The sequence below is a fragment of the Saccostrea cucullata genome, unplaced genomic scaffold (genome assembly GCF_032062105.1).
Source record: "Saccostrea cucullata isolate Sc308-1 unplaced genomic scaffold, CSIRO_AGI_Scuc_v1 ctg765, whole genome shotgun sequence".
Taxonomy (NCBI): Eukaryota; Metazoa; Mollusca; class Bivalvia; order Ostreida; family Ostreidae; genus Saccostrea; species Saccostrea cuccullata.
In genome coordinates this window covers 58,394-119,341 of record NW_026932784.1, presented here as the reverse complement: position 1 = coordinate 119,341, position 60,948 = coordinate 58,394, and the positions used below count along the sequence as shown (strand labels likewise).

The window sequence follows — 60,948 nt, the reverse complement described above, 5'->3', positions numbered from 1 at the left end:
GTTCGTTATCCCAAGTTTTTCTGAGATATAATTGTAAATTTCTTTTCCATATTTTCTATTTTAAAATGTTCTGTAAGAAATGTAAAACTAGTGTTATGATTTTACTAACTCTTCTTTTACAAGTTATCTTACTGGACAAATCTTCCCTAGCTATAAATATTTAGGAAAATCTAATCTACAAATCGTCTTTTATGTTGTTTATGGAACAAAATGTTATCTTTGTAGGATGTTTATGTTTGAGAAACCAAAAGTTGACTCAGTAAAAGAATAAAAGGGACTTATTGGAGATCATTTTTCGAAGAAACACTATGATTAACCTGATCATTCTATCTGATCAGTAAAAGTTACCATTCCAAAAAAAGTTTTACATTATTCTACTAAAAGCTTCGCCTTTGAATGGAGAGCTAGCGTGTCGCTACGTAGGGAGAATTAACAAAAATGTGAAGTGTTAAGTACCAAATCCAAGATGGCCTCCTCAGCTACAGCTTCACAGCACACAAGATTTTAATGAAATAGTAAAGTTATTTTTTACATCCTTATGAAATAAATGTATGAATGTAAACATACCGGTATTATATCATATAGATATATTTTCGCTAGAAATAAACTTTTTTGTTTTCAATGTTCTACTGATATATTTATATCTAATACTTAGTAACTACATTTTTTTACTAGCACTTCGTTCAATAGAGACATATATCTATCACCTGGCTACTGGGTTAGCCGCAACGATCTAAATCGCAGCCAAGATGTAATTTTGCGGGGATAGTGTGATGTCACATATATAAGTGAAAACTTCCCACAAAAAACACTTAATCATTAATAAACAAGCTGTAACGAATGACCAAGATGTAATAAAAATTAGACTTTTTATTTAATTATCCATCTATATTAATGGTTAAATACAGAGTATTATACATGACATATACTAACTGAAATTACAAAAAATCTTAGTGCAATCGAAGAGTACTGAAATAATTTTACAAACATATATATTTAACTGAATATTATTCGTCTTCATCAGCCTATCATTTTCCAATTGCATACAATCCATCCAGTTAAGGCATTTTAGTTGAAGTATTCAGAAACAAAATATTAAATACTAGTCGATTTTTAATAACCAGGAAGGAAAGGTTTTAAGCTTTTTGACGATTCCTTCTATTAAAAAAAAGTTACATAGTTTGATGGGGATGCATTTTTTAATTAAACAAAATAGTTTTCTTCCATATTTTTGTCCAAACTTTACCGTTTTTTTCGTCCTACGAATTTCCTAGTTGGTTGCAATTGCTTTAATTGTATGACCTGAATCTTCCTTCGCCGTCATGCGTTCATAGATTGAGGGATCAATCTTATCCTCTCTAAATTTCATGTGCAGATAGTTACAGTTTTCCGCATTCTCCTTGTTTTTCTTAGTCTGCTCTTCACTACAGATGTTTTGCCAATCTCTTGATAAATTTGACTGAAACGTTCTGCCTTCCGCGTAAAGGAGTTCAGATATTCCCCCAACCTATTACAAAAAGAAGTTACTTTTTTTTCAACTGAATAATATACTGTATATTAAGGATCTCCCATGATTTGTGGGTGGGTATGATTTTTATCCAATGAGTTTTGTAGGATTTTTATATAAAAACACACAACGAGTTTGACAAAAATCATATCTATCACAAATCATAGGTAATTCTTTTTATCCCATGTTAATACATCACAATCAATGTGTTACACTGTTTCAGTAAAGGAATCCACTTTATTTTACTTCATCACTCTCACACAAAAACTCATTATGACGTAAGTGCTATGGAATGTAAAAAAAATTTTCAACGAGTGATATCCATTAGATAAATGGTTATATAGTTCTGTTTATGTGAATCACTGTTAATAGTAAATACCCTCCTCTCACTTATCTTTGGATTCTGAGTTAATTTTATCACAGAAAAGTTTAATTTTTCAAAGGAAAAAGATTGTAATCTTACTCTGTTGTCCACAGCTGTAAACTCTACCGATGTTTCTTCTTTCGATTTTCCGTTTCTCCTACATTTTGGAGTAAAAATTAGGCAAAGAACAATAACTACTGCCAGAATCAGAGCCCCAAGAACACCAACGACAACAATGGGCATTTGCACTGTAGCTACATGTAAAAAAAATGCAATTTCACTTTATCAAACTTAATATAACGTGAGTTGTAAACAAAAGAAAAATTAATGCCTAATGTAAAATAACAACATGTATGTATTTTTCTTTTGAAACTTGAATGATACTTCACATCCCGATGTTTCGTCGTTTTCAATAAAATTAATTTTACAGATATCGATGGCTTTTAAAATTTTATAATGTTAATTTTCATTTCTACGTTAATTCTTTATATTCCATAAATATCAAGATAAAAGATACCACAGTGTCTGACATTTCTGTTTTCATATTTGGATCATTTTACTAGAAAAAAAAACCGTTAATGGTAACCTTACAACAAAATATATGGTAAATGGGATAATTTTAACTTTTCTCTCGTCAAGTACCCTAATTTATTTAGCAAGATATCACTTTCACCTCACCTGCATATGGATTTCATATCTTCCAATTAAATCGATGAGCAAGACTGTGCTCAGCGTAAGAAAAGTTCTAAAACTAGTCAATTGACCGCGTGGCACGGTAGATCAAGCGTTTGTTTTAAGAGTCAAAGAGTAAGGAGTTGATCCTTCCGCCGCGGGTTCGAATGTGAAAACCGGTCCATCGAGAGAAACCGTATTAACCGAGGTCGTTTGTCGCAGTTGCTATAGGAGCTGACACTAAAAGACCCGTAACTGCTTAAAAAAACTTGACAAGTTGTTGACAAGCAAACTGATAAAACAATGATATTAACTGTGTTGTTTAAGTCAAATTTTCGCAAAATTCTATGGTCGATACAATATGACCAATCTATCACTCAGATTTAAGCTGATTGACTTAGTTTACTCTGAATTCTCTACGATGTTTATCCAATTTGCTCGATAATCAAAAGAGCGCTATGATGGAATGAACAGTCGACATTGGATGGGTGCTCCCCAATCGCACTTGATCCCACTTATGATGATACCATATAAGCAGATATATTATAGGGTTCTGAGATCGCCAAAATTGAATATCGCTAGCTTTTTTCGTATTCATTACATTATCTATCTCTCTTTACATTATAAAATCGCTAAAATTACTTCTCGCTAAAAACAGATATTTACTAACTTTTGGCATAAGTTGATAAATTAGAGTCTCGCTAAAATTTTCACTTAATATACGGTATCTGCGGTCCGTGTAAACATTTGCTTTCCTTCTAATTTCATTGTTTCATTGTTTCAATGTACCACCTAGTTAGTTTTATGCTAGCTATCTGAATATTTTTTCGAAGTGAGACTAGATGTTCTTTTTTAATTGCAACCTTATAAATTCGCAGTGTATATTTATCAATAACCATCTCAAAAAAATTATATTTATTTTTACAGATTGTGGTTGATCTTTGCTGTATTCACTTTGAATAGTCTACTGAATAATGTTTTTGTGGTATATATTACATTATTGCTGGTATTCTAACGTCGCTTGTTGAATCAGATGCAGAAATATTTATATGTCAAAACGTTCATGCTATATTGTACCTCCGGAAAGCATCTAAAACATCAATAAAACATCCCTAACTGTATGGCAATACATGCACCTTCAGATCCTAATGAAGGTATTGTAGTTGTATTTCTGGTCGAACTTAGACAATTGTTTTTTCATAAATCCATAAACTGTATAAAAAATAAACAAAAAAGAATGCATTTGATCAGTTCAATATCCCCCAAAAATTATATATCAAAACAGTTCCTTATAAGTCGGAAATTTGAAATTTAACCCTATTGAGATAATCATCTCTAGGTCAATAGTCGGAAATTTGAAATTAAATCTAATTGAGGAAAATTGTCTATCGGTCACAGTAAATTAAAAATATTTTGTAAACTTTCGACGAAAATTTTTACACAGAATGCCCCAGACTGTTCTATTTAGTCCAAGAAAGAAATGTAGCATAGAGCAAGTCAGAGCTTAATTTAAGTGTCAAACATAACTGCAGTCATTTGAGGACACAGTCAGGAACTGTATGAAATAACAAAACTTACAATTACATGCATTTTCCATCAATTCCGATCCGATGGTTGAAATTTTTGACATATCATTTATAGATCTGTACTGCCGATGACAAGAGTCATCAATTCTCGTGTTCTTTTGCTTTCGAACACTAACATCATTAATTGTATGACAATACCTTGTTGGGAGGGTGTTGATATCGTACTTTCGATCGCAGTTGTACTTGCACAATTATTTTCCATATAAGCCCTAGCTGTGAAATACAAATAAAACTGTAAAATAATTTTGATTATAATTCATTAATCATATTCATGACAAGATACATATACTGTAATAACATGAACTTATACATACGATTACATGCATTTTCCATCAATTCCGATCCGATGGTTGAAATTTCAGACATATCATTGATAAATCTGTACTGCCGATGACAAGAGTCCTCAATGCTCGTGTTCTTTTGCTTTCCAACACTAACAAAATATATGAACGGCTCTTCTTTCTCATCTGGGAAATTATTAAATAAATCAGACGGGTTGGAACTATCTGATACAATCAACGCCATTCCTTCTTCCCCAACTTTGGGGTTGTATATTGAATTCAAGAAGTTTAATCTCTCTTGAAGAAGAGTTTTATTGACACGTTCCTTGTCTATAGAGGAACAGTTTGTGGCTTCATTGCTACCAGTCAGAACTTCTGCTGTTACATTGGTTGCGTTGAGATTGGAATACACTAGTTCACAAAAGCATTTCAATCCGTTATTCTTCATGATCATACCATCCTTATTACCGTCCAGTACTATCAACAGTTTACCAGCAAGTGTTATGTTGCATACTGTGCATTAAAAAAGAAAAGTTTTAGTTTAATATGATGATTTGAAAAAAAAATGTGATAAAGGGCTGATAAACATTAACTTATAATCAAAATTTTCAACATTTTAAATAATCATGCATCAGAGTTGCATACTCAACGAATGCAAAAATTTATATAAAACTAATTAAAAACAACATTAATTTCTATCTCTGTGCGTAATGCAATATAAAAAGAGAATGCCTCCCTAAATCAAGAGATAAACAATAAACTCCTTTGCATTGAATCAAAAAATATTTTATAAGAAGCTATACTGAACAAGTTCTATATATTCGTTTTGAATTACCAGCTGCGTTGAAATTGTTGCCGCAGTCCACTTCTGAAGAAGCAGTTGTTGTAGTTTTGTCATTAGTATCTTTAAAAGAAAAATACTTTATTTTTGATTTAATCATTAGTAAATACATAATTAGAATAACTGATGAAATTTTTGGTCGTAACAATCATCATTTAAAATAAAATGATATTTTATGATTTTTTTTTTCAAAAACAGCTTGCTTTCGTACCATTTTCGTCGTTCCCTTCATTGCGCATACCTCCATCGTTTATATTATTTCTTCCGCACATATCCTTTCACCACTATTTCATTCCCTTATGGTTTCTTTTGGAAAGTGTTTAATATTGCTTTCGAATGCAGTACTATCAGACGAGACTTGTACTTTTTTTTTATTCATGAAAGCAATCCGTGGATGAAGCCATACGGCGTCGGTTTATGCATCCTTGTGTTTACATTTTGCAGTCTCTGGTGTGTAATATATACAAATTTGTCACTTACATTTTCTTTACTTCCTGGGAGCGCCCCGTCGAGAGGAAAAAATTTTTTTCGCAGTTTATTCATTGGAGATGCATCTCTAGAAATTTATCATGGTTTTGAACAATTCAAGTTTCAAAACAATGCTTTAAACACACAGAGAGAATTTTTATAAAAGTTTATCTTCAACAGCTGTTCAAGTTTTTTGGCTCAATGTTCATTTTGCAAATAATATTGAAAACACTTTGGTTTTATTTCACAGATAATTTATTGTTGTCACATACATTCAAATGCAAATACAAAACAACATACGTCGGGATTTTTCTAAAAGTATACTCTCATAGCCCTTTGTGGAGAATATAAAGAAGTCTTAATTGCCTTTTTAAAAGGAATGCATTGCAACAGGTATAATTAAGTACTCCTGCTTGTTGTAAAAGAAAATTGTGGAACAAATGCGTAATCATACAATTAATAATTAGGTATCTCTGTTTTGTCTCGGGTTTCCATCATGTTGATTTCCAAAGGGTGCATTGTGTTTGTCAAGTTCTGTGTATTTTGAAATAAAGTTATCATCAATAACCTATGCATTATTCGATGACATTCTTAACAATGCCAATTTGTTCCTAGAAATCAGTTTTGAATTTTTATAAGTTAAAGTTTAACATGCACAGGATACAAAAGCAGTTTTAGACTTAAGTCAGATTGTCAATTTTCTTCATTTTTTTTTATAGCGAAGATACATGAACCAAAAATGTTTAACTGCTTCTTGTCATCGATTTTACTTTTTAAGCATAAGATTTCCTTATCTAATTTACATTAAGTGTAAAATATAATTTTATTAAAAAATTTTTTTTATAAAAAATCGTTCACCTGACAAAAAGTTATTTCCTGTAGATCATCTGCCTCGAAGGTCAGTGAGTCTCATTTTCTCACTTTTTCATTAATAAAGCCCCAAATGAGAATAAATTTTAGACTCGTATGCCTTGTTAGAAAATAAGTCAAAGAAGGCTCCATATTCATGTTATATGCACTTTCCTGAAATGATTGAGAGTAAATATATAAAATTATTTTCCCTATATTTCAAGTTAAATATTTTGATATACAATGCATGTGTAACCGGAAAGGAGAAAATGCAGCGGACCAGACTAGGATTCGAACCCCTGTCTGCTCGCTGCAATTTTCTCCTTTTGCTTTGCCTTGGAACTGACAGGTGAAAGTCCTGCCAGGTATGAGCCTGTGTTGGGGTCTTTGGAGGGCTAAAAACCTTTAAAGAGGTATGAATGCGGGGTCAGCCGTGTTCGATCGCTGATGGCCCGATAGCCAGGGGGTACAGCGCCTGCCCGGAGGTTGAGGAGGGCTAAAGTTCGCATTCTGGTCTAGTCCGCTGCATTTTTCCTCTCTCGTTACACATGTATACATTTTACGACTTCAAAGAGGATACATCAACTTCCTGTTATGATCACAAGAATACCCAGAGACTTTAGAAGGAAAAATTCTGATGTTCATGTGTCTGATTTTATCTTCCATTATAATGATTACCAAAAGTTGATGTATCCTCTCTCGAGTCGTGATATATCTTGAAGTACATATAACTTTCGAATATCACACGAATGGTTTTTTTCAAAAAGAGGACAAATCTCGGGCGATTTTTTTAAAAAAGAAAATGGCCAAAGAAGCAAACATTACATCATGTCAAAGCAGGGTTAATGAATGTTTGATGTATTTTGTTTTACGTCCAGTTTGAGAATTTTTCACAGTAGAGAGACCCCACCCTTTACCAATGAAGGGTATCAGATTTAGACTTTTGCTCAGCATTTAGGGCCATTGTGCAGTAAATTAGGTTCTTTATCTCACAAAGACAACTTTGATTTATAGGTCTCATTTAAAGGACCTGCAACTTTTACTTCAAAGTGCCGAGCGCTTGGCAAATGATCAGTTGATACCTAGCTACATGTAATTTTTATCTACTTAGACTAGACGCGGTCGTGAATACACAACATTCCAATCACAGAGCGAGGGCTTTAACGACTAAGCTTCTGTGGCAGATTAGGGTTATGAATGATTGATTGATTGCATGTTGTTTAACGTCCCTCTCGAGAATTTTTCACTTATATGGAGACGCCACCACTTGTCGGTGGAAAGCTACAAATTTTGACCTATAATCGGCACTTAAGGCCATTGAGGATTGAGGGATCTTTTTTGTGCCAGCACCTACTGCGACACGGGACCTCGGTTTATACAGTCTCCTCCGAAGGACCGATCTCCACGTCCCACAGGATCAACTCCTTACTTCGCGACTCTAGAGCACACGCTCTAACCACTGCGCCACGCAAAATTGAAAAATAATTAATAGGTTGACATGACGGTGGAAAAAATAGAGTCAGGTAACTTGTGTGTGTGTGGGGGGGGGGGGGGGGAGCAGGGTGACCTTAGTGACTCAGGAAACATGAAAACAGTGGTAAAAAGTGATCAGCTTTATCAAGTTACCAATACAAATCCGTAATCTATGGGATCAATTGCCTTGGAAAAGTAAGCATTCTTTGTTGACGGTCACACCTACTGTGAACCTTATACATGTATAAGTTAGACGGAACATCCGTAATTACAAAACAAAGTTCTCATAATAAGTTAGAAAAACGTAAGCCAAAATACGATCCAATGAAAGGTTATACTTGCTAACAAGGTTATTATAACGACGATTAAATTAACCGCGAAATTAACAAAATGCCGACTTTAAATGAGGTTGTTGAAGTTCCTGTAACATCAACTTATTTGTCCTGTCTCGGATCAAAATTTAATCGTACTCAGAGCATGTTCTTTAGTATCGAATAAATTTGGAAATGTAAACACCATATTGGATATTATACATTCATTGCATGATAGTGAGGGAAATATGAATACTTATTAAGACAGCCAAGAAAAATCATATTCCCCGAGGGCTTCGCCCTGAATAAGTATTATGTTTTCCGAACATTAATGCAATGAATTGTTTATTATACCGAAACAAGCAAAAACTTTGAAATAAAAATAAATTTTCAAATTTGGCACCGCTCTCAAATTCACTTTCATTTTTAACGTAAAAGTTCCTGAAACCTTTTGACACATTTCTCATCAACAATTTTTGACGTAAACCAGGCTATTATGACGTCGACTACTCTTCGGAGTTTTCTTTCAACGAATGTTGGCCTCGTGGGGATCCGGGTTAGAATAGGTCCTCAGTACCCCCTTGCTTGTCGTACAAGGCGACAAAATGGGGCGGTCCTTCGGATGAGACCGTGTATTTACATTTGCAAATGTCTTCCTTTATATAACACTACTGAAGGCAAGCGTTTTTTTAAGTATTGAATTCATATTTTTGGATGTCTTCGGTCGTATAACACACCTGGCCGTGCCGACAAATTGAATACCGCGCGTTAGCGCGGTATGATAATTCGTCGGCATGGCCAGGTGTGTTATACGACCGAAGACATCCAAAAATATGAATTCAATGCTGATATTTACATTCTCTAATTTTCCTTCTTCATGATTGCTTATTTCGTAAATCTTTAATGGGAATTTAGCGCCCTTCAAAACTGCCGTGGTTAATAGATGTAAGAGCCGTTTGTGACGTCAAATGACGTCCAATGACGTTGCAAAGTTAAATTACGCAAACAAACATTGCGACGAAAAAAATGACAAATTAATTCTGAACGAACATGATTACGTTAATTTTTACCAAATTTTTCAGGGTTACATTTTTTCATTAAATTTAAATAAAACATTTTACATTTTGGTGTTCCTAGAGTATTGAAAATGTTTATAGTTCATACTGTGTATTCTAACGCACGGCATCTTCCCAAGTCAAGAGTTTCTGATCCGCTCCGCTCCACATAAACCCTTGACTGAATAGACAAAGTTTGATGGGGTTTATCGTCACGCCATCTAGTGAGATGACATATATTGAACTCTACTGACCTCTGCTATTGGCCAATCAGAGTAAACGAATTCAACAGTGAATTCGAGATAATATTGGAAGTTGGTAATAAATTCAATATAATTCAAATAAAAAGCTGAGACAAACCTTTAACTAGGTTATTTAATGATAAAGACGTTATCCTTGGGACTAAAACTGGTTTGTTTTTCTATTGACAATTTAGTTTAGTTTAAATAAAACAACAATGATTTTGATTGGTTCATGCAGACTTGCATGAGGCAATTCAGAGAACGCATTTCTAACCCCGTCAAACTTAGCCTATTCGGTCAAGGGTTTATGAGGAGCGGAGCGGATCAGAAACTCTTGACTTGGGAAGATGACGCACGGTGACAAGGTTTCGCATATGTTATAGAAATTTGAACGTCGTGATTTTCTAATGGATTTCATAAGGAAAATTATACCGAATGTAATTATAACTGTATATTTACATTTGCAAATGTTTTCCTTTATATAACACTACTAAAGGCAAGCGTTTTTATAACTGTGTAAATACAGGTATGGGGTCAAGAGGTTATAGATGTGCGTTTGGATAAACGTTCGACGTATTTAATCTGTGACGTCATAAAGGGTCGACGCGCGTTTAGTGGATTACATACATGCCGTTGGGTTGAAAAATGAACGCATTTCACACGTTAAAAGTAACAATTAGGCAAATATAAAGTATGAATAAGTCACAAATGTAAATATGAGTAATAAGGTATCATTTTTTGAGTTTTATTGAGATGTAAAACGGGTTGGCACATGATCAAATCTTCCATAAAGCCCTTCGGGCTTTATGGGATTTGATCACGTGACCAACCCCTTTTACATCTCAATAAAACTCAAAAAATGATACCTTATTTCTTAAATAAATACAGGTATGGGGTCAAGAGGTCATAGATGTGCATTTTGATAAACGTTCGACGTAATTTCTCTGTGACGTCATAAAGGGTCGACGCGCTTTTAGTGGATTACATACATGCCGTTGGGTTTGAAAAATTAACGCATTTCACACGTTAAAAGTAACAATCAGGCAAATATAAAGTAAGTCACAAATTTAAATATAAGTAATAAGGTATCATTTTTTGAGTTTTATTGAGATGTAAAACGGGTTGGCACATGATCAAATCTTCCATAAAGCCCTTCGGGCTTTATGGGATTTGATCACGTGACCGACCCGTTTTACATCTCAATAAAACTCAAAAAATGATACCTTATTTCTTAAATAAACCGAGGCCCCGTGTCACAGCAGGTGTGGCACGATAAAGATCCCTCCCTGCTCAAAGGCCGTATGTGCCGAGCATAGTCCTAAATTTGCAGCCCTTCATCGGCAATGGTGACGTCTCCATATCAGTGAAATATTCTGGAGAGGGACGTTAAACAGTATGCAATCATTCAATCAAGGAACGTTGCAGAAAGATAATACTAGGTATCCGAAGAGGGTGGCATGATGAAAAGCATGCCTACGACCGGGAAATATGAAGTTTTACGGCCCAATCACGTGATAACCTACATATGTAGAACCCATCAGATAACGCGTTGTGTAGAATAATTATAATGAGGTATAATACTATATATTTACATTCGCTGTGTTTTTCTACTAAGCCAACTGTGAAATTGAATTGAAAGTCATTTTTGTGTATACTCACGCGTAGAAATCTACACGGAGAAACGTGCGTTAACGAGACATCACAATGAGGCTGTTACCAGTCGTTAGTAAACATGAAGCGATATAGGGCACCGAGAAATTCAAATATTGAGTATATTTTAGTTGCTTACGAACATGTAAAATGTAAATATAAGGATAGCGCGCTTCATGAAATATGCCTACGTGACAAGTCTTAGTGATTAACACACCAATAACTCACACAAAACTTAAAAACATTCCTTAAAGGTACTTGGACACAGATTTGAAGTTAATATTTTCTCATTTTTTCTGTATAATATCACGAATTATATATTTTAATAGCATTTCACACAAAAATTAATTAAAAATCTTATTTCATTTAAAAGTTATTAAAACTTTAAATTTTTTGGCGGGTTTGATTGACACATCCTTGCACTTTCACAAATTTTAACTTTATTCTTAATCCTTAGGAAAAGTGACAATTTTGATATGTTTTAATGAGAAATATTAAAACTTTTATGAAGAAAAATAATTTTATTCAGAGTAGAAATGTTAGAAAGCAAATCACCTTCACAAGTATGATAATAATAGTCATTCCGAACTAAGAGATGCGTACAGAGTTTAGCAAATCGAGCACACTCGTGTTATGTACACAGTTTTTTTGTAAACAGGGCTCTAGTTCTGTTATTGTTTATATTTAGAATTCTCCGGGTGCGTTCAATCGTCACAGTCTGCTTACCACAACTGCACGGACTGACAATATATTGTGTGTTTGTTTTGCTTTCGAACATGTCTACTCTGAATTTTCTGGATTATAGTATTAATATTTTTCATTTATACAAAACGAGATTGCCACTTTTTCTAAGGATTAAGAATAAAATTAAATTTGTGAGAGTGCAAGGATACGTCAATCAAACCCGCCGAAAAATTTGAAATTTCAATATCTTTTAAACGAAATAAGATTTTTAATTAATTTTTGTGTGAAATGCTATTAAAATATATAATTCGTAATATTCATGATACTATGAAGAAAATAATAACTTCAAATATGTGTCCAAGTACCTTTAAGTAAATGTAACTATTGTTCATTGACAATACATTGTCAATATAAATGGTCGGGTTAAGACCACTAAAAGTATTTCCTTCTCGTTTAGAGGTTTCTGAAAATAAGTTCTTCGTGGGAAATTTTAATAAAAAAAAAACAGGTTATCTAAAACAAGAATCACTTGTCGGAGTTCCGCAGTTTATTGGAAGACATCATGGTCCCGAAAACTACATATATTGTCTATGAAAACTCCCTATGAGGAAATTCCTGGCTTGTTTGATTGAAGTAGCAATTGTCTAATATGATATCAAAAAGTCTACTGTTTAATCTGATGTGAAGAATGCAATATATCTGTAAAAAGTGTAGAAATGTCGTATGATTTGGTACTAAGGACTTCTGAAAATTAAGTGATATTAAATTGATTATAAATTCTTTCGAATTTTTGAGAATCCATATTTGTTTAACAACTCTTTTATAGAATATCCTGTAACACAGTAAACTTTTTTTTCTTAATAACAGTTAATATTTTTGAAAGAAGAATATAATTTTATTTTCTTACAACTGTTTTCTAAGTTTATGAAGATTAGAACTCATACAAAGGTAGGGTATACGTAGATCAAACTCACCAATAATAATTTGAGTAAATCATGGTCAATTGTGAAGCATCGACAATTTAAAGCAAATATGGAAAATGTCAAAGCAATGGATGTATCAACTATCTATACACAGTCGCTGTAAGCAGTAAAATATTTTTAAAAATTCCTAGTAAAAGATACCGTTTATTCTAGTCAAATAAGTAAGCTAGATTGTTTCAAGGTCTAAAGAATTATGTCGTCCCGAACGAAGTCCGGTACAACATACCGGTATTGCGATTGAACGCATGTTTTTGTTAACAAGTCCAGGCTGTTTCTCGGAGATGGCTAGGACAATGTTCCTGAAACTTTCCTCAAAAGACGATCACTGGTTGTAGTTGTGTTGTGTGGTCATTCAATTTCAAAATGGCAACCGTTGCCATGGAAACATGCAAAAGGTGACGAATTTTCTCTCTGGCCCCTTGAACATTCGCCATGAAACTTTTTTTCTTTTAGTGATAAGTAATTGTAGTTATGGGATTCGCATTTAAAATTTTCAAATCGATTATTGCCATGAAAACCAGGGGAAAGTAAAAAATCTTTAACTCTGATTTTAAAATCTAAGTACTGAAGGGACTGATACGAGTTGATGGTTGTCCAAGCTTAGCTAATGGGTATTGTTTTACTGATACAAAAAATAAAAGTCTTGTCCATTTCGGGTCGACATGCCTATTGCTGGCAATAGCAGGCTTTCTAGTTTTGATTCCTTTTGTCTATTTAGAAATCTCTATTTGTGTTGTCAGAATAAATTCTTTTGTATACAATATGATTGTCCATAAATTTATAATAAAGCTTTATGGAATAAAATATTTTATTGAATATATGACGTCATTTCCGATATTGATACATTACTTCCTGTGACAATTGCTACTACTCTCTTTCCTGCAACATCAGGTATTCTATTATTTAAAATGGCCGCCATCGCCGCGCATCCTGATGGTTCGGCTACTATTCCTATATCAAACAGTCTCGACATACAGCTCACTATTTCTCTATCCGACACAAGAATAACATCCTCTACATACTTCCGGCAACAACGATAAGTTAGTTTCCCTGAAATATGAACATACTGTTGGATTGACACTTTTCAATTGCCAAAAAACTGCAGCGATTTTTATATTGTATCAAATTTGTTTTTTAAATAATATATTATTGAGTTTAAATACAAAATCGCAAACATAAAAAACGATGGATTTGGATTGAAAGCATTTAAAAATAACCTGCATAAGGGGGAGATAATCCGGAAGCTACAGAGTTAACAGCCATTGTGACAGGTTCTCCTTTTCGGAAGCTCTCAAACATCGTCCTAGCTGAATAATAGATAACGAACGAAGAATCTATTTCCCAAAATTCATAACAGGTCAGCTTACAATTTATCAACGAACTAATTCAAGAAAAAAAAGAACGGTTCGTATGTAACAGAAAACGATAGTCTTACACCCCTCGGGTTCTACGGCGTATATCCTGCAATCTGCAAGTCCAGACAGTTTTATTCCTGCTGCAATCCCCGAAACCAGTCCCCCACCGCCACAGCATACTACGATTACGTCAGGTCTGACGTCATCTTCCAGAATCTCCAAGGCAATACTGACCAAAGATACAGAAAATAATAATAAAATTTAATGCAAAATCTAATTCTTGAAAATAATTTTTCTTTCGTAGAAATTACGTTTTAAAAATGTGATTCAATATACAAATAAAACATATTATAATTTCCATTTGTATAGTTAAAAAAATGCTCAATTGATCCAAATTAAAATAAATTCATGAATAGTTAATTTTAATGTTAAGATTTAAAAAAAACTATTTCACATTTACATTTAAATATGCTTCACATACGAGAACTTTTAAATTTGTAAGTTAATAAATTTTTGAAGCAAAAGCAATATTCCAATTTGATTTTTTTAAATGTATATTTGTAGATTCATGGCAAAGTGATCGACGCGTCTGAAAGAAGCGCGGGAACGTGATTTATTGAGAAAGGGGAGGGGGTAATTTTCCGCTATTAAATCAAAACTGGTCGTACGAAAATTATACAAAAAATTATGAAGATTATTTTTATACCAGCTACCTAAAGAAAGTTTTTTACCAAAATTAAACGACACGTTTTTTCACAAAAAATAATTTGAATTTGAAAAATACACAATTTTCAAGGTTTAGATAATTTATAGTTTTTCAGTCTAAGGTCTTTAAAAATTGTTTTGATGATATGTATATCAAAAAGATGACTATGTTTTTGTGTTAAATGGTTAAAGGAATAAGTCAATGAAATTTGACATTTCTAACCTGGCTTTTTTTTTAAATCAAGGTTTAAGTATATAGAGTTCATTGATTAAAAATTTTCTCTCCTTGTAAACAATTAAAGGGGGTAACTTTTGGAAGTTCCTGTCCAAAAACCTCTTGAACGATTTTGTCCAAAATGTGCATATATGCAGTAGATATAGTCATGTACTAAATATACAAAAATAAAGAAAATTAAACGACAGGATTTTTTTGGGGTAGATGTGTTGTTCATCCTTAAGTAAAGTACATGTAATTGAGATTTCCTTTATGCAAGATTCTTAAAATACAAAAAAACATTGTTGGTTGAAATTTCTTAAAATTAAAAGCAGTTTTGCAAAATAAGAGGAAAACTATTACCCAAGAAAAATTATAACTGAGCACTTTAGAACAAATCAGTGCTGGGGATGTATTTTTAATTACGGAAATTCTTAAAATTAACAAGCTATTTTCATATGTTCGTTAACTTTCATACCGCCAGACAAGGTCCAGCATATTATAACTTGTAACTTAATTAGAGAACACAAAAATTTCATCCATGCGCTTATAATTAACTTCCAATGTGTATCATACTTAAGGTATTTCCATCCTCCTTTGATGTCATAGGTTTTTGCAAAAACTGTAATTACATTAAATTCTTACTAAACAGAACAACATCATTCGGTAAAATGGTTTTCTATATGTGAAATAATAAATCTTGTAAAGAAAAAGAATTTTAAAAATGCATATTTTCTTTATTTAATGAATTAATCAATCTTTAAAAAAGTGTTGTCAAGGACAATAACTCTTGCTTTGGTATCTTCGTTCAGGCATTTGAAGCTGGGCATTTCTATTGTAAAATAGTTTCCCTGATATTGACAATTCAAAATTATCTTATAAGTTACAAGTATTTTGGACCTTTCAGCATCAGAATTATGTATTTTAAACAGTTTTTACAAAGTTTTTAAAATGTATTATTTTTTATGTTGAAATATGCTTCTGTTTATTTATGTCTCCCATCTTAAATAATATTCATTTTTGGCAATAATTGGTAAGTTTAAACTGTATTAATTAAAAATACAGTTTTTGTACTTTGAACCATTAAAATTGTGTGGGTGGAAAGACCTTAAATTCATCTCAGTTCCAAACGAGTACAATGTACATTCAGATATAAACATTTGCCTAATCATAGAATTATTTCATTATTCAACAGCTTTACTTTCCCATAAAATATTTATTTCAGATAAAATTGCTACAACTTATGCAAAAATAATTTTCCTTAAAGTCAGCTGTGAAATCTGTATTTTTTGGCGATTTTTTTACCTGCCACAACCGGCTATGAACGACTGGTCGTCGTAAGGGTGAATGACAGAGAAATTCTGTGCCACGTACTGAGTAAATGTTTTCTTCATTTCACTGCTAGGTAGCACTACCACCTCACAACCCAAACTCTACATTTTAAGGAAAATTTAAAGCAACTACTTATCAAACATAATTTGCCATTCTAAAATTGACGAACTACAATCATAGCTAAGAGATGTCTCTTTGTCTTGAATAAACTGTCCCGTTTTTGTATCTGCAAACTTAAGTCTTCTTTTTTCCCAGAAAAAAAAATGAACGAATTATTAGTAGGGAAAAGCAAATTGTGCGCCATATGCATGCTATCATAACATCAGTAAATAGAAGATTGTAAATATAGAATTTGCCATTAGAATGATCAATCAAATGGAAAATTGGTGAAAAACAATATTTAACATTTGCATCTACATTTCCTGTCTCTAACCATGGTAACAGTATATTTTCCTTATTCTTAAAGTATCAAAATTAAAAGTGTTATAGTCATCCTTTCTGTTGACAAATTCTAAATCTACGAGGGCTGTTCAATAAATATTGTCATGATCTCGATGAAATACAACATAGAAATCATATGACATTATAAAGCTTGAATTTCTCTCATGTTTAAATCTTTAATGAATTGATACATGTATCAGTGTATGTGACCACTTTTCATCACATAGTTTTACTGTGTGAAGCAAGAAAACAAGGGCTATTCGAGACACGTACTGCAATAAATGAATGTTAAAGAACTAGTAAACTAGACATCGTCGGAACCCACGGGTTTTCTCTCCGTTACACTGCATTTAACCCACGGGTTTTCTCTCCGTTACACTGCATTTAAATGCAGTGTAACGGAGAGAAAACCCGTGGGTTCCGACGATGGTAAACTAGAGTGAAATTAAACGTTTCATTAAAGCTGCTGTAAAACTTGATAAGACTCCCAAAGAAATATTAACTGAAATATATGAAATTTACAGAAATGTCTGTTTTATACACATGGGCAAGTGGATTTCAATGAACAAAAATGAAAAAATGGGCATCAAAAATGGGTACCGTTCTAAGCGACAAGGAATTACAACAACCAATGTACTGTTTGCGAAAATTCATGAAATTATCACTAATTATGTTTGATTGACTTTCAGACACACATCAAATTCGATAAGCATCATTTTAGAGGTAGTTTTTAAAGTTTTAAAGAAACATCTGACAGTAAAAAAGCACAACACTCAAAGGTCACAGTATGTTTTGAAAAATGAGTGAAGCGTTAAACCCCAGTCACATTTCCAAAAACGACCAACGGCCGACGGGTTTTGAAGCAAAAATGGGATTCTTCGGGTGACAGTCGGCAGTTCATCGGCCGTTGTCTTGGCCGATTTTGACCTCTTTTTTGTCGGCCGACCATTTTTGTGTCCATCGGCCCAAGTTATAATTTTTTCTGTGTTCGGTGGCCGATTTCACCAATTGAAGTTATCCGTCGACCAACCTTCGATCATCGTCCGACCATCGGCGGTCATTTTATTAAGTCGGTCGTCTTTCATTTGACAACAAGGGTCTCCAAAATTTCGGCCGACGGTTAAAATCAAACTGTAGCTCAGAGCTCGATGATCGGGCGACGATTGGCCGACTTGTGAATATTTAACCTATAAAGGATTCACAACACGAGCAAGATGTCGATGCATGGATTAATACATATTTTTTGAATGGAAATAACATTAAGAAATCCTAATTATTCTTTGCTGCTTATATATGCGCCATTTCTCGTTTTTTATGTAATTCTATACAAAATTTTGCACACATTTTCAACATTGTTCTACTATCTTACAAAATTCTCGATTACATTACTCACATCACCTATTTGAATATAGATCTATGAAAAATATTGCTGATTTCTAAAGAAAAAAAAGATTTGTTGTGTAATTTATCCAAGTCATCGGTGTTCCTAGGAATTAATGTGACAGCTCCGTGTCGCCCGATACTCGTGTCGACCGATCATGTTTTAAGCCGACAAGACCAGAAAAAAATTTGTCGCCGGACCATCGGCTTAAATGTGACATAGGCATTAGGGTGTAAGAATATCTTAACAATTATTTTTAAAAATCAAAATTGTACATATTCACGTTTGTCTGAAATTCGAGCACATAATGAAATTTGAATCCCTTGGTTTGAACCCTAAAAAAAAAATTTAGAATAAGATGCACTTGACAAAACAGGAAAGGCATGAGAAGTGCATAGAATTGCAAAATGAGAGGTCTTGTTGTTTAAATTCTTATTCGGGGGTAGTTCAATTTCTGGTGGAGTCTTAAAGGCAATTTTTTTTAAGGCAAAACATCTAAAGGTTGAGATGAAGGAACCAGAAGCAGGAATCCACTACATTAAATGAAAGCGTCCAAACCCACAGGCCATTAAGAGTAAAGGACTTTTCAGGATAAACAGAGAGTTAATATTTTGTCACACCAACAATATTCGCCAGATCTTTCAATCTTTAAGCGTTTTTTAAAATTTCTTTCCGAGAACCGAGGACATTATTTTTTGAACAGCCCTCATACTATATGCAGACTCGAACAAGAATGATGAAGGTCAAGTGTCAGCTACCTTCCATAGCCCGCTATCAACCTTGCATCGTCAAAGGAATGGTAATAAATATAATTTTCTCTCTCTACATGTCGGTTAACTTCGCTTGTTAATTCAGAGGAGGGGCACTGCTCCACAGAAACCCCAAAGCTCTGTAAAAAAGGAAATTACAAACTAATTTTGTAAAAAGAACACGTGAAATAGTTGTAGAAACCAAGTAAATACATCAAAACATGCTAAACAATACAATAAATATGCTCATAATGATACACTGTACCCTGCTTTTAAAACATTGAATTGGAATCTTGCATTGTTAAAATTACAATTATAGAATAACAATTTTTTGTTTTCTTTATTTAGTAACTAGTACATAAATTGTGGTCCCATGGCTGCACCATATGCTCAAACACAATTCTGTGAAGCTGTTTCATTTAGCGATCTACGTATTTTATAAAAGAATACCAAACTATATGTACGTATTTCATGCTAAAATAATGCTAGTTTGTTAATGATACGTATTTCTTGTCTTTAAACAATTACCTTTATTAGTGCTATCCTGTTTGATGGTGCTGTTAGTGGCATAAGACAAAGGCCAGAAAGATTTAGCTGGTTCAAGGTATAGGCAAATGCTTTCCCATAATTCCCGGCTGACATTGTGATTAACTTCCTTTTACCGCTTTTCACTTCCTGTGGAAGATTCGCCATTTGATTGACTACTCCGCGTATTTTGAATGAACCTGGTGTAATAAAAAAAAATAAAGATAATAAAATATGTGTATACAACGAACAGTATTTAAGCTCAAAAGTCCATAAAACAATACAAAATAAAAGTAGAGCAAACACGGATCTTCGAAACATCAGAGGTGGGATCAGGTACCTCGAATGATTGAGCATCTCCTAATGACAGGTCGCACCTCTGCGTGTAGTCCTTGTCATGATCGGGAAATAACGGAACAATTCAGTACGTAAAAAATGGACTAACAATTGTAGTATGAAAAAACGTCTTTCAGCATTTGACTCAATTAATGATAAATTGTGTTTGCTGACAAGGTCATTGTATCGGCCATAGGAATTACGGAATGATGACTTTAAACTAGACTGCTAATATTCTTGTTTCATCAACTTGTTCGTCAATTATTAAACTCATCTTAGAAATTGTATCTTGTGCATCGAATCAACTGAGAGATATAAACTCCGTATGCAGGGGAAGAACGTACATGTAGCTGCATAAGTATGGGAAGTTGACGACTTAACACTTAAGTCATCACGTTCACCAAAGAACTTGGTTGTCGGATAACCATTGACGTATTTTCAAATACAATAATCAAATATGAAACAGATGTGTCAGACTAGACTCTGTAGTATCTCAAGCTCATCGGGATATATTTTATCAACATCAAAATGGAAATAAACACAAATTATGAAATTCGGTTTGATATATCTTCCAGTGACCAGAACAAGTGTTTTCCTTTTCAAGTATGACACACCCTTTTGGTCAAATCCTGCTTTAAATGAATACCAAAATCCATAAGAAAGATATGGACCGGACATGAATTATGATATTTTTCTTCCAATAAATTGTTGGAAGACCTGGTCTCCAAAGGCCGCATGACCTTGACTATCAAAAATGACCTTGGGTACTGCTTTATTTACACACCCATGTAGTTGATGTTTTCCCCAAAGAACTCATGGGCAAAATCTTTGTGTGAAATTTTGAGAATTACCAAGTTTATATTTATGATAAAGATGTGTATCAATAAATGAATATATAATTAATTTATGTACATGTGTATATTAACCGTAAATTAATAGCATGAGCTGTCTATTTTGGAATATTTTACAATATACATGACACACTCTTGGGTCATGGGCAATCTTTGTGTGAAATGAAAGCCTACCAAGTTTATCCATAAGAAAGATATGGACCGGACAAATTATGAAATTTTTCTTCCAATGACCTTACCTTTCCCCAAATGACCTTGGGTCAAGGTCATGACACACCCTAAGGTCATGAGCATGCTCTAAGTGTAGAGTAGTAGATTCTAATGTCCCTCTGTAAGAAAGATATGGACCGTTGCACAGACAGACGGACAGCTAGACAGACGGACGGACGGACAGACAGACAGACGGACAAGGTGATTCCTATATACCCCCCCAAACTTCGTTTGCGGGGGGGTATAATAATCAAATATGAAACAGATGTGTCAGACTCAACTCTGTAGTATCTTATATCTCAAGCTCATCGGGATATATTATATACATGAAAATGGAAATAACCAATATTTGTTGACAATACGTTGTTGATATACTAGTACTAGTATCTAAATGTCGAGCTGAACGCCAGAACAAGTGTTTTCTTCTTTTCACGTATACGATTTTGGTCAAATTCTGCTTCATATGAATACAAAAATGGGTCTGCTAATAATGGGCGCAATTGGTACTCATGAGAATTGCAATGAATTGTTGGAAGACCTGGTCTCCCAAAACCGCATAGGCATTGTCAATCAAAAACTCAAGCGTCTTTTAGATACTGCTTTATTTACTTTAAATTACATGTAGTTGATGTTTTCCCCAAAGAACTCAATACGCAAAATTAATTTGAGAATAAAATTTTGTCAAGTGAAGTACAAATAAATTAATATATTTTCAAGTCAGGCAAATTGTGAGACAATTCATCGTTCAAGGCGAAAATTTTACGAATAAAAAAACGTCCAAAGTCATATCTTATTGGTTGAGCAGCAGAATATTTCTCCTTTAAGTTCATACTAGTCTAGTGTATATGTGATGTGCTTTTAATCTACATATTATGTACATGTGTATATAAACCGTAAATTATTTGCATGAAGTGTCTATTTCGGAATATTTAACAATATACATAAAATTCACAAATAAACTGAAAAAGATTACCTGTTGTTTGCATGCTTTCTAGTTTCATGTTGAGTTTCATACTTTGTTCAATTTCAGGAAAATATGACGTCATATCTTTTAAGAGGGGTGTTTTATGGACGTTCAGTGGTGACGTCATTATTATTTCCCTTGCCTTCTTAATGTCGGCCAAGGTCACAACATCATCGTCATCAGAAGTCATCTTCTTTTATATTAAGACCCTGAAAGACATTGGACTTTTCTACAACATGCTTACATGTATCTCCATTGAATGCAAATGGGTGCAGATGTAGGGGCATCGTGGAGCACAATGGAAAAAAGTGATTTCGAGTTTTGTCTAGTTTTCAACCATTCGAACAAACGCATGTTAATGATAGTGGGATATTCTATGAAAAGGCACCACATTAACATGACTGTAATCTTTTGACTAAGCACTGAAAATTCACATTTAATTGAAAATATTCATCTTATCAAGTTCAACTCATCTCGTATAGAATAATTATACTTCAGTTAACAGGTAGGTTTTTAATATCGTTTTTGAAAGGATGAAACAAGAGAAAAAAAATCAACTTACCTGAAAAAAAACTTCAACGAGCAAAAAAAAGTTTTAAAAAACATAAAATAATTAGAATGTAAGATAAAACTAACAGACACATACCCCATGCAGGTATCAGTAAATAATACCGGATATTGACCCGCTGTGTTTATCATTGTTGTGTATCTCAAGTGTAAATGGTAATGTAGGTTATATTCTAATACTAGATGTAAATTAGGTTCGTGAGATATACATTTTACACCCCCCAACACACACCCTTAGACATACACCTTCCAAAGATAAAATGATTTGAGTTTATCAGTTCATTCCATAAACTATGCACACATTTATAGGCACAGAAAAATTTTTTTATTTTTAAAAAGAAAACAAAAAACTGATAGGTTAGATTTAGGTACGTGCAGCTGACTTATAAACTAGGTGGAAAATGAACTGTTCGTATATATATATATATATATATATATATATATATATATATATATATATATATATATATATATATATATATATATATATATATATATATATATAATTATATCTACCGATGTTTATGTCAAAGTTACAAGGTAAATTTATAGGATTCTTGCTTTATCTACTGGCATATAATTTTATTTCTACTCTATAGATTTGCTTAGATTAAATTACAAAATCTGATCGATTATTCAGTACAAGATTGGAGAATCACCAGGTTTGAACAAAAAAAAGAAGAAGTCAATTTTGAAAAAGATTCCATCTTGAGCTTTTCAACATTTCGGCTGTAATTTTTTTTTCTGAAAATAAGTTCTGCATCTGTTCATATTTTAGTTTTACAGTAAATTTAGAATTAATGATGCAAATAATTAACGATATTCTATACATGAAAAACTTTTTAAAATACTCTTGAATTGATATTTTTCCATATTTTTAACAGAGACTGCACGAGTTATTTCGTGTTTCATGCTGATATCCTGAAATAAATTTCAAATTAATGAATTCTAACATCGTACTGTTCGTGACAAAAATGTCAAATATATTGTGAACTAAATACTAAGACTTAGGTACTATTTTATAAAATTGATTTATCTAGAGATCAAAAAATATTGGTGGAAAAACTTCGTATAAATGATCTTCTTTTGGCAGTGCTCTTTATTTATGAAATTCTTAAAAACGTCACGTATATCATTGTCTATTGACCTCATTTTCTGTTTTTGGTATTTAATTAAGCAATGGAAAATAATTTTGTTAAAAAAAAAAAAAAAACTCATGCAAGTAAAATAAAACAACAGGAACCAGCAGTAACCAGATTCGGGTCCTAATATGACCAGTGGTATATATATATAGTGTGTCTCAAAACTACGTTTGACTGAATGCAGGGTCAGTGTATTTAAACTATACCTGAAACAATGCACGTATATGCATGCCTATATAACCAGGTTAGTATATGGGTCTCTGTTGTGTGCAAACGTCACAGTACACCTTACAATATTGGGTGTTTCTTACACCATACTCTGTTGCAAGAAATCGCAATGAAACTTTTAGTTAGTAATTTATAAGACTAGTCTAAAACTGTACATCAGATAAATAGTCTGATATTACCTGTATGATCAATGTCTTCTATAGTTATATTGCACGTTTTTATCTAACAAGTGCATTTATGTTTACAGGTATTGCATGGTGTACATGTATATCCCACGTTACAAAATATAGATCCTGTATATATACTGTATAGATTATTTAGGTCTGTTGATAACAAAATTGTCGACAGAATTTACTTTACCTTAAAAACAGTTTGTAGAAAGTCTTTAAATATGTAACATTCACCTATGCTACCAGTTTTCCGTCCTGCAAGATCACATCAGTATTGTAATGTTGTGCAAGGTTTTGTTTACATTAAAATAATGTAAGGGAAGTTACTCAAAGAAAAAAAAATAGATCGGGTACGGCCTTCTTCAAATTTCACCACACCAAACAAAGAATGCCGAAGGCAAAGAAGACGCAATCGTTTCCTGAGTTAATCACTTCACTGAGTACGTAACAGCCATGTCGACGGTTCAGAATGACACAAATTTTATCAAAACTAAGGACGACAAGAAAATATTCTGCAAGCACTGGTTTTCAGAGGAAAAACCTAAGTAAGATTCTATTATATAGCCTGCAGGTTAGAAAAAATAGCTTCTTATCAATTTCTTTTTTTTGAAAGCTAATTAACTGATAAAGTTGAAAAGGCATCATGGGATATTACTTACACGTAGGGATTATCACTACCTTATATGATAAGGTACCCTTGAAAAAAAATCCAGAAATGTTAAAACATAAATATCTGAAATGAAAGGTTGGAAATGAAAACTACAAATTATCAGGAATGAAAAGTTCAGTAATTTTAAAGATTTGGGGAATGAAAAGCTGCCAATTTATACCATTTACATCTACATAAATACAGTCAATAGCCTGTTATAGTAACAGGGTTAACATAGACATGAAATGCAGCCAGTAAACTGTAAACATTTGTATGAAGAGCAGATAAAGATACATGAAATGCAACAAATAACCTGTAAATATATATGTACAAGAAACAAGCAATTACCTGTAAACATAAGTCTGTCTTGTATCTCAAGAACTGACGTTCAGATTTTTGATGCCAGATCATTAGAAAAATCCTAGTTAAATATTTGTAAAAATGGAAAAATAAAAGTTGAAATTTCAACTAAAACTTTGTCAGATTCCCATTTTCCCGTCCACTTCCAACGGCCCTTCTTGAACCGTTGAAAGGTAAATAAACATTTAGGAATAGGAGTTAAATGTATGGTTAATTATCGGATATTATTGGATATTATAATTTATACAGCATTGAAAAACATTAAATATAAGAAATAATACCTGAAGTGAGTGACAAAAAATCAGCGATGTAAATTGAAGATTTTTACAAGGCATGGATCTGTAGCTCTCTGCTTTATCTGTACGAATTTTCTCAAGCAGAGATCTACAGTTCTGCAGCTACATAAATACATGCTCATATATTTTAGAATAATTCTCAGAGTCTATGAAATGATACTTACATGTAAATTCATGATTTAATTATACATCTTTAGTTAATGTGTATTATATCATGTTACATATATATAAACATAAATATGTTAATGGTTGCCATTTTGATTTTTATTCAACAGGGCACTGATTTTCCTTTGTCATGGTCTGGGGGAACACTGCCTGTGGTATGATGATCTTGCTGAAGCTCTTGTCAACATTGGATTCTATGTATTTGCTCATGACCATGGTAATAGTTTTTTATGTCATATTTATCTGGAAAACTTAGTCATATCATTCAACTGTTTCAATTTGTTTTAAAGTAAAAACTTTGACTAAATTGAAATTTTAAGTTTATTATGTGTGTATATTAAGATCATTTTCATCAGGAGTCACCCCCCTCCTCCTAACACACACACACTACTGGGTACATGTATATATAGATAGATAGTACCAGTGTACAACAGTACGATCTTAACTTTCTGACTGCCACTATAAAAAAATGTACCTGATGACTACACTTTAGATATAATTAATAATTTATATCAAAGTTTAATTTTTTATTTTTTAGTTGGTCATGGACAGAGTGAAGGAACTCACAACCATGTGAATGATTTTAGTGAATATACGTCAGTCATCTTTCAACACTGTGATGAGGTCAAGGTCAAACACCCAGACTTACAGCTGTTCATTTTTGGACATTCCATGGTAACACTTAAAAGAAACTAAATCACAGCAAATTTATACAAAATTATCCTTATGATTAATGCATATGCACTTAATTATTACATGTTTTATGTTTGGGATTGTCCCTAAGATATTATATAAAAGCAGGGGGCATCAAGAAAGAAGAAGGAGGTTGGTTTACCTCCCTTAACAGAGAGTTAAGGTAGGGGAAGCTAGAATAACGAATATCATTATATAAGGGGGGAAATTCCTGGACTGGGGTTTTGTAGGGACAATCCTGCATGATGATGCTTAATATAGCATGATACATGTTGAATTATTTTCCTTTATCAACAGGGAGGGGCTATCACACTCCTGGCAGCTACCAGTCAGCCCAGTCTATTCCAGGGAGTCATCACCTCAGGACCAGCCATAATGGCCACTCCTGGATTATTTGTCTCGATCAAAGTATGTGAAGAAATGTGAAAGTAATATTTTTTGTAAAACATCATGTTCATCAGTTAACTTTGTAGTAATTGAAAAATCTTTCAGACTTGGCTTTGGGGCCATAAAACTTTGATGAGCTCACTTCTGATCTCAGTTTTACTTTTCAGTAAAATTGAAACAGATATCAAAAGTGAGCTCATCTAAGTTTTATAGCCTGGGAACCTGTTGTCTTTTATCAGTCTCTCATTTGACTCTTAGACTGCAACCCCCCTTTTTTTTAGCTTACCTGAGCTGAGAGATCAAATTGTTCAAATCATTACCCCCAGGGGTAGGGTGGGGTGACAATAGGGAATTTTATTTTTGCATTAAAATATGTAGGAGAAATCTTTAAAAATCTTTTATTCAATGATAATGCTTTATAGAAAAAATAACTAGTAATACACTAGATTAGATGACCAGATTTTTAATTTTTAAAATGAATTTGATTTTAAGTTATAAAGATTAATTTGATTTTGTATAGTATGATTTTTTTCAACAATCAATTTGCAAAGTATCATGACAAATAGTTGCAATTATTTTTTCAATGAAATTGTTACAATGTTTTAGTATTTATGTTCTATTTGGTTTTGCCCTAGTTTCATTCATTTGAAAATATAATGAGCAAATATATTTTCACTCTAAATGTTTCTAAGAAAATTGTGAATGCCTCTTAATAGATACCTAAAATATTTGTGAATTGGCATCTTCTCTGAAAAACCCAGTGGGGGGTATTTGTCCCTGTTGGACAGTTCTAGTTTTAATTTAAATCATGACCCCCTGGACCTGTGGAAGGACCACAAAAATTGTCAAATTAAAAAAAAATACATAAAATGTTCAGAGAAAATGTAATTGTCAAAGATATTCATGTATATGTGTATTTTCATCTTTATATCTTTCAGGTATTTCTAGGGAAGATTTTGTCTAGAGTAATTCCTATGTTTAAAATTGCTAACCTACAATCAGAACAGATTTCACGAGACAAAGAGCAGGTGAGAGCTATTTTGATGTTTATGAATCACTTTTTTTTTTTAAAAAAAGCTAACCCTGCTAAATACAAATTGTTGTTAACACATATGTACACAGCTACAGTATGACCAAGAAATATCAACATATTTTGTTTGGTAAATTATGATAGATTCTATTTTTCAATGCATCAGAAGTCTGAACTTCATTCAACACTGGCAAATAAATTAAGTTTAGACCATCATATAAATATAAATGTGTGCATGCCTTTCCTGTCTTAGAGTAAAATTATTTGGTCAATTGGTAGGTAGGAAAATCTTTTTTCCAGATACTTTCAACATATTTGTTGACTGGATAGGAGAGGGGGGGGGGGGAGAAAAAAAATGTGTCCTGGAATGTAAATTAAAATAAAAGTGCTGAGTTGGGACCTTTATAGTCAGTTCAATAGCTGGGAGAGGGTAATCAAACAATATTTTAAAGGTGGCCTTAAGTAAAACAATGCATGCAGTTGAACACTGATATATCAAATACCAAGCCAAAGATACTGTAAACCAACCTTATTTGCGACAACTTTATTTCACAATTATTTGGGATTTTAAAACTAGTTTGTGATGATTAATTTTCATGATCAAGCCTTTTTGCAACTGTTTTTAAAGGGGCATAGACACAGTTTCAACTGAATTTTTAAAACCAAGTTTATGTTTACAATTCCTACCTAAGGCATCATCTAATGATAAGCAAAAATTTGAACATCATTTGTTGATTAACAAACAAGATACAGAACTTAAAGTTCTTCATAATGTAAATAAGGCTCGTGCCTTGTATTTGTTTACATATAGAAAATCTCATATTTATAAGAAAATGAAATTCAGCAAATCAATAGAAACTGTTGAATTGTATTTAAAATTAACTTCTTTATTGAATTTATCTATTTTGAATGGATATATTATAGTGTATTAACCTATTTAAACAAAAACATGAGATGGACCTTGTTTACATAACAAAGGTTTGGAGCTCTAAATCAGTCTTGTATCTCGACAACTGATGTTCGAATTTTTGATGATCAATAGAGAGAACCTAGTTAAATATTTGTAAAAATGGAAAAAAATTTTTGAAATTTTAGCTGAGACTGTGTCCATGCCCCTTTAATAGATGTATACACTTTAAGGATCGGTTTGTGTGAGGATCTCGTGAACTTCGCAAAAATTTCTTGGGCGCGAATGGTTTACAGTATGTCAAAGAGATTTTGAAGACCCAACCACTTTATTTTTCAAACAGTTTACCCTTGATATCATAAATCCTATATTATCACAGAGTTTGTCTTGGTCCAATTGATTTTAAGATAATGAGGTTTGACTATGTGATTTGTAAGTAATTTTGCTCAATCTATATATCAAAATCTGTTCACAAAAAGTAGTTGACTTGCCTTCATTACAATAAACCTGATATAATGCAGTTTTAGTTGAGGTACTGTAGACGTACTTTTTTTCCACGGGGTCATAATTCCGCGGAATCTCAATTTCTGTTTAATCCGCATGTAGAAAATTACGCCGATTTCTTAGACTGTCACTATATGCCTCACATTTATATTAAGTACGCTTGGACAAATTTCCGCGGAAAAGTTGTGACCGCGTACATAGCGTAAATTTATAGTTTATACCACGCGGAAAAAAGTACTTCTACAGTATCTGTTTTTAATAAGTACGATACATGTCAATCCAAGTACATGTATTTATGTTTGTAACTTAATAAGAAAGTATGGATTTATCAACATTTATATCCATTGGTAGGTGATATCAAACAAATCAATGACAAAGATCATTATAATGTAAGAAAAAAAATTACCTGTGCTTAAAGGTAATATCAAATATGTGCATATAAATTATATGTATTCTTCTCTTCAAGTTTGATTTGTCTAACATCTATATAATAATAATCACTTTCCCTTCTTTTAGCATCTGCTTTCTGTAGACTTAGAGTGACCACTAACATTGTTTTACAGTTTTTATGAAGCTGGGCTGCTGCTTGCATCTTGTTCAAACTTTGAGTATTATTTTATTTTAACTTTATTCTGTTTCTTTTTAACAACCTCTCCTGCTTTTTCCCATGGTTAAAGTATTTTCTCTGTGGCTTGAAATATTATTTTATTTGTAAATTTCAGCTGGGCCCAGGTGTAAAAGATTTACCTTATAATGCATTCAACTTCTCTTTCTTCAAGGCTAGCAAATATGAAATAATGAACTGTAATTTGATGTTCAATTCAAAACTTCTATATTAAGTTTTATTCTTAATTTTTATTAAATTAGTAAATCTCTTGTTTTCTTTTTTTTTTTTTTTAGCTCTATTGGTCAGAGACCATAAGAGCTTATGCGATATTAATGCGTCCGTAGTCCGTCCGTCTAGCTGTCCGTCTTTCTGTCTGTAAACAATTTTTCAAAATGCTATTCCTCCTACAGATTTAGTCTGATTTCAATATAACTTGGCACACAAGTAGACTACACTTAGATACATAATTCTGTGCATCAGTTTTTGATTTCGATGAACGGTGTTGCCAAGGTAACTAAAAATAGAAATTTTTGTGAATTTCTTTCAAAATGCTACTCCTCCTACAGTTTTGGTCCGATTTCAAAATAACTTAATAAGCACACAAGTAGACTAAACTAAAATACATAATTCTGTGCATCAGTTTTTGATTTCGATGAGCGGTGTTGCCATGGGTACAAAAAAATAGAAATTTCTGTGAAATGCTTTCAAAATGCTACTCCTCCTACAGTTTTGGTTTGATTTCAGTATAACTTGGCACACAGGTAGACTTCACCAAGATACATAATTCTGTGAATCGGTTTTTGATTTCAATGAACGGTGTTGCCATGGTTACTAAAAATAGAAATTTCTGTGTAATGCTTTCAAAATGCTACTCCTCCTACAGTTTTAATTCAATTTCAACATAACCTGGCACACAAGTAGACTACACTAAAATACATAATTCCATGCATCAGTTTTTGATTTCGATGAATGGTGTTGCCTCGATTACTAAGTATAGAAATTCTGTGAAATGCTTTCAAAATGCTACTCCTCCTACAATTTTGGTGTGATTTTAATATAACTTGGCACACAAGTAGACTACACTAAGTTACATACCGGTAATTCTGTGCATCGGTTTTTATTTTGATGAGCGGGAAGGATCATTTTTAGCTCACCTCGACGAAGTCGAGATGAGCTTATGCTATACCCCCGGCGTTGGCGTCGGCGTCGGCATTAGCATCGGCGTCCCAGGTTAAAGTTTTAGGAGCAAGTCCATTCCCAAGTAACTATAAGCCCTATCTGAACCAAACTTGCATGGATGATGCATCTAGGGATGGACACTACCAGACTTGCTTCGGATGCTGGATCTGACCTACATTTTCTAGATGAGTGACCAGGTTAAAGTTTTTGGAGCAGGTCCATTCCCAAGGAATCATAAGTCCTACCCAGACCAAACTTGCATGGATGATGCATCTATGAATGTACACTACAAGACTTGCTTCGGATGCTGGATCTGACCTACATTTTCCAGATGAGTGACCAGGTTAAAGTTTTTGGAGCAGGTCTTTTCCCAAGGAACTATAAGCCCTACCTGAACCAAACTTGCATGGATGATGCATCTAGGGATGTACAATACCAGACTTGCTTCGGATGCTGAATCTGACCTACATTGTCTAGATGAGTGACCAGGTTAAAGTTTTTGGAGCAGGTCCATTCCACAGGAACTATAAGCCCTATTTGGACCAAACTTGCATGGATGATGCATCTAGGGATGGACACTACCAGACTTGCTTCGGGTGCTGGATCTGACCTACATTTTCATTCCCAAGTAACTATAAGCCCTACCTGAAGCAAACTTGCATGGATGATGTATCTAGGGATGTACACTACCAGACTAGTTTCAGATGCTGGATCTGACCTACATTTTCATTCCCAAGGAACTATGAGCTCTATTTGGACCAAACTTGCATGGATGATGCATCTAGGGATGGACACTACAAGACTTGCTTCGGATGCTGGATCTGACCTATATTTTCATTCCACAGGAACTATAAGTCCTTCCTAAACAAAACTTGCATGGAGGATGCAGCTAGGGATGGACACAACCAGACTTGCTTCGGATGCTGGATCTGACCTACATTTTCATTCCCAAGTAACTATAAGCCCTACCTGAAGCAAACTTGCATGGATGATGTATCTAGGGATGGACACTACCAGACTTGCTTCGGATGCTGGATCTGACCTACATTTTCATTCCCAAGTAACTATAAGCCCTACCTGAAGCAAACTTGCATGGATGATGTATCTAGGGATGGACACTACCAGACTTGCTTCGGATGCTGGATCTGACCTACATTTTTCCATTCCCAAGTAACTGTAAGCCCTAGCTAAACCAAACTTGCATGGATGATGTATCTTAGGATGGACACTACCAGGCTTGCTTCGGATGCTGGATCTGACCTACATTTTCATTCCCAAGTAACTATAAGCCCTAGCTAAACCAAACTTGCATGGATGATGAATCTTAGGATGGACACTATCAGACTTGCTTGGGATGCTGGATCCGACCTATATTTTCCATACAAGAGACCAGGTTAAAGTTTTGGGAACAGATCAATCCGAATGAACTTGAAGTCTTTGATATCTGCAGTTTTAACAGTTATGAATATTTGTTTACACAATACATATTTTTCACACTACACGCATAGAAATGTGTATATACCATGTAGAGGGTTAAGCACAACTTGCAAGAATATTGTTGTTGGGATGAATACTTAATATTAAGAAAATATGATGTAGGATTTGCATTACTTAAACTGATAACATTCGTCGAGGTGAGCTTCGTAATCTTTGATTACCTATGTTTCTATTTATTGCTGTTTTAAAGTTTCAAGTCCCAACTGCTACTTTTCTCTTCCTTTGTTTTAAGTATAAACCAGTAGAGCTACAGTCTTGACAGAGAATTCTGGTTTTTTTTTTTACCTAAGACAAACATCATACGCAGCTGGTTTCACAGATTGCACAAGCTTCACTGATTACACGAAACAGTTTGCAAGAAACACTGTATACATGTATTTTATGTATGAAATAAATTAGTTATCCAGGTTTGTTCAAGGGCGTACAAGGATTTCGCAGTGTTTATTCCATACACCCTTTGGTCTTCTGCCTCAAGGTGTATGGAATAAAAATTGGGGTACTAGACTTGTAAACCATCATATGTCCTTGATTGAATCTGGATAAGTAATAGTTAAGGTCAAAGGGCATGTTCTTCAAATATATGTTTTGTATTTCTTTATATTATATCAAAAAATATTCATAATTACATTCTCTTGTGATTTCTACATTGTTTTCAATATGTATTTAAATATAAGTTCACCAAAAATTGTGACAGAGACTATTCAGAAGATTACCCATAAGGTTTATATAAGAAATATCAGATGTGGTATCTTGTCCAAATGCCTGGTAAGGTACCTCAATTTTCTGTGAGGAAGCTTCTTTAAGTACTTGTACTTTAATGACAAATTATAATTATGGAAAAAAATTATATATTTTTGAGGAACGTGTTGTTTGACCGTAACATGTTTATTGTAGCTGCCAGTTACATGTATTCCCAAATGGCATTTTTCAACTGCTCATGCAAAATTGCTTAGCAAATAATATTGATATTTTTTTTAGATTCATGGTTATTTTATATGCTTTTTCATTCAGTCTTGAGTTGTAATGAGTGTAGTAGTATGTATGTAATAGTATATATTCACTATATCTCAAATTTTTGAACACTGTTTTGACTTTTATTAAATACATTATATGTCAATTTTGCATTTCCATTTTTCATTTTATGTTAAATTTGTTTGAAACAAAGTGTATTATTATAATTTTAACTTGGAGTTTAAAAAATATCCCCAGATCCATTTTAAATTTCTTTCTTAGGACTTTTATAAATCTTTAATCACGATAATGTAAAAGTTCAATGCATTTTTTTCATTGCTTATATTTTTATCATTTTTAATATTAAACTTTCTGAAAGATTTATTAATTGAAAAACCTGTATAGCCAAGCTAAAGCTATTACATGCCAAGTTTACTGTGAAAGGTGCATTAATTTTTGTCCATTAAATGTACATGCAACCCTCAAATATCTATGATAGATTCAGAGACAAAATTAATGTATGTGATTTTATATGTTGTGTCTATTTTAACAGGTAAAGAGGTATGAAGATGACCCTATGGTACATCCATACATTAGGGTGAAGTAAGTGTTCAGTTTACATAGAAATAATAAAAATTAAGTAAAATGGCTTTCTGTACATTGCATGCTATATTAAAAACATGATAGAAATTGTTAAGATATCCACAAGATTAACACAAGGTTAAAGGGTTGCATAAATGCACTATAAATTCCATTCTATGTGGTGTACAAAAAAAAGAGAGTGAATATCATACAAAATAATCTGCAGCTAATGACGGGAATCGGTAAGAAATTCATATTGATGGTTGGGTTACTGAAACTAATTATCGATTATATTGTGGAATTATAATCAGACATTTAAAAATTCTATCAATTTAGTGAAATTAATGGTAAGAATTCATAAATGACTACTCTCAGTAGTGGTTCAGCAGGTCCATTGTTCATTTTCCAGAGACTAAAGTACTTTTGAATTCATACTTGGGAATATGTTTTGTAACCTGGGTATGAATACAATTATCTGTTTATCTGCACCATCAAAATGCACAAATAAGTGAATGGCCAAGTGATAGTTTGAATTTTTTGGCTTAAAAACAATTACCCTTGTAAAATGTAATATAATAAACTTATAAATCAGAATTAAAAAAATGTAATCAAGGGCTTGGATTATGCCATCAATCAACTGATTTTCAATTATAATTGCTGATTGGAACAAAACTTTGACTGCAGAATATTTTGTTTTACAGTATGTCAACAAGAGTAAATATTTTAAATCATTTTGATAACTACAGTTACAGTGCAGGGAAATAATTTTGTTACAGCATCAATGCTGATTTTGGTGCTTCCTATGCTTGCTGATTTTGATGCTTCCTTTGCTTGCTGATTTTGATGCTAGTTATCCTTATCCTGATCCTGGTTTGATCCTTATCCTGATGCTGGTTCGAAACTAGGTCAATGCTAGATATGCTACCGGAAGTAGGATTATCCTGCCAGAAGTGGATAATTCAAAAACAGCATCGCTATTTTAAGCCATTAAAAATAATTTTTGGGAAAATTTTTATTTGTAATTTGTATTAAATGACTTTCCTTTATCTGTTTTTACTTTGGTCAATGCTTGTTCTATCCTTTGCTTGCTGATGCTGATCCAAGTAATGCTGTTTTTTAAAATGCTGATGCTGATGCTAGCTCTATCCTGATCCTACTTATGCTGATCCTGATGCTGGTTTATGTAACAAAATTAGTTCCCTGCACTGTAACCCTCATTAACTGAAAGCTGTTAGAACTGAGAAATAATTTTGTTTTCAGAGAAATCGATTTTATAAGAGATAAAAATATTGGAGACTTTATATTAAATACTTCCACATATCCAACATGTACAAGCTATGTGTCAGTGGTCAAGATTAGGGTTAACTTTAGCCAGAGAGAAAGTTGCTTGCAAAATTTGCAGATATTTCTTGCATGCTTGTAAAATTTGATATATAAATTTTTTTATTTATTTTAGATGGGGTGCTGCTTGGATAGAATGTACCAAAAAACTAGAAGAAAGGATGGGTTCCATTGAGTTTCCATTTTTGGCCCTCCATGGAGATGCTGATGCTTTATGTGATGTTCAGGGGTCAAGGATGTTGTATGAAAAGGCAAAGAGTAAAGATAAAGACCTAAAGGTGAGATTATGAAGATGGTTTTACTTCCTTAACAAATACTGATTTGTAATACTAATATTATTAGTGTGAAAATTCCATTTTGAAGACACACTTGCAGAAAATAATAAGAGATGTATAGTGTTTATTTCATATGCAAGGAAAGGTCTTGTCATGGAAATGCACATTGATAAAATATGAAAACCTGTAAGTTAGTATATGTACATATGTACCAACTATTTAGATGTTATTAGCAAGTTTAAAGTTTGTTAATGTTTTTAAAAAGTAGACTTAATTCAAATTGCAAGGTCAGAAAGTGAAGAAAGGTATAGTCACAAGGAATAAACATGAAATATGAAAGCCTAATCGCCAAGTTTTTGAAAGAAATTGCCAAGGTTTAAGTTTTGTTGACATGCATAATAAGTCTAACTGGAGATGAACAGACTGTGAATCTTTATTTTAGGAGCATTATAATATTCATGAAGGGAATAAAAATTGCAATAAATTTTAGAAATGAAACAAATACAGTGAAACCTGTCTAATTCAGCATGTACTGGAAGACAAATTTTGTGTTAGAATTGACAGTGTGACAGATTGCAAAGTGTAAAATAACATTAAAATTAGGAAAATGGGAAAGAAATTTTACGTGGCAATTAACAATGTGATGGATTACACAGGTGCCTGATTAGACAGGTTTCACTGTACTTGCTTTTCAAGAAGAATATCCTGTAATTGTTGACATTGTAGGTTTATCCTGGATTTTACCACTCCTTGCTACTGGAGCCAGAAGAAGATAGGAAGAGAGTACAGACAGACATACTGGACTGGTTAAAACAAAGGATATGACGAAGTGATAGTAACAGGAAGGTTTGAAAATGCACAGATTCTAATGTTTTCATTTGAATAACAGGCTCAATTTTATCAGGAATCAACTGAGAAAGATTCTGGAATGGCAGAAATGAATTTTTCACACAGTTTTCTTTTCAGTGAGAACTAATTCACTCCATTACATTTACCTTTAGAACATATATGTATTAATTCACTCTTGACTACTTTATTTTTTTAACATATCTGTATTATCAAATGTTATTTAGATACAAATTCTTGTTAATCATTTTATTTTTATTCTTATTTTATCGTTCAGTTTTATTCTTTTTTATATTTAAAGCTGTATAAATTGCATCTTAGGGATTGTTTTTGTTTTTTTACTTCACAAACAAAGTTTTTTTGAAAAGATATATGTTTTCAAGTTTTATGTGTAAATATTTACTACATGTATCATGTTGGAGGTGTTTGACAAATTGTTTGTTCACAATTGTAACAAGAAATATTCATACATATTCAGAACTCGATAAACTCACTTATAAGGTTTTTAATAAGTATATTTACACCATTATGTACAGTAATACCTCATATCTTATATAGAAATTACCGGTAACTTTGTATTTTTAATATTTTTTATGGGTTTTTTTTTGATTGATTTGACATGAGGCCATTTATGGTTTTACTTTGTTTATATTCTTTATTTGTAGATTAGATTATGTAAACTGTATATTGAGCACAGGAACATATCCTTACTATTTAACATGCATTCTCTGTAAGCACCAAAAAATTTACTATAGGGCTTGGAAACGACATATCTCCGATTTTGATGAAATTTGCACCGTAGGTGCACCTTGGTACAAAACCCGCAAATATGGTGTTAGAAGTTTCCCACGTGCACCAGGTTGCCATGGAAACGGATCCATTGAATTTGGCCATTTTCGGCCATTTTTGACCAAACAAAAACATGAAAATTGAGGAAATATGAATGCATTTTTATCTTTATGTAGTGAACTCAAATATAAATCTTTGTATCATAAGAAAACATCAACTGTTAAAGAATACAGGGCATATAACCAGTTATTCCAGAATTGACCCCACTCTTAGAAAATGGTACTGCAAAGTAGCATAGTTTCTCAAAATGTGAAAACTGGAAAATTTGGTATTTTTTGGGAAATTTAAGGTTAAATAAAAAAAATTGTCTACGGAAATTTTTCAAATCATATGCGTGTCGTCAAACGTCAGTATTAGTAGTGTCCCCTCATGAAAAAATTGGAGTGGGATCTCAATGCTATTTTTAGTAACATGTATCTAAAAATAGACTTATTTCAGAAAAAATCCAAAAAATGAAATTTGGGCAGAGTTTAAGATGCCATTGCTAGGTAATTATGAAATATACTGTAAAAGTCAATATGCTAATGTCAGAGACTGGACACCAATAACTACCATGCATATTATTTTCAGGGATTTCCGTTTTCTATTTATAGCTTCAAATGCCTAAATATAGACATGTCTCATAAAGTGATGAAAAATGTCAATTTTCCATCATTTTGAAGCTCCACTGAATCATAAATAATAAAAATATGGATCTCTCCAATATTTCATCAATAAGAACAAGGAATAGTATAATATCTCACAAATTATTGAGGACAGGCTCTCATCTCTATAAATAGTACAAATGTCTAAAAATAGACACATATGAAATTAACTGTTTAATGTTGATTTTCCACCAATTCTCAAATTAGAGATGGGAAATTTACCGACTTACTGTCATTAAATGTAACTGATATTATGTGACTGACAAGAACAAAAGAACATTCAATGGAATGCAGCATGATAAGCAGAGGTTTCCATTTCTATTTATAGTAACACATGTTTAAAAATAGACGTAATGCGAAATATCGGGAAAATGTCGTTTTTTTTGTACTTTTTTTTTTAATTTTGGATGAATAATTCCTGACTATCTGTTTTTAACTGCTATTGGCTTATGGTGACCAACAAGTAAAAGGAAGTCTTATATCAAATACAAAATGAGAAGCAGTGGTTTCCATTTCTATTTATAGTAACACATGTTTAAAAATTGACAAACTGCAAAATATCGGAAAAATGTCGTTTTTTGTACTTTTTTCTCACATTTTGGATGAACAATTGCAGACTATATGTTTTTAACTGCTATCGGAATATGGTGACCAACAAGTAAAAGAAAGCATATACGAAATACAGAATGAGAAGCAGAGGTTTCCATTTCTATTTATAGTAACACATGTTTGAAAATAGACGTGATGCAAAATATCAGAAAAATGTCATTTTTTTGTACTCTTTTCTTACATTTTGGATGAATAATTGCAGACTATCTGTTTTTAACTGCTATTGGCATATAGTGACCAACAAGTAAAAGAAAGCATTTTATCAAAAACAGACTGAGAAGCAGTGGTTTCCATTTCTATTTATAGTAACACATGTGTTTAAAAATAGACGAACTGCAAAATATCGGAAAAATGTCGTTTTTTGTACTTTTTTCTCACATTTTGGATGAACAATTGCAGACTATATGTTTTTAACTTCTATCGGAATATGGTGACGAATAAGTAAAAGAAAGCCTTATACAGTCCCTGAAACGTTCTACTTTCCCACCTGAACGGTGAACGAACGCTGAACGAACGGTGAACGAACGGTGAACGAGCGCAGAGCGAACGGTGAGTGAACGATGTGCGAACGGTGAACGCAACTTGGTGAACGATGTGTGAACGGTGAACGGTGAGTGAACGCAGAAAGCGAACGGAGCGCAAACGCGAGCGCAAAGTGAACGGTGAACGAACGGTGAACGCAAGATGAACGATTTATTCGGAATGCCTTCGGTCTTTTCCTTGTATTGAAATTATTCTTTTATTCTATAATTCAAATGTCAAAAATAAATAGAAATACACATTAGATAAACAAAAGAAAAACAAAATAGATAAATAAATAAATAAATAATAATAAAAAAAAAATCTACACATACGTATGTTTAAATCGATATTTTAATAACATGATTTTAATCGCCGTCAAACGTGTATTTGTTACCGCGTGTAGTTAAAAAATAAATTAATCTTATATAGTAAATAAATAATATGCTTATTCTTTTAACTAATAAAATAATGTGGATTTTAGAAGATAAAACTACTACTGAGATAAACTATAGATAAATAAATAAATAAATAAATAACTTAATTAATAAATAAATAAATAAATAAATAAATAAAAAGTTAACATTTTTTTCTGCACATACTTATGTTTAAATCGATATTTTAATAACATGATTTTAATCGCCGTCAAACGTGTATTTGTTACCGCGTGTACTTAAAAAATAAAATAATTTACTTATATAGTAAATAATTATGCTTATTCTTTTCACTAAAAAAATAATGTGGACTTCTGAAGATAAAACTGCTACTTATAGAATGAATTAATTACATTGTACGGGGTTGAAACAACCGTACATGTATTTCCGTGCCAAAGCGATTCTGAGTAAAATAACGGATTTTTTTTTTATTCACAATTATCTGTTGACATTGACTGTTATCGTACTGCATAAAAATTCTCGTTTAATTTATTTAACTTCTACTGCAAAATATTCTATATTTATGTGCCTTTTTATTCTTTTATGACGATTATTTTAGCTAACTTCTTCATGTATCTGTAGACATTTCCCGGCCGTGATTATTTTTCAAGATGTTGGAAAGAGGCATTCAAATTATTTGTAATTTATATTTCTGATACATGTGTAGATTAAATTTTCAAAACTAAATAAATAATGTGTTGTCATAGTTTTTATTGAACAGAGAAATGTACGAGAGAGAGAGAGAGAGAGAGAGAGAGAGAGAGAGAGAGAGAGATATCCCCTCGATTCTCAGATAAATGTTGTATCAAATGAAAATTCTAATTATTTTTCCTAAATATTCCAAGCAATAAAGGTAATCTTTATTTTTTAGATTGACAAATCCATTTGACAGTAATCATTGGCTTTTATTTTCCATCATCAAGTTCACAGAGTTCACAGGAAGTCCGTGCTATATTTGTAGTAGCGTGCTTGTGCTGTCAATCAAAATAATTCGACACAGTGGAGGTGTGGAAATCGCGTTTCACCGAACATGCCGAAGACAAGGAGTCACTTAGTATTCCAAGAAATTTTAATATTTTTCCCTATCATTTCTAGATCTGATTTTTGCATTCCTGCAGAAAAAAAAAATAATTCGAATATATACTTGGAAGGATTAAGTTTTAAATTGAATGTGAAACATATTCCCTGCCAATTTAAAATACTACTGTCGGCACAAGTTTATACTAAAATATTATTGTTTAATGACTGTTTGATGTTGGTTTTAAGGCTGATTTTCTTGTGTTACAATAAAAATTAAAATATACTGAAAAAACTCAATAGGAATTTTATAAAAAGGCACCGGGGGGGGGGGGGGTTAAATACAATAGCAAAAAGATATTTTTAAACATGTTTAGGTAAAAGGAAGAAATTTTTCTTCTCTAATAATAGACTATTTTAAACAGTTGGTCTTTTCTAAAATTTAAAACCACACCATCAATTTAATTAGCTCTAAAGATATTTAATTAACTGAATATTTGCAGTCTGTTCATATTTCTCAAACCTACATGTAGTTTAAATACGTGTTACTGTAGAAATAATTTTTTTTTTATGTATTCTTGTCCTGTAAAAGACTTCGATTAATTATTATACATCCATTAATAATTTGTCCTCTTTAAAATGACATCAAATTGATGCCGTGCGTGAAGCATTTGTACATTGCCCTTTTTTAATTTAATATTTTAGCATCGTTCTACATACATGTAGGTACTTAATGTATTAATTATTTTCCTGGGAAAATTCATGAAATAAATAACAGCTGAGTTATAATAATAGAAATATACATATCATGGATAATTTTTGCAATGAAATAATTATTCTTTAAACACGATATCTAAGTTATGTAATTAAAAAAACATGTAAATACTTACCATCAAAAAGATAAGTCCTTTCACTTTGGAGTTCCGAATGACAATGAAGACTGAACGATAAGTGAACGGTGAACGCAAGGTGAACGCAAAGTAAACGGAACGAAGAGCGAACGGTGAACGTTTTGTGAACGGTGAACGCGAGCGCACGGTGAACGGTGAACGCAATACTGTGAACGAAGTGCGAACGGTGAACGCACGCTGAACGAACAGTGAACGAACGCTGAACGAACGCTGAACGAACGGTGAGCGAACGGAAAATTGGGAAAGTAGAACGTTTCAGGGACTGTATCAAATACAGAATGAGAAGCAGAGGTTTCCATTTCTATTTATAGTAACATGAGTTTAGAAATAGACATATTGTAAATTATCGGGAAAATGGAGTTTTTTTTTTCTACTTTTTTTCTCACATTTTGGATGAGCAATTGCAAACAATATGTTTTTACTGCTATTGGCATTCAGTGACCAACAAGTCAAAGAAAGCATATATGAAATACAGAATGAGAAGCACAAGTTTCAATTTCTATTTATAGTAACATGTTTGAAAATAGACATACTGCAAATTCTTGTGAAAATATAGACTTTTGCTTTTTTCTTCACATCAGGAATGGATAACGTGCAGACGAACGGCTTTTATTTGTTATTGACAGAAGGTGAATAACGAGCATGAAAAAGCTTTAGCAAAAATGTATAAGAATAATGTATAAAGGTATTTTTCCATTTCTACCTATACTAACGTATAGTTATAAATAGACATTCAGCAATTAATCAAGAAAATATAGAATCATTCTATTTTCTCAAATTAGGTATAGGAAATAACAGTCAAATTTCATTAGCTGTAACTGACATAATGTAACCAAACGTACAAGAGAGCAGTAACCGAAATGCATAATAAGGGTGTGTCCATTTCTATTTATAGTAACACATGTTTTAAAATAAAGGCTCAAATGAGCTTTTATGATCATTTGTGCCTTATCAGTCGTTGTCGTTCTCATTGTGAACTTTTTATATTTTTATTTTCTTATCAAGAACCACTTGGTTAATTTCAATTTAACTTGCCACAAAGTATCCTTGAATGAAGGAATAATACCTTTTCTCTGTTCGATTTTTCACTAAGCTAATAATTCCTATTTCTGACCAATATTAGTTTGTTTAAACGCCTATTAATAGCAAAGCCATTTCTGTAACGAAAGTTACTCCCCATCCTCTCATAAAGACAAGTTAATTTTTAGTAGTAGTAGTATTTTAAAACGTAACAAGGAATCTTTTTCAAACACGGATACCAATGTATGACAGCTTATTGCCACGAAAATCAAGTCTTTAAAAAGGAGATAAAACTCTATGGTCATAACAAAATTCGTGTCGGAAGCAAATTAAAACAAGAGAGGGATCCTTCTTTATACCATTTTTTTTCTTTCAAACACTACCACTTACCCTTATTCGATTACACTGCAACATGCCAAGGTCACTGACAAATGTTTATTGCCTATATGATGTCTATCTTTGAACCCCCCCCCCTGGTTACAACAACTACATGTATGTTTATACGTAAAATAATTTTGTAAAAACCAAAACAACAAATATTTTTAAATGCTTTAGTTAAAGTCTATAGAAATATGCATGTATAGAGAGAGAGAGAAATAAAGTTTGCCAACTCAAAACATTTGGGCAAATTTAGCTTTCTTTCGAAGAAATTCTGGTAAGGCATGCATGGATCAAAGGGGATCTGGATCCCTGAAATATTCAACTTTATTATTACCCCCCCCCCCCCAATCGAAGTTTGGAAGTATATAGAAATCAGCTTGTCTGTCTGTCTATCTGTCCATCTGTCTGTGCAAAAGTGTCCAGTCCATATCTTCCTTAATGAGGAACATTAGAATCTACTACTCCACACAAAGATTGCCCATGACCTTAGGGTGTGTCATGACCTTGACCCAAGGTCATTTGGGGAAGTTCAAGGTCACTAAAAAAAAAAATTTGTGTCATCTTTTTTACGGATAAACTTGCATGTTCTTATTTCACACAAAGATTTTGTGAGATTGTGTCATAACCTTGACCCAAGGTCATTTAGGGAAGTTCAAGGTCACTGGAAAAAAGTTTCATAATTCGTGTCCAGTCCATATATTTCTTATGGATAAACTTGGTAGTTTCTCCTTTCACACAAAGACTACCCATGCAATAAGAGTGTGTCATAACCTTGGGCCAAGGACATTTGTGGAAGTTCAAGGTCACTGGAAGAAATATTTCATAATTTGTCCGGATATCTTTTTTATGGATTAACTTGGTAGAAATATACACAAATTGCCCATGACCTTAGATTGTGTCATGACCTTGAGCCAAGGTCCTTTAGGGAAGTTTAAGGTCACTAAAAAAATTTCATTATTCGTGTCCAGTCCAAATCTTTCATGGATAACATGTTCTCATTTCACACAAAGCCCATGACTTAAGGGTGTGTCTGACCTTGAACCAAGGTCATTTTGGGAAGTTCAAGAAGTTGCAGGAAAATTTCATAATTCGTGTCCGCTCCATATCTTTCTTATGGATGAACTTGGTAGGTTCTTATTTCACACAAAGATTGCTCATGACCAAAGAGTGTGTCATGACCTTGACGCAAAATCATTTGGGGAAGTTCAAAGCCACTTGAAGAAAAATTTTAATTATTTGTGTCTGGTCCATATCTTTTTTATGGCTAAACCTCAATCTACTACTTCACACAAACCTTGCTTATTATCTGATTTTCTGTATATGACTTTGATCTTGTTGGTCATTAATGCAAGGCCAAGGTCACTGACAGAAAATGTTCATAATTCGTGTCTGGTCATATTTAGTCTGTTTTTTTTATCCAAGGAAATGTTTCATTTATGAAAATAAAAAAATTACATTTGCAAAAAATGTTTTAGCATTTCATTTTTCTCTTAGAATTAAATATTCATGATTTAACACCTCTGAAAACCATGTTTATAAATAGACACTTCTAGTTTAAACTGACATAGTGATTTGATATAAATTTTCTGGATGCATACTTAAATTTGGTCACCTGTCATATTGAATATAAACGATAATGCTTAATTCATTAAATAAATCGCAATTGTCATTTGAGTTTTTAATGCAAGAAATACTTTTGTGATACATGTAAAAGGTGACATTTTGGCGCGCCGAATACAATTAGCCATGTCAGTTACAGCTAATGGAAGTTTGACCGCAAAATTCATATCTCTTATTTGAGAAAAACGAACTATTCTTTATTTTCCTGATTATTTATTAATATGTGTTATTATAGGCATAAATATAAAAGTTCCCTTAAACATTATTCTTATACACTTTAGCTAAAGCTTTTTCATACTCGTTAGTCATATTCTATCAATAACAAATAAAAGCCGTTTGTCTGCACTTTGACCATCCCTGATGTTAGTAAAAAAAGTGCAAAGTCTACATTTTCTCAAGAATTTGCAGCTTGTCTATTTTCAAACATGTGTAACTATAAATAGAAGCAGAAACCTCTGCTTCTCATTCTGTATTTCATATATGCTTTCTTTGACTTGTTGGTCACTGAATGCCAATAGCAGTAAAAAACATATTGTCTGCAATTGCTCATCCAAAATGTGAGAAAAAAGTAAAAAAAAAAACTAAATTTTCCCGATAATTTACAATATGTCTATTTTTAAACTCATGTTACTATAAATAGAAATGGAAGTAACTGCTTCTCATTCTGTATTTGATATAAGGCTTTCATATACTTGTTGGTCACCATATGCCAATAGCAGTTAAAAACAGATAGTCAGGAATTATTCATCCAAAATTAAAAAAAAAAGTACAAAAAAACGACATTTTCCCGATATTTCGCATTACGTCTATTTTTAAACATGTATTACTATAAATAGAAATGGAAACCTCTGCTTATCATGCTGCATTCCATTGAATGTTCTTTTGTTCTTGTCAGTCACTTAATATCAGTTACATTTAATGACAGTAAGTCGGTAAATTTCCCATCTCTAATTTGAGAATTGGTGGAAAATCAACATTAAACAGTTAATTTCATATGTGTCTATTTTTAGACATTTGTACTATTTATAGAGATGAGAGCCTGTCCTCAATAATTTGTGAGATATTATACTATTCCTTGTTCTTATTGATGAAATATTGGAGAGATCCATATTTTTATTATTTATGATTCAGTGGAGCTTCAAAATGATGGAAAATTGACATTTTTCATCACTTTATGAGACATGTCTATATTTAGGCATTTGAAGCTATAAATAGAAAACGGAAATCCCTGAAAATAATATGCATGGTAGTTATTGGTGTCCAGTCTCTGACATTAGCATATTGACTTTTACAGTATATTTCATAATTACCTAGCAATGGCATCTTAAACTCTGCCCAAATTTCATTTTTTGGATTTTTCTGAAATATGTCTATTTTAAGATACATGTTACTAAAAATAGCATTGAAATCCCACTCCAATTTTTTCATGAGGGGACATTACTAATACTGACGTTTGACGACACGCATATGATTTGAAAAATTTCCGTAGACAATTTTTTTTATTTAACCTTAAATTTCTCAAAAAATACCAAATTTTCCAGTTTTTCACATTTTGAGAAACTCTGCTATTTTGCAAAACCGTTTTCTAAGAGTGGGGTCAATTCTGGAATAACTGGTTATATGCCCTGTATTCTTTAACAGTTGATGTTTTCTTATGATACAAAGATTTATATTTGAGTTCACTACATAAAGATAAAAATGCATTCATATTTCCTCAATTTTCATGTTTTTGTTTGGTCAAAAATGGCCGAAAATGGCCAAATTCAATGGATCCGTCTCCATGGCAACCGGGTGCACGTGGGAAACTTCTTACACCATATTTGCTGGTTTTGTACCAAGGTGCACCTGTGGTGCAAATTTCATCAAAATCGGAGATATGTCGTTTCCAAGATTTTTTGGTGCTTACAGAGAATGCATGTTAAATGCATATTACATGTTAATTGTAATCTCAATCCTCATGTTATGTGTAAAACACTTATACATGTAGTTTGTTACAAAACCATTATTTCATTTTAACCTTAGGCCATACAAAGTTAATTACTTGGTTCTCAGGCCTTTTTTCAAGAAATATGATGAGGGAGGGAGGCATTTTTTTTCTTTTTTATTGCCGCCAAAACATGATGAGGCAGCTTTTTACATTGTACAAAACCTCAAAAAATGATGAGGGAGGTGATTTGGTGTTTATATTTTATTGATTTAGCAATAAAAAGGGTCAATGAGGCACCCTTGGAAGAGATGAGGGAGGGCCTGAGAACCAAGAAATTAATTTTTTTTGCCTTAGATGTCTTGTTTGAGCTAGAATTTCCTGTTTTCAAATGTAAAAATCTTTTTTGAAAACTGCAAATTGTAAATAGTATATTTTTAATCATAAAATAAGTTATTTAGAATGTCTGAGGACTTCATAAAAGTATGATTCAGAAATTTTTAAGTCTACTTGGAAACTAATACAGTAAAACCTTGTTATATGTGATGCTTTTTCTATCAGTTAAAGATTGTAAAGATATTAATAAGTACTTCAGAAAAAAAAAATATTAAAAATGCTGAAATTCTTTACATTAGTTCCAGTAAGAAAGGGATAAAATATGGCATTGTTGATCAACAACTACACGGGAAAATGCATTTGCATATCATTTAGAAGTTAAAATATTTACATTGTATTGCATATTTATTCTTTGAAAACATTCGTATCACATCAATTTCCTTTATTGATCACAGAAATTAAAACACATTTATGTTGCTCAAGTTACTTTTAAGTAATTTTATTTACTTGAATTTCTATTATTTTACTTTTGATATCAAATTTTTAGTGTAATAAATATTTCTTTAAATAAGATGTCTTTGTTGACTTCTGATTAGAACATTTTCTGCCAAAAAAAAGCTGTTTTATGAGAAACCTTTTTTACCATTTACAATAAGTACGGGTAATATTGCATGTCAGTATATCTTCACCCTATTTTTAGGTCACCTGAGTAAACTCAGGTGACCTATTGCTATCCGTTTTTGTCCGTCTTCGTGCGTCGTTCGTCGTGTGTTAATATTTGAACATTTCAGCTCCTTCTCTGCAACCACTTAACCAATTTCCACCAAATTTGCCATCTATGGGTGAAGGGGAACAAAAATTATGAGTGTCATGGTCCCTGCCCCTCTGGAGCCTGAGGGGTGGGGTCAAATCCACCAAAATTAATGCAATCTTTAAAAATCTTCTTCTTTACTCCTGGACATCAAGCAGTCAAACTGATAGCATGAATGTAAGAACCATTGAGTCCTCTACCAAAATTGTGAAATTCATGGCCCCAGGGTCAGAGGTTCTGGTGTTAGGGCGGGGCTCTATTGATTACTTTGTGAAAATGCATAAATTCTTTGAAAATCTTGTTCTCTGCTCCTGGGTATTAAAAACACTAAGTGCATAGTTATGATGAGCAAGAGTGCAGGGTCATGGGTTCTGGTGTTAGGGCGGGGCTCTATTGATTATATAGTGAAAATGCATTAATTCTTTGAAAATCTTCCTCACGGTAGCTCAGTCGGTAGAACGCTCGCTCCGTGATCGGGAGGTCGTGAGTTCGCATCTCGGCCGCGACTGACCTAAGTCGATAAAAAAATGCGTAGCAACTGTTCCTTCGCTATGCGCTCGGCACTTTGAAGTGAAAGTTGCAGGTTATTCAGATGAGACCTTAAAAACCGAGGCCCCGTGTCAGCGGCAGGCGCTGGCACGATAAAGATCCCTCACTGCTCAATCGCCCTGAGTGCCGAGTAAAGGTCAGAATTTGAAGCCCTTCACCGGCATACGGTGACGTCTCCATATGAGTGAAAAAATTCTCGAGAGGGACGTTAAACAATATACAATCAATCAATCTGCTCCTGGGTATTAAATAAATTAACTAATCACATAGTTATGAAATTCAATTGTTGGAAAGTTGTTACGTGATACACAGGTGACCTATAAGGCCCGTGAGCCTCTTGTATATAATATAATGCTTTTTGGATTAGAGTAGGTCTAAGTATAGTATACTCGTGTTTTCAAACAAGATATATGAAATGAATAAAAAATTATTATTGGTGCTTCGACAAATCAAATCAAGGGTTGTCATGAAACCAGGATAAAACTCGTATTTCAAAGGATGGTGGCAAATACTTGTTCGTCGAAGTTGATATTAAAATTCCTAAAATGTTCATTGAGACAAGTTTTTTGTCAATAACTACGCAATCTTTAAAGAACAATTCCTCCAGCAATCAGCTAGAATTCCTGAATGTGCCCTATTTTAACAGGCGTAAGGTTTTTTATTCTGTAATGAAACAAAGTTTATACAAAGATTTCTACATAAAAAAAAGTGGTCTTCAAATAGATATTAAGATTTATCAACGATGATTTGTCAGATGACACACATTTTCGTTCCTTTAGTAGAATTGATCGGTCTCAATGAACTCCAAAGACACATTTGAGTCTGAAAATCTGCTTTATATTTAGCAGTTAACTGTTACATTGTATGCATTGTGCAATAGTAATTTTTCATCTTTTCAGATAGATACTGCTTATTTAGTGGAACACTTAATCTTATTACTTGTATTTTATATTCTTTTCTCTAGCCATTGTTTAATATCCTTAAGAACAAGTTGTCTATCCTCTTCTGGTTCGTAAAGGGACGCATGGAGAAATCCGGGATATACCTGAAATGTTAAAAAAAAAAGTCAGTCTTTAAATATAAAAACCGTATATAATTCCCATCTTAATTTCCATCGAAATTACGATAGATATTTCTATATAAATTAATCATTATTGTTTTTATATGAAATTTTATACAATTTTGTACCTTAAGTTCTTTGTCTAGACTTTTGGCTTTTTGAAACATATCTTGAGAGAATTTGACGTCACTTATAGGATCAGCATCACCATGGATTGCTAGAAAAGGCCAAGAAATGGATTCCAAATTCTGTGTAATTATTTCTGAGCAACTAATCCAAGCAACTCCAAATCTAAAAATATTATAAAAATATTTTACTTTTATTGAGTATAAACGTATTTTAAGTCTCTTTTGAAAAGCAATATACATGTATATATGATATGTTACGTGTAATAAGAAGTATTTCGTAGAAAACTCTTACAATCCTAATTGTAATTATTCAGCCCTAACGTTATGTATCGTGTGCTTCGACGTTTTCATTATTTATAAAGCTTCTATATGAGAATAATTTTTAATTTTGATCATAATTTTTGTTGGTATATAAATGTAGCAGTAGTATTTTTTATCACCATTTTCAGTAAAACATTGTGTTTTGGATTTGTTTGGGGATAATTTACCATTGCACAACATACCTTTGAAACCTTGTAAATATTTTTGCAATATATATTTTTACCTACCTAGCTTTGAAAAACGGATGAATCAAATCGTCTTCTTCAAAGCTTTTTATCTACATAATATTGACACACAAAATTCTCAATAAAGGTAATTTGATTTTTATGATTTAAAAAACATTCGAAGCATTAAAATTAAATTTCATTGATTTCTCCACTTAGAGCGAAAGTAGACCCTAACGTGTAATTAACACATACATGCTGCTCTGCTTACCATGTCGGGATCACGAGAAATCTCTTTTGGATCGACAAAGAAAAGTTTACGTTGTGGACAGAGTCTTGCAATTACATTCTTCATGAAAAACAGCTACAACGAAGAGAACGAGAATGACTTTTTTATGTGACTAACAACTTTATCCAATTCCTCATTCAATTTACAAAGGTATCCACATTTACATAATCTGTAATGCGAAATGACAGAGTTTTGTCCTTTTAAAATATGTTTGAGGAGCAAGTATCGATATAATTTCTGAAGAAAATAATCCAACTGTGGATGAAATTTAATATCTTTAAAACGATATATAAATAAAAGAAAAATATTACAATGATATTGTTTATGATATACAACATCCAAAGTTTATCCAGTACGAAGCAAAATTTGAACAAAACCTTTTACGATTAGATATATCGACGACTTTTCGTCAATATCAAAACAATGGTTACTAGTATTTCCATTCTTATGTCGACATGATATATCCGGTGAGTTTGAAATAAAGATACCACAAAGTCTGACTTGCATGTCCTTTTCATACATATATTTGGATACCGATATTTGGCTAGAAAAAGACAATAATCATCATCAGTAACAAGTGGGAAAGCTCTATGATAAACGTGATTACTTTAACTTTACAATCATCAACTTCTGTTATAACCTAATCATGCAGCAATATGCCCTTTTCTTCTGCATACGAGATTTTTATCTTTCATTTGATTCGATACGCAAAAATATGCTCTACTCATGAACAATTCTCTAAAACTAAGTTAATTATTCACAAACAAGTTGCTAAACCAAGATTATTAATAGTTAAGTTAAATGAACTCATTTCGTGAGTTTTGTAGTCAATACAATGACCTCAGCAAACACAATCTATATCTTAAATCAAATACTGGCAAGCGATTTTCATACTCATAAATTAACTGGCAATTATTAACAAACTAAATTGACGATGGATTTTTCAGTTCCGATCATGACAAGAAGCACGCATGGTTGTGACAGGTCGGAAAAAGATGCTCACTTCTATATAGCACCTGATCCCACCTCTGATGTTTTGGAGGTCCGTGTTTGCTCTGCTTCTAATTTGTTATAATTATATGCATTTGACCTTTGAACTTGAAAACAGTTCGTTTTCTCCACATATTTCTCTGAAGAAAAAGAAATTAGTATTCAACCGGTCACAGAGTCAAACAGACAAAATTCAACGTAGAAGGAAACTTCATTGTAGTAAACATTGAAATAATTACCTCTACTTTTGAAGGTAAGCCTTTGCTTGGAATGACGAACGGAGCCGAGGTGATGACACCAGCGAAAAAGGTTTCATTTTCCATAGCAGCTTTTATTGCTATAGCACCTCCCTAAAAGGAAATAGTAAGAAATTAGGGCAATGATATTGAAGAAAATACATGTAATACTAAAATCAACAGTAACATGTATCATGTACATTTAGTGAATTTCTTTTATAAAGTCACCTTGAAAATGTGCTTTCAGAATTTCTATTATGCGAGTGAACCACTTTGAAGTTGGAAAGCAAAGCCCAAATGCAAAGAATATGGAATATACACTGTACCCGAAAAAATCATTATTAGATATTAATTGTAGACTAGAGAGAGAAAGAAAAGGAGTCAGTCACCATAGAATGTCCAAATAAAAACACCGGTAAATCCGGGTATTTCCTCTTCATTATATTGCAGTGGTCAAAGAGAATTGAAGTGTATTCCTTAAAGTCATCAATGTGGTTAGGGATGCCAGGGCTTTTCCCATGACCAACTAAAACAAACCTTTCTTCATTAATTAACTACATTTAAATTGGTATGAATTAACACAATGATCTTTATTTGTTTTATCAAACTTCGCTCGTGTTTCATGTGTACCCTATATAAATGCATTTTCCTTACCATGATCGTGGGAGAATACCAAAAATCCAATTTCGGCTAGTGAACATCCTAGCTCGTCATACCAACCACTGTGTTCACCTAGTCCATGACTTACAAAAATTAAGGCCTTCCTGTCAAAGCAAAATCATTAAAATATATATACAAATTGATCTCCTTAAAATCTTTGTCCCATGTCTCTGGTCTATGTGGCTTATATTTCTTAAACTTTAATTTTTATTGGATTTTAAGGTAGATCTTGATACAATAGATTGTTTAGGTAAAATATATATCTTTAAAGAGAAAAAGTTTAAAATATTGAAGGAATTTTTTTGCAATAAATAACACAAATACACTCCGTTTACATTCATGTAAATAAAATGGGTTTTTTCTAAAATTATATTTACATTTATTCAAATAGTTAGTCACATTTTTCCTTTTACATGTATTGATTTTAAATGCACGCTGGTCTTTCATAGAATATTTAAGAAACAATGCTTAATTTTGAAACAGTCTTTTTAAAAAAAAAATTATTTAAACATCAAGTGTTTTTGTTGAACTTCATTTCATTTCAAAAATTAAAATTCATTCGATGATTTAACACTAAAAGTGAAAATAATCACTCAATATCATAAAGCATATTAAGTGACATGTCCGGTTACATATTGTAGATATCCTGTACCCTCGTGTTATATTGGTCTCGTTTTGAGAGTTAATAAACGTTTGCAATTAAAACTAGGCACAAAGACATACAAATGAGTCTGAAAGAATGTTAGCTAAAATGAAATGGTCTGCATCATAATAAACTGTATTTGATATATTGGTCATGACCCGAAAACTTTTTTTTTAATAAATATATTTACCTAGGAGTTTCCACAGAATTTTGGTCAAGCTCTGTCCATCTTCTAACCCACATCAGTAGTCCATCGTCCTTAAATCTCTCGAACCCGCTAGACGAAGAAACTGTCACCATATTTTCAATTATTAAAGATGTGTCTACCTTATAATGACTTAAACATTAACAAAGTAACAGGGAGACAACCTGCTGGCTATGCTTCTTTGTCATTCAAATGAAATCCGGGAGATGCACGTGTATTAAACACTGCATGGTTCATGACCTAGTAAATATGTAAAATTATCAACTACAATGTAAGCATTATCTAATAAAATTATGTGATGTGATGTAAAAAATATTGATAATTGCTACTGTAATTGTGGCATAATTAACAAGTTGCAAATGCAAAATTCGAAACAAGTGAATTTATTCTTGACTTTGTAAATTAAGTTTAAATGAAGTAGGTGAAGAATCCGAAGCAGTATCTGACCTTGCAGTATTTATCACAATTGCAAACTGCTTCTGTAGTAGGGCTTGATCAACATAAAGTATCAATTTTCAACAATGTTTTGGAAAATAATCTCTCGAAACTGTTTGCCATTCTGTTGGAAAAAATGGACATGTCAATCACCAAAGATACATTAATTTTATCTGATTTGAATTAAAACTGATCAAAGGAAAAAACATATCTCTTTTACCTAGTAATTATTACACATAACATTCACTAAACGTATAATTTTACATGCTGGATGTAAAGATGTTAAAAGTACAAAATTCAAGTGCAAATTGTCATAACATTGCAACAAGAACTTTGAAATGGGTTATAAAACACTAATAAAGCATTAAATGATTTCTAATACAAAATGTAATTTCTTGACAAAAAAATGTTTAAGAATTCAAAATTGTGTTTAAGAATTATGAATGGTTAAGAATATTGTATAAGAGATATTAGAAGTGTGGATGGATTATCTTACTAACGAATTCTTACAGATAGCAACACATGCTCTTGTTGTATTTTGTGATGTAGCTTTTCATTTTATTATTTTCTTAGATTAAAAAAAAAGATTATCAACACTATTTCATTGCAATTTTTTTTTTCAAAAAAAAACATACGCAAAAGATAGTGGTTTCTATTCTAATAATGAAAATCGATTTCAATATAGAATAATAAAATAAAATAAACTGAAGTATAGACATACATGTAACCACCTGCAATTGACATTATGTACTCAGTAGATGATTTCTTTAGCTTTTTGTTTTCTTTGTCTTCATGCGGTTTCAATCAGTTAACTGTTGTTCAATAAATAATTTACCCTAAAACCATTTTTTTACACCTTCAAAATTATCTGATTATTTGCACACATTTTTCAAAATGATAGAATTGGACGGAAAAAATGAAAATGATATTATGCTTGTCATTCTTTTGTTCTGATTTAGGTAGAAAGTTCAGGTAATGTTTTATGGACGTCATGAACTCTGTTAGTTATGTTCTTTTTACTCATTCATGATCAAAAAATTATAATTTGCAAGAAAAATAGAGAAATGGTATACCAATGATTATTTTCCTTTGAATGGTGTTTCTACCCTATGAAATCGGTAATTGAAACTAAACAAATTCTAACTGTACCTTTGATCTGCCAATTACAGGCCAATCCCATTCGTCAAAAATATTATATATTTGATAGAGTTATTAGGTTTTTCACAATTTGTTCTTCTAAATAGTTCTCTCGGGTATAATTTTATAAACAACTTTAAATAACATACCCTTTGAAAGAAACAATGTCCAATTTACAAGTTGTTTACATTAATCAGAATTAAGAAACGAATATCAGATCTATCAAACCATTCACCACAAAAGCAATCTTTTACTTTATATATGAAGAATGTCCTGATCAGCAACTGCGTATCAGAAAAAAATCAAAGAGTATAGAACCAATATGGCAAGTTCTTTTAAGTTCTCTAATGCTAAAATTATCACTTTATATTCGAATTCTGTTTAAAGTACTATTTCCTTGATACATTTAAGTTTTCAAACTTATTTTAGATTTGATTTCAAAGAACTATTTAAAAGAATTTTAATTTTTTAAATTCTGGTATGAGGTACACTAATTAATAAACATTGTAAACTGATAATTGCCACCTTTGAATAACTAGAGTGTCATCAAAACACACTATGCCTCTGGGTTATGTTACAGGTACAAAATGCATTATTTGGAGAAGTGGTCTAAATTACCTGTCCCCTTCTCCTGAAATTATAAAACATTTATTGAGCTGGTTTAGCTTGATCTGACAATGAAATATCCATTGTACCAAAGAAAATAGAAGACATACAGGCCGTGTGGCAACGCACTTTGAAAAAATTACGTTTTGAACAGAGCAAAATGTACATATTTTCTAACTTTTTTCTACAAGTTTGTCAATGCAATTATTATTTTTTTCCTTAAGGTACTAGATCCAAATAGCCTTTTCTTTATTATTATATATTTTGGGCAGGGATTAAAGTTCCCCAAAAGATAAATTGCTTTATAGCATCGGTAGTTACACAAAAGTGCATTTTGTACATGTTTTATATTACTGACAAGTTTGAAATTCTTAAGAATTTAAGTTAATTACAGTGTAATATGTACAAGTACATGTCCTTGAAATTAAATTTGCATTATCATTTATCATGTTTTATTTTAAAGTGGCTGAATGCATGCTTAAGAAAAAAAACTGAAAGTTATCTATTTCTATTTTTAAAAATCTCCAAAAGTAAAAGGTAATGGTAATGCATTACTTTACTAAAGTAATGGTAATGTAAAACATTACTTTATGAAAACAGATTTGATTTCAGTCGCTTATACATGTAATAGATGTTAATGTACATTAAATTATTTTTACAAAGTTATCTTTCATATTTGTATCAATCTACAAATTTTTATATTAGAATTCATTTATAGCTATTTCACTGAAATGAATGTTTTCAAAAAATGTACAATTTTCTACATTTTTTTCTACATGTACATGCTTTGGATTATATTTTTCCAAACACGATCCATATATATATATATATATATATATATATATATATATATATATATATATATATATATATATATATATATATATATATATATATATATACATATATATACATATTACTGACACGTATAGCGAAATTCTATAGCGAAGTTTTTCTTAATTACAGTGTAAATTGTACAACAAATCTTTGAAATTATTTAATTATAACATTTATAACGAATTTACGGATTTTATAGGAACTGATTTTGATGCTTGAGAAATATAATGAAATTCACATCGTTTTCTATTTTTAAAAATTATTTAAAATACTGATAAATTGAACTTTATTTCCTTTTAGCATTTATATATAAAAGTCATTAATACCTTTTATCGAAAACAATAAATTATGTTTTACATGTAATATTTACTTCCCTTAAAGTTTTGGTAATAATACTTGAAGGAAAACATGCATATTGCAATTCGCTTAATGGTTATATGAATTCATATTTATATATAACGAATTACGGATATATTAAATTCAAAGGTATTTCACTGAAATGAATGATATATATATATATATATATATATATATATATATATATATATATATATATATATATATATATATATATATATATATATATATATATATACATCTGTACTTTATTTCTATAAAGATAATAAATTTTCAATTCACCTATGAATAAAGGAGGTGGTATCAAGAATCATACGTATTCTGATAATATGTATCTTTTGTTCTTTCTTCTTATAAACTACTTATTGATTTTTTGATTTCTTTATAAGCAGTCGTGGATGAAGTATTTTCACTACAGTGGATTTCACTAAACATGGAACAAGACGCTTTAATAATACAACAGCTTACAGGGGACCAAACTCTGAATCAAGTTATAATTTTAACGATTTCTGGCATTGGCACAATCATTAACCTTGCGGCCATACTTTTGATAATCAAGGGAGGATTTCATCATCAAAAATCATTTACGTTCGTGCTGAACTTGTTTGTCGGCAATTTTCTGATGTGTTTCGTTATGTTTCCCGTGTTCATCGCACCAACATTTTCCCCAGTTCCTCGAACTGATATGTTCTGTCCTTTCTCCGGATATATCATTTTCGCCTTGTCCGGTACATCTTTATTCAATATTGTACTGATATCATTCAACCGTTATGTACTCATTGTACGACATACATATTTTGATAAAATTTACAGCACCCGAAACACCGGGATAATACTTGCAGCATCCTGGAGCGTTCTTCCTGTGCTGTACCTACTTCCGCTGTTTGAAGTCTGGGGAAGCTTTCAGTTCGATCATAGGAGACTGATTTGCCACCCGTGGATAGATGATGACGGTTTTGCTTACTTTGCACTAGGATTGATATCCTTCGTTGTCTTTCCTTCCATCACGTTCTGTTATATAGAAATTATTCGGAAAATAAGGTCCAGTAATACACGAATGATCAGAATGCAGAGCGACAACGCTGAAAGACTAAAGAACGAAAGACAATTGGTTCGGTCAGTCTTGGTAATGATTTCCGTTTTTGGCACCTTTACGACACCTTTTGCGATAGTTTGTATAGTTGATCCAAAAATGGAATTACTCAGCTTATGGTTTCATCAGACATGTATCTACATGGGAAGCTTAAGCTTCGTGGTCAACACTCTGGTTTATTCAATTTTAACCACGCAGATAAGATCAACTTTCCTCCACATCTGGGGTCGACTTTTCCAGAGAGAAAGATCCGGGACTTCTTGAATGACGTCAGCAAATGACACTTGAGCACAGATTTTTTTTTATGTCATAGGTCTCATAACAGCCGTGCCGACAAATTAAATAGAGTGTTCCAACTGTTTTTCAAAAGATCTCGTGGAGACATTCGCCAGTAGTTTGTTATTTATGTGTACATGTATTTCTGCCTTATTTAGCATTTCATAAAAGTGGAATTGGAAAACAATCTAAATGTGTATATGACTTCTCCACTCCAGGTATAAAGTTTATCAAAATCAGGCTTATCCCGTACCCCTGTCATTGAAAAACTATGTAACTAATAAACCCAAGTGTATGTAAGTGGAATTTTGCTTTATTTCCATTACGTCCATGTCCTGGAGAACTGGCATTAAAAAATTGCAATGTTCTTGAATTTTCGGGTAAACAGGTATAATTGATTACTTTCAATGAAGAGAAATAATATCAGCGCACTCTCCGATCTAATAAAATAAAACATGTCTTTTAATCCCCAGAAATAGTTCTATCATTTAGTCGTTGCACATTTTAGATCAGAGGTTGCGCTCTATATCAAATATCGAAAAATAGCTTTTAAAATTGGCCGTTTTTGTAGACTTTTTCAGAATATGAGGAAATTGACGCATTTCGTGACGTCATAATGCATTGACTAACCAGAAAATTACGTCATTTTTTATAGACACGCAGTCACCAAAGATCTAAGTGACATTTCAATGCATTGTTAACTAAAACTATGCAGTTTCAGTTTTTCAGAAATTCAAAGGGCCAAATAAGGCAAAAGTGAACCTTATTCTTTAACAAATTCGAGAAATAAATTCCTTTAACGATGGTTTACAAGTTAAGGTTGGTCAAATAAGGTGTTTCGGGACATAATTTGTATATAAACAAGATGAAAAATCATATTTTAAACTGTCATTTCCAATGGAAAATTAAGAAATCGAATCATGAATTTTTTCCATATCACACAAAGAAAATGTATCCAGATTGCCTACAATTTCTAAGAAAACAGTACTTTGTATGTTCTTGGCCTGTTCTTTAAACAAATGTCAAATTTAATATAGGTATCGGGACTATGGCAAACCCTTTTGCTATTTCTTCGGACAATAAAATTTATCTAAAATTACAGAGGTATCTCTCATTTGAGAGAGATGCCTCTTAAAAATAGAGATATCTCAAAACGTAAAGAGATATCTCTCATTTGTAGGAGATACCTCTATGAGAAAGAGATATTTCTTATACTTAGAGAGATATCTTCTACACTTAGAGACACATCTCTTTCACTAAGTGAAATATGTATTTTTGTAAGAGAGATATCTCTTCACTTAAACAGATATCGCTTTCCCCTGGAGAGATATCTATTTCGTGAAAAGAGATATCTCTGAACGTTAAAGAGATATCTCTTTCACCCAGATAGATATCTATCCAAGTTAAAGAGATATCTCTCAAAGTAAAAGATATATCTTTCTTAGTTTATCTTAAGATATATCTCTCAATGTGAAAGAGATATATATCTTTCCAAAGTTTCCAAAATGATATCTCTCAAGCAAAAAGGGATATCTCTTCATTGCAAAGAGATATCTCTCTTCAATATTTTAATTTAAATTGCGTTTTTAATTACTTCCCTCCTTACCAGAAGTAAGCTTTTTATTCAGGGAAGTACATTAAAGCATTTTGAAAACTCGACATATTCCGGATTCTCTATATTATAGCTTTACTTAACATGACAAGTAATTTAGTGTTGTCTAGATTTTAAAACAGTAAAAGTTGATTATTTCATAAGCTGAGAAAATTCGGTACATCATATTTTGAGATTTTATGCTTACTTTCGTTTTCCTGAATATAAAACTTTTAGCATGTTTATCAACAAAGTTACCATTATTATTCGTTGTTTCAAACAAGGGATTTATAGCATTTTTGTCTACATAGTACATATATTATTCTAGGTTTGACTTGCTCAGTCTTTTTTCTTATAACTACAAAATTATTCTAGAGACTTTACTTCCTGTTTCGCTTTCGTTTGAAAGGGGAGAGCTAATTATTTTATTTTCAGGATCACTGGAAAAGAGATATCTGTTTCATTAAAAGAGATATCTCTTTAGCTAAGAAAGCTATCTCTTTTTGAAAATTTAGAGAGATATCTCTCTAACTAAGAGATATCTGTTTTAACCTCGTCATGCTTGTTGAAGAGATATTTTTCTAACTTTAAGAGATATCTCTTTCGCTAAAACAGATATCTCTCTAGCTTACAAATTCATCTGTCTAAGTAAAAGAGATATCTCTCTTACAAAAAGAGATTCATATCTCCTTTGTTTGAAGAGATATCTCTTTAAGGTATAAAGATTTCTCTATTAGTCAAAGAGAAATCTCTTTAAGCCAAAGAGATATCTCTCTAAGCTAAAAAGATATCTCTTTTATTGAAAGAAAATTCTTATTTCACGAATAAATAGTAAAAGGGCTTGCCATACGGAACTACTTTTCATGTGATTTCAAATTAAACTCTCTGAAAATACTTAATTTTCTACATAATTCTATTAGAGCCGTAAAGTTTTGGAAAAGAAAGTTTAAAGCGATTATGACGTCATAATGGATCCAGCACCAAAAAGTTAGTCTAAAGACATTTACTAGATATTGACCTTAACAAATTATTTCTGTAGTGATTGTAATTCAAATCTTTCTATAAAATGTCTTTTTACCCATTATAAATCAATTTGATTTTCTTTAAATGGAAGTTGAGACACCGGCGTTTGCTCTAAAGTCGCGTAAAAAGCAGTTGATCCTTACGTTGCAGGTTCAAATCCCACTGTGGGACGTTGAGACCCGTCTTTCGGATGAGACCGTGTAAACCGAGGTCCCGTGTCGCAGTACGCGCTGGCACGAAAAAGATCCATGACTGCTAAATGGCTCTAAGTGCCGAGTATAGGTAAAAGTATACAGCTCTCCACCGTCAAGTGGTGGCGTCTACATATGAGTGAAAATTCTCGAGAAGGACGTTAAACAACACACAAACAAACAAAATCAAATGGAAGTTGCAAAATCTTAAGAAAGCTACATGATTAGTAATAGACATTTCCAGATTTTGCGATCTCGAGACGTACTCGCGCACTGACTCTGACAGTTGTTTCAAAATTTTTAGGGGCCGTGTCAAAATCTGATTTATTCACAAACAACAGAACATTGTTTCCTAGATAAAAGCAACGTATTATATAGCATTTTAAGTCATAAAATGGCGTATTTTTCATAAGTTCAGACTAACTAAAATTAAAATGATCTTCCTGTTTTGTTACTTTATATAAAGATAGGACTTTCTTGTAATTAACACAATTTAAATCAATCGCGTTAAATAAAAATCCGAGATTTAAAACAATAACCGATTTCCGACTCGGGATAAAAATATATCAAACACAGTTTAAAGTCAATTTAATCTACATGTATAGAAATATGGAGATAAAATTTGGGTTCAAAATCGGTGATTTTATTTTGAATTAGATAGCAAATATCATCTTAAT

At 32.3% G+C, this 60,948-nt stretch overlaps 4 protein-coding genes across 5 annotated transcripts; 1 reads left to right on the top strand and 3 right to left on the bottom strand.

The window, feature by feature from the left end:
- Positions 1–1,165: 1,165 nt before the first annotated feature.
- LOC134236143 (uncharacterized) lies at positions 1,166–5,518 on the bottom strand. The gene is made up of 6 exons (XM_062718316.1): positions 5,463–5,518; positions 5,246–5,314; positions 4,444–4,923; positions 4,268–4,342; positions 1,971–2,125; positions 1,166–1,507 (listed from the first exon to the last, which is right to left on the bottom strand). The coding sequence occupies exons 1-6, from the start codon at positions 5,488–5,490 to the stop codon at positions 1,271–1,273; spliced, it is 1,044 nt and encodes a 347-aa protein (XP_062574300.1). The 5' UTR covers positions 5,491–5,518; the 3' UTR covers positions 1,166–1,270.
- Positions 5,519–13,762: 8,244 nt separating this feature from the next.
- Positions 13,763–22,231, bottom strand: LOC134236141 (L-threonine dehydratase catabolic TdcB-like). 2 transcript variants are annotated; one of them, XM_062718313.1, is made up of 6 exons: positions 22,039–22,231; positions 19,672–19,868; positions 19,153–19,283; positions 14,402–14,550; positions 14,184–14,273; positions 13,763–14,016 (listed from the first exon to the last, which is right to left on the bottom strand). In XM_062718313.1, the coding sequence occupies exons 1-6, from the start codon at positions 22,217–22,219 to the stop codon at positions 13,775–13,777; spliced, it is 990 nt and encodes a 329-aa protein (XP_062574297.1). In that variant the 5' UTR covers positions 22,220–22,231; the 3' UTR covers positions 13,763–13,774. The 2 variants fall into 2 exon arrangements, with proteins under 2 accessions (XP_062574297.1, XP_062574298.1); XM_062718314.1 differs by lacking the exon at positions 19,153–19,283 and adding an exon at positions 16,546–16,673.
- Positions 22,232–24,538: 2,307 nt separating this feature from the next.
- On the top strand, positions 24,539–36,582 carry LOC134236142 (monoglyceride lipase-like). Its single transcript, XM_062718315.1, has 8 exons — positions 24,539–24,681; positions 25,717–25,823; positions 26,145–26,281; positions 26,597–26,707; positions 27,625–27,714; positions 33,915–33,964; positions 35,400–35,562; positions 36,286–36,582. Exons 1-8 carry the CDS (start codon positions 24,590–24,592, stop codon positions 36,382–36,384), a joined length of 849 nt encoding a protein of 282 aa, XP_062574299.1. The 5' UTR covers positions 24,539–24,589; the 3' UTR covers positions 36,385–36,582.
- Positions 36,583–48,967: 12,385 nt separating this feature from the next.
- LOC134236158 (monoglyceride lipase-like) lies at positions 48,968–52,837 on the bottom strand. The gene is made up of 8 exons (XM_062718335.1): positions 52,711–52,837; positions 51,872–51,981; positions 51,607–51,743; positions 51,221–51,331; positions 49,974–50,066; positions 49,766–49,815; positions 49,218–49,380; positions 48,968–49,074 (listed from the first exon to the last, which is right to left on the bottom strand). Exons 1-8 carry the CDS (start codon positions 52,818–52,820, stop codon positions 48,976–48,978), a joined length of 873 nt encoding a protein of 290 aa, XP_062574319.1. The 5' UTR covers positions 52,821–52,837; the 3' UTR covers positions 48,968–48,975.
- Between the last annotated feature and the right edge of the window lie 8,111 nt (positions 52,838–60,948).

Bases quoted from the DNA above. Each gene is read 5' to 3' on its own strand.
- LOC134236143 (XM_062718316.1), bottom strand. From the start codon at position 5,490: ATGCGCAATGAAGGGAACGACGAAAATG. The intron at 4,343-4,443 runs GTATGTATAAGT...TGTATTTCACAG, and splicing joins GATGGAAAATGCATGTAATC to CTAGGGCTTATATGGAAAAT. The intron at 1,508-1,970 runs GTAAGATTACAA...TTTTTGTAATAG, and splicing joins TTACAGCTGTGGACAACAGA to GTTGGGGGAATATCTGAACT.
- LOC134236141 (XM_062718313.1), bottom strand. From the start codon at position 22,219: ATGACTTCTGATGACGATGATGTTGTGACCTTGGCCGACATTAAGAAG. The intron at 19,869-22,038 runs GTAATCTTTTTC...TTATTACACCAG, and splicing joins AGAAAGCATGCAAACAACAG to GTTCATTCAAAATACGCGGA. The intron at 14,274-14,401 runs GTAAGACTATCG...TCTATTATTCAG, and splicing joins CGCCGTAGAACCCGAGGGGT to CTAGGACGATGTTTGAGAGC.
- LOC134236142 (XM_062718315.1), top strand. From the start codon at position 24,590: ATGTCGACGGTTCAGAATGACACAAATTTTATCAAAACTAAGGACGAC. The intron at 24,682-25,716 runs GTAAGATTCTAT...TTTATTCAACAG, and splicing joins TTTTCAGAGGAAAAACCTAA to GGCACTGATTTTCCTTTGTC. The intron at 25,824-26,144 runs GTAATAGTTTTT...TTTATTTTTTAG, and splicing joins TGTATTTGCTCATGACCATG to TTGGTCATGGACAGAGTGAA.
- LOC134236158 (XM_062718335.1), bottom strand. From the start codon at position 52,820: ATGGTGACAGTTTCTTCGTCTAGCGGGTTCGAGAGATTTAAGGACGAT. The intron at 51,982-52,710 runs GTAAATATATTT...TTGCTTTGACAG, and splicing joins AATTCTGTGGAAACTCCTAG to GAAGGCCTTAATTTTTGTAA. The intron at 49,816-49,973 runs GTAAGCAGAGCA...AATATTATGTAG, and splicing joins TTTCTCGTGATCCCGACATG to ATAAAAAGCTTTGAAGAAGA.